The following is a 72,089-nucleotide window of genomic DNA, read 5'->3' as shown; positions in this document are numbered from 1 at the left end:
CGCTTCAGTAATAAAGGAATGCACACTACGCCCAGCAAGCTGCCTTTTCTGAATGCCCCCTTCTGAAAGTGCCATAGGGCTATTAAAACGGAAATGGTTCAATGGTTCAGTGTAATTATGGTGAACTACATATACCTGTCTGGACACGCCCCCCTGCTGACTGCTCCTGTGGCTCCTCCCACTGACCGTGGCTCCTCCCACAGACCCCGGTATAATGGCGATTGAGGCCTGAGCCCTGCCCTCAGTCTCCAGGATGTAGTATGGTGGTCAATTACTGCTTGTTCTTTCTTCCAGTCAATAAAGCCAATATCTCGCCTCACGTCTCGGAGAGTTATTGATAGTGCATCAGTAATATCAGAGAATGTAATTGAAATTCTTACTCTTCACAGACGTCCACGAAACAGAAGAAACCCCCCCCCGTATAATGAAGGACAGAAAACCTTAGTACCTCAAAGCCCCCTTTCCCCCTCCCATGCACAATCAGCAGCAAGAACATCAACCCTCCCCTACCCACTTCAGCAAAGACATCACCCCCGACCACCAGCCATGCAAGCAATAACAAAGCCCCCAAGAGACCATGATCTAGAGCCCATCAAAAGCCACTGTCCATCCCAACAGTTTGATATCCCACATGTAGGAGGTATCACTCCTGTCACAGCGAGAGGGGAGACCAACAGGTCACTATTTCTATGCTACAATCTGTAGTGTTGCTTATTTCAATGGCAGTGTACACTGCTGTCTCCATGTTGGGATCTCCCACAATGCTTCAGTTGGCCACACCGGTGTGGAATTGGTCACACCCTGAAAGTATTTGCCTCCCAAGCCGCCCCTGGAGATATTGAAACATGGTTTGAGAGCAGTTGTAGATCATGGACTCCTACAGGACTTCAGCCGTCTTGAAAACAAAAAAAAACATTACGAAAGAAGAAATTAAAGTGTTTTGCAGATGACCTCAAAGTCGCCCAGTTCCACAAAAACCTTTGACACTCAATCTTAAAAGTTTCTTCCCTCAGACAATTAATCTTGATCAGCCATTTTAATTGGCCCCCACTCCCCTCTATCTCAGTCTCCGCACTGTACTGTTAGCACTTTAAACCACTTTATAACATTGTTTACATTGTAAGTGCATGCTAGTATTTATGCACATATTATTCTGCACTCAGTAGGGCTTATGATGTGCCCAGGAAGGGGTAGCACCTCTGTTGAAGGGGCTTGTCATGTCCATTCTGGGGCAGCTCCCCACTGGACACTCAGCTCTCACCTGTGGCTCCCAGTACCTGTTTGCATGTGACAGCGGTGCACAGCTTCGACAGGTGAGCTAAACCAGGGTGGGAGTAGCCAGCGAGACTCATACCCTGGTGAGATAGGGACGTGCCTGTCCGAGCATGCAAAGTCAGCCCTGGATGAGTCCTACGGTGAGATCCAATGGCCGGGAAGGCGGTTCTGTAACGCTCCGTGGAGAGCGAAGGGCGTGACAAGGCACAGAAGACGTCACGGTCGTCCACTGCAACCAAGGAAGACCCCAGTTTGTGATGTTTGTCCGTACCACCGGACCCGGACTCCTGAGGACGAGAAAGTGGAACTGCCCCAGTGCAACGGCTTTTCCACCTTAAAACTCTCCCACACAGGTTTCCTGTCATCATCAGAAACAACGGACAACCACCTATCTATTCTACCTTCAGTGGCCACTTAATAAAATAGTCACTGAGTGCATGTTGGCATGGGCGAGGTAAACTGAAGGACCTGTTTCTGCGCTATAGTGTTCTATGATTCTGTGTTTACAAGCCAGGGAATCCCATGAGTCTGTGAAGATGTAATTGTGAGTATAATTGGTTAATAATTGTCACATATGGCAAGATATAATGAAAAGCTTTTGTTTGCCTGCCATCCAGAGAGATTATTCCATACATGAGTACATGAAGACAAGACCAAAGGAAAGATATCAACAGAATGCAGAATATGGTGGCACACACAAAGTGCTGGAGGAACTCGGCAGATTAGGCAGCATCTATGGAAAAGAGTGAACAGTCAATGTTTTGGACCGAGACCCTTCTTCAGGACTGGAAAGAATGAGGAGAAGTTAGAGTAAGAAGATAGGGAGAGGGAAGGAAGAATTACATGGAGAAACCAGGAGAGAGAGAGGGGTGAAGTAATGAGATGGGAAGTTAATTGGTAAAAGCGATAAAGGGCTGGAGAAGGAGGAATCTGATAGGAGAGGACAGATGGCCATGGAAGAAAGGAAAGGGGATGGAGCAACAGAGGGAGGTGATGGGCAGGTAAGGAGATAAAGTGAGAGGGGGAAATGGGAATAGGGAATGGTGAAGGAGGGGCAATTAACAGAAGTTCTATAAATGGATGTTCATGCCATTAGGTTGGAGGCTACCCACAGCTTTCGATTCCGAGATGTTTTAAAACTTCATCAATTTGAAGTTAAATATTCCATTGATTCTAGTCATAAAGCAGAAAGTGCAAAAGCACCAGGTAGGTGCTGAGGCAGCAGGAAGAAAATCTTGGTAAAAAGAGTTAAGATCTGAAGCGTGGCCTCCTCTGTCTAGGTAGCCGCCAACCTAATGGCCTGAATATTGATTTCTCCTTCAGATTAAAAAAATCACTTCCCCCTGGATCTCCCCTCCTTCCCTTTCTCCTATGGTCCAGTCTTCTCTCCTTTAAGATACCTTTCTCTCCAGCCCTCCTAACCGGCTTCGGCTATCACCATCTAGCTATCCTCCTTCTCCTCCCCCACCTTTTTACTCTTGCATCTTCCCCCCTTCCTGTGCAGGCCTGAAGTAGGGTCTCGGCCCAAAATGTTGACTGCACTCTTTTCCATAGATGTTGCCTCGCCAAGACACCAAGATTGGGGCTGTTGTGGAGAGCAAGGAAGGCTATCAAAGCTTGCAGCAGGATTTGGACCAGATGGACAAATGGGCTGGAAAATGGCAGATGGGACCTCATGCAGGCAAGTGCCAGGTGTTGCACTTCAGGAGGACCAGCCTGAGCAAGTCATACACAGTGAGGAGTAAGACGCTGAGGAGTGTGGCAAAACAGAGGCATCTAGGAATACAAATCCATAATTCCTTGAAAGTGGCATCACAGGCAGATAGGATTGAAAAGAAAGCCTTTGGCACAATGACCTTCATAAGTCAAAGTATTGAGTGCAGGAGTTGGAATGTTATGTTGAATTTGTAAAGGACGTTGGTGAGGCCTAATTTGGGGTATTGAGTGCAGTTTTGATTGCCTACCTACAGGAAAGATGTCAATAAGATTGACAGAAGTACAGAGAAAACTTACAAACACATTGCCTGGACATGATGACCTGAGTTATAGGTTAGGACTTGATTCCCTGGAACATAGAAGGTTGAGGGAAGATTTGATAGAGGTATACAAAATTATGAGGGGTATAGATAGGGTAAATGCAAGCAGGCTTTTTCCACTTAAGTTGGATGAGACTAGAACTGGAGGTCATGGGTTAAGTGTGAAAGGTGAAATGTTTAAAGGGAACATGAGGGGAAACTTCCTTCACTCAGAGGGTGGTGAGAGTGTGGAACGAGCTGTCAGTGCAAGTGAGGGATGGGAGGGGGGTCACTTTCAACATTTAAGAGAAATTTGAGTAAGTACATGGAAGGGAAAGATATGGTCCGGGTGCAGGTCGATGGCACTAGGTAGATTAATGTCTTGGCACGGACTTGATCGGCCGAGGGGCCTGTTCTGTACTGTTCTGTACTGTCCTGTTCTGACTCTATGAAGCTCTTGACACTCCAAGTTCGAGGATTGCAAGTGCTGGAGAGGGAGCAGCAATATTGTTTTTGCAAAATCTGATAAATCTACAGGCAAGATAGGTAAGCATACCTCAGTCAGTCCTGGTGGACATAGACAGAGGTCACCTGGACCACTATCACCTCTTAAACAATCCCATTCTCTCATTTATTTCCTTGTAATGTATTCTCACATATACCCAGCATCTCTAAACTCATCCCATGGAGTGGAATTTCACAGTGACAAGTTAAATGTGTTTGGAACGTAGAAGTGCCCTATGGGGACATGGCTTATTTGCTGGTTGAAGGCCATTCTGTCGTGCCGGTCAGCGATTGGGTCGTTGAAAGATTGCAATGCTCTTCTCCCATTGGTCAGCTTGCGCGCCACATCAGCCAATTCCAGTTCCAGGCACCTTGGAGGGTATAAAGTAGAAAGTGCAGAGGTTTGTTCTCTTTCTCTCCTGCCATCCATTGGGCCCACTTCGGGCTGAAGCTGGGCGCTGAAGGAGCATGGCAGACATAGACGCGCCCCATCCCCCACCCTGCATTTGTTTAGTTAACTATCTGTTCGCACCACGCTTACTTCTTGTGTTTTGTAATTCAGGGAAGTCCAGTTGAGCATCTGTTCAATTAAAGGGTAACTGAATGTACAGTACACTCGGCTGGTGGTATGGTGGTATCAGCACTTGATTTCAAAGCGAGTGGTTCCGGGTTCGAATCCAGCCAGCTCCTTGTACACTTTCCATCTGTGCTGGGTTGAGCATTGAGCTAGCGACACGGCCTCGTAGAAAACAGACAAAAAATGCTAAAGAAACGGCAAGGTTGCCGCCTGATGCATTACTAGGTGCAGAGAGGAACAATAACAATGTCCAGTATAGTGGTTTGGGGTAGCTTTGATGAATGCTTGTTTAGCTAGACATGTTCATTATTAAACAAATACTTCACTTACACATTTTTAAATCTGGGTTTTCTGTTTCACTGATTGGATCATCGAACCTGCTCTCTCACGTTACGAGAGGAAATCGGGGTGTCCAGGGGAAACCCGCACAGACTCGGGGAGAATACATGAACTCAAGACAGAGAGAGCTGGAGGTTAGGAGTGAACTAGGTCTCTGAGACACAGCAGCAACAGCTGCTATATCACCGAAGGACTATCTTCCTGAGAAAATATTTTAAACTTAGCCCAAAGTATAATCAGTGTTCTTAAGATGAAGAAAATGAGTGGTGTTGATTTCTGTATGTAAGAAACAAAATGTTGGCATGGGAGAGCTTCCGGAGGAGGTTCACAAGAATGATTCCAGAAATAAAAGGGTTAACGTATGAGGCGTGTTTGATGGGTCTGGGCCTGGACTCCCTGGAGTTGAGAAGAATGAAGGGGGATCTCATTGAAACTTATTGAATATCGAAAGGCCTGGATAGAGTGGAAATGGAGAGGACGTTTTCAATTGCAGAGGAGGCTAGGATCACGGGGCATAGTCTCAGAATAGAAGGACATCCCTTTAGAACAGAGATGAAGGGGAATTTCTTTTAGGCAGAGAGTGGTGAATTTGTGAAATTTATTGCCACAGATGACAATGGCTATTTAGAGCAAAGGTTGATAGGTTCTTGATTAGTAAGAATGTCAAATGTTAAGGGGAGAAGGCATGGGGTTGAGAGGGATAATATCAGCCATGATGGAATGGTGGAACAAACTTGATGGGCTGAATGGCCTCATTATGCCTCTATGTCTAATGATATTATGGTCTTAAAATATTTTTGTTTTAGGTCACTGTTGTTTACAATTGTAGTTATATTCTTGCATCAAACTTTGCAAAAATAAACCAGTTTCAGCAAATTTAAAAACAAGATATACTGGAAACACTCATCACGTCAGGCAGTGTCTGTAAAATGAGGAACGAGGTTAATATGTCAGGCCTACGGCCTGGTTGATGACATAACTCTCTTCGACCTTGTTCCTCTTTCAGCGGTTGCCGTCTGACCTACAGTGTGATTCCAGCATTTCTGCGTTTTACTAACACTAAAACCTCCGTTTTCCTCCATTTTTTTTGTCTTCTGATACTCCCTCAATTCAATCGCTCCAGCACTGCCAGACAGGCCTAGAACTGCTGAGGTCGAACGCTCCGGAATTTGTTTCCGAAACTTGCGCTGTGTTCTCTACTCTTCATTCCTTTTCAAAGTTGTCCTAAAGCCAACCTCTTTAACTGAACACAAGAGATTCTGCAGATGCTGGAAATCGTGGACAGCACGCAGAAAATGCTGGAGGAAATCAGCAGGTCAAGCAGCATCTACAGAGAGGAACAAACAGTCAATGTTTGGGCTGAGAACCTTTACCAGATCTGGAGAGGAAAGGAGAAGAAGCCAGAGCTTCTGCCTTTCTGATATTCAAAATAAAATTATTGTAAAATTAAACATCTCACCACATACAACCCTGAGACTCATTATCTCAAAAAAATCCATAATAACCATAATAGAATCAATGAAAGACCGCACCAACTTAAATGTTCAACCAGCATGCAAAAGACAAACCATACTAATACAAAAAGAAAGAAATAATAAAATAAATAAGCAATAAATATTCAGGACATGAGATGAAGGGTCCTTGAAAGTGAGTCTGTAGATTGTACTCAATTGTAGGCGTTCCATTTCTAGTACTACCGAGAGTGGTGGGTGTGTGGAAAGCACTGCTGGTGGTGGCGGTGGAAGTGGATACAGTAGGGTCTTTAAGAGCCTCTTAGATAGGTACATGGAGCTTAGAAAAATAGAGGGCTACGCTCTAGGGAAATTCTAGGCAGTCTCCAGAGTACATGGTCCACATGGTCAGCACAACATTGTGGGCCAAAGGGCCTGTAATGTGCTGTAGATTTCTATGTTCTACTAAGGCTTGTGATTTTGTCTTTGGATTTTGTTTGTATCTTCCTGTTTATTTTGAGCCTGAGTCTGAGTTAATTCTAGACCTTACTCTAGAGTTGGGTTCATCACCATCCATAGCTCTCTTGTTACAACCCTACCCTAATCACGGGACAAATTACAGTGACCAATCAACCTACTAACAGATATGTCTTCGGGCTGTGGGAGGGAACCAGAGCTCCTGGAGGAAACCCACCTGTTCACAGGAAGGACGTGCAAACTTTGGGCAGCGCTGGAATTGAACTCTGGACTCCGACACCCGAGCTGCCATGGTGTCACGCTAACCCCCACACTGCCGTGGCGCCCTTTGTGATGCCCGAGTTTGAGACCCGCCACTTTAACAGCTTCTGAAAATGACCTTGCAAACAAAGTGGTTCGGGGGCAATGAGGGATGGTCAATAAGTACTGACGGTCAGTGATGTCCTCATCTGAAAATGACTTAGTGTTAAAAGAGCATTCGGGCCACACTGGCAATGAGGGAAGATAGTTATCAGGACGAATGTTAATAAACCAGATGGGACTTTAATCACAATCTGATAGTTTCATGTTCACCTTTACTAAGAACGCATTTTAGTTCCAGATGAATATTTAGTTAATTAACTGAATTTAGGTTCCCTGGGGAAATCTTAATTTATATCTCCAGATCATTAGTGTAACTGCTGTGTTATTAGCCGAGCATAACCCACAACAATATTGTACCCTTGAGCCGTTCTGTATGAAAGGCACTGTATTCATTGTTATGGAAGCTTTAGGTATACATTGTTAAGGAGCACTGGGCTGGAAGTCCCTACAAGGGACTGTGTGAACGGCTCAGAAGTCATAGGGCTCACCCTACCATCCATCGGGGATATTGATCAGGAGCGCTATCTAGACTCTACCAAAGGAGGTGTAAGGTGCTCTTTCCCTCCGCTAGCCTGCAGGTCACCCTTGGGCAAGGTGTAGCACCTGCTTACCCTACCCTTCCCTTTCCCCACCCCGATCAGGGTCACGTAAAGCCATGGGAGCAGATGGTATATTTCATAGATTCTGGTTATACAATCACTGATGCCAAGCACAATGCCTGGGTGCACCCGTCTTGTAAAGACAGTGCCCAGAAGAAGGACATGGCAAACCAATTCTGTAGAAAGATCTGCCAAGAGCAATCACAGTCATGAGGGAACACACATCATTCCTCATAGAGGGACCAGAAGTGGAAAGAGTGAGCAATTTCAAGTTCCTCGCTGTCAATATCTGTAAGGATCTATAACTGGAACCAACTTATTGATGCAGCTACAAAGTAGGCACAACAGTGGCAATATTCGTAAGGAGTTTGAGGAGATTTGGTGTGTCCCCAAAGACACACTCACCAGTTTCTACTGATGCTCCATGGAGAGCCTTCTAACTGGCTCCATCGCCGTCTGGTATGGGGGTGGGGGTGGTGTGGGCTACTGCACAGGATCAATATAAACTGCAGAGAGTTACTGAGTTTAGTCAGCTCCACAACCAACCAGGACACCTTCAAGGGGCGGTGCCTCAGAAAGGTGGCGTCCATTATTAGCGACCCCAATCACCCAAGTCATTGCCTTGATCTCATTGCTACCATCAGGAAAGCGGTGCAGAAGCCTGAGGCACACACTCAATGATCTAGGAACAGCTTCTTCCCCTCTGCCATCCGATTTCTGAATGGGCATTGAACCCATGAACACTACCTCACTATTTTTTTTTATTTCTATTTTTGCTCTACTTATTTAATTTAGCTATTTAATATATTTACTTACTGAATTTTATTTTCTTTTGTATCATTATGTATTGCATTGTACTGCTGCCAGAAAGACAACAAAGTACACAACATACGCCAGTGATTCTAATTCTGATTCTGATTCATAAGGCCATGGTCGCCCACATCAATAGACACGACACATAATGATGATGACGGTTGTGTTTTTTATGTTGCATCAGATTCGGAGTAACGATTCTTTTATCATCCTTTCTATTAGTGTACTGAACAATGGAAACAAACAATTTGAATCTTCAATTCACATTGTATAAAGGAAAGCCTGCTTTCGCTCAAAGGAGCAGTAAATTAATTAGACTCTTAGGAATCTTGAGGAGACTTTCAGACATGTTTCATTAAGTTAGGAATCTGTGCAGAATTCCTGGTATCCATGCACCTCAGACTAATACTATGCAATTGACAACTGGAATGCTGGAATCAGGAAACGTTCTGATCTAGCTGCAAGATTCATTTGGGAACTCTGCAGTCTAGGGCGGCGTGGTAGTGTAGTGGTTAGCACAACGCTGTACAGTACAGACCAGGGTTCAATTCCCACCACTGCCTGTAAGGAGTTTGTACGTTCTCTCCGTGAATGTGTGGGTTTCCTCCGGGTGCTCCGGTTTCTCTCACAGACGTACCGGTTGGGCATTTCAAATTGTCCCGTGCTTAGGCTAAGGTTAAACCGGGATCACCGCGAGGCGCGGTTGGAAGGGCAGGAAGGGGCTATTCCACGCTTTATCTGAATAGTAATAATTTGGGTGATTGCTGCGCAGCATGGATCGAAGTGCTGGAAAGACTACCCTAAAAAAGAAAATAAAAGAAAGGCTTTCAATATTCTCACTGAATGCTACTTCCTGACAATTCTAATAACAAAGCACTGCAGGAGTGGGAGTTTAAGTGCTAGCATATTTACATATTGTGATGACAAGCATGTTTTTACCCTCTGATTGCAGAATTTCAGATAATTCACATCCATGGGTCAGCTGTACAGCTGGATTCACATTCTGTGGACAATGACAGCTGAAATGGCTAGCACGAGAGGGCTGGAAGCAGGTACAGAGGAGATGTTGAGGGTGAGTTTTTTTTACTCAGAGTGGTGAGTGGGTGGAATGGGCTGCCAGCAACGGTGGTGGAGGCAGATACGATAGGGTCTTTTAAGAGACTCCTGGATAGGTACATGGAGCTTTGAAAAATAGAGGGCTATGGGTAACCCGATGTAATTTCAAAATTAAGTACATGTTCCGCACTGTGGGCCGAAGGGCCTGTATTGTGCTGTACTTTTTCTATGTTTCTATTTCCCTTTACCATAAGGGAAAGCGAGTATGGTATTCGGCCTGTCTGTCCTGCTAATTTTCCAAGGCACGTAATAATGACATAAGCCATTTCTTAAAAGATTCATTGCAATTACTTCCAAAGAATACTGACAGGGTTTCTTCCTGATGTCATTTGTACATTGGCATTCACCAGCAAAGCATCATGGGAGGAGGAGTATAACAAGAACAAGGTCTACTTATTTTTTACAGTGCTTATAAAAAGTATTCACCCCGCCCCTCCCTCCCACCCTTGGAAGTTTTCATGTTTTATTGTTTTACAACATTGAATCAGAGCCGATTTAATTTAGCTTTTTATTGACACTGATCAACAGAAAAAGACTTTTATCATGTCAAAGTGAAAACAGCTGTCTACAAAGTGATCTACATTAACCACAGATATAAATCACAAAATAATTGATTGTATAATTACTGACCCCCTTCAAGTCAGTATTTAGCAGATGCACATTTGGCAGCAATTACAGTCTTGAGTCTGTGTGGATAGGTCTCTATCAGCTTTGCACATCTGGACAATGCAATTCTCCCCATTTTTTTACAAAATTGCTCAAGCTCTGTCAGATTGCATGGGAATCATGAGTAAACAGCCCTTTTCAAATCCAGCCACAAATTCTCAATTGGATTGAGGTCTGGACTCTGACATGGCCACTCCAGGACATTAATTTTGTTGTTTTTAAGCTATTCCTGGGTAACTTTGGCATTATGCTTGGGATCATTGTCTTGCTGGAAAACAAATCTCCCAAGTCACAGTTCTCTTGTAGACTGCATCAGGTTTTCCTTCAAGATTTCCCTGTAGTTTGGTGCATTCTCTTTACCCTCCATCTTCACAAGCCTTCCAGGGCCTGCTGCAGTGAAGCATCCCCACAGCACGATGCAGCCACCGCCACGCTTCACGGTAGGGGTGGTATGTGCTTGATGATGTGTGATGTTTGGCTTATGCCAAAAGAACTCAATTTTGGTTTCGTCAGACCATAGAACCTTTTTTTCCAGCTGACTTCAGAGTCTCCACATGCCTTCTGGCAAATTCTAGTCAAGGTTTCATGTGAGTTTTTTTCAACAGTGGCTTTCTCTTTGCCACTCTCCCATAAAGCTGTGACTGGTGAAGCACCCGGGCAACAGTATGCACATCTCAGCCACTGAGGCTTGTAACTCCTCCAGAGTTGTCATAGGTCTCTTGGTGGTCACATATATATAGTCAGGGTGCCTAAGACTTTTGCACAGTACTGTGAAACCCTAGTCACCTAGATATTTTCTTTTCTTTTTCTCCCATATGGCAGAAAATACAACAGTGTGAACGCACATGCCACCAGGCTGAAGGACAGCTCCTATGCCGCTTTCATAAGATATTGAATGATCCTTTAGTACGATAAGGTGGTCTCAACGTCTCACAATCTACCTCGTTCTGGCCTTGCACTTCACTTTCTCTGTAACTGTTACACTTTATGCGGATGCTATAGAGAGAGTGCGGAAGAGACTTACAAAGATGTTGCCTGGATTGGAGGGTGTACCTTACAAGAATATGTTGAGTGAACTTGGCCTTTTCTCCCCTTGGAGCGACAGAGGACGAGAGGTGACCTGATAGAGATGTATAAGATGATAAGAGACATTGATCATGCCAATAGCTAGAGGCTTTTTCCCAGGGGTGAAATGGCTGACACGAGGGGGCATAGTTTTAAGATGCTTGAAAATAGGTACTGAGGGGATGTCAGGGGTAAGCTTTTCACACAGAAAGTGGTGGATGTGTGGAATGCACTGCCAGCAGCGGTAATGGAAGTGGATACAATAGGGTCTTTTAAGAGACTTTTGGGTAGGTACATGGAGCTTAGAAATATAGAGGGCTATGCACTAGGGAAATTCTAGGCCGTCTCTAGAGTAGGCGACATGGTCGGCACAACTCTGTGGGCCAAAGGGCCAGTAGTGTGCCGTAGATTTCTATGTTCTATGTCCATTCTGAGTAACACACATAAAAAGCTGGAGGAACTCAGCAGGCCAGGCAGCATCAATGGAAAAGAGTACAGTCGACGTTTCAGGCCAAAACCCTTCAGCGGGACTGGAGAAGTAAAGGTAAGGAGTAGATTTAAAAGGTGGGGTGAGGGTAGAGAGAAGCACAAGGTGATAGGTTCAACTTGGAGGGGGAGGGATGAAGCAAAGAGCTGGGAAGTTGAGTGCTGAAAGAGTCAGAAGGAAATGGAAGAAAGAAAAGGGGTGGAGAAGCACCAGAGGCAGGTGAGGGGCGGGCAAGGAGATAAGGTGAGAGAAGGAAAAGGGGATGGGAAATGGTGAAGGGAGAGAGGGTGGGGGCATTACCAGCAGTTTTTTGTCCAGTTCTGCCGAAGGATTTCGGCCTGAAACACCGACTGTACTCCTTTCCGTAGATGCTGCCTGGCCTGCTGAGTTCCGCCAGCATTTTGTGTGTGTTGCTTGGATTTTCAGCATCTGCAGATTTTCTCTTGGTTGTGTTTGGATTACACTTTACTCTGAGTTCTGTAAGTATTTTTCCTGCATTTTCGTACTGTAGTGATCTGCATGGCTGGCATGCAAAACAATATTTTTTGTTCTGCTTCAGTTCACACAACCGTCATTAACCAATGTACCTAAATGGGTCAATGAAAGACAAATCAACACACACAATATGCTGGAGGAACTCAGCAGGTCAGGCAGCTTCTATGGAAATGAATAAACAGTTGACGTTTTGGGCCAAGACCCTTCTTCAGGACTGGAAAGGAAGAGGGGAGATGTCAGAATAAAAAGGTAGGGAGAGGTGATGCAGGATAGCTGGAAGGTGATAAGTGAAGCCATGTGGGTGAGAAAGATAAAGGACTGGAGTGGAAGTAGTCTGAGAGGAGAGGGAGGGGACAATAGGAGAAAGAGAAGGAAGAGGTTACCCAGGGAGAGGTGATTGGCAGGTGAGGAGAAGAGGTAACTGGCCAGAGTTGGGAATAGAAGAGGAGAGGGGGAGCAATTTTTTTTACCGGATGGAGAAACCAATATTCATACCATCAGGCTACCCAAACGGAATTCGATGTGTTGCTCCTCCACCCTGAGGCTTCTCATCTTGGCACAAGAGAAAGCCGTGGACTGACACGTCGGAATGGGAATGAGAATCAAAGTTAAAATATCTGGCCACCAGGAAGTTCCGGTTCTGGGAATCAATAACCAGGTGACATTTCGGGCTGAGACCCTTCTTTGGGGGTGGGAAGGGAGGGGGAAGATACCAGGATAAAAATGTGGGGGTAGAGGAAGTAGGACAAGCTGGAAGATGATAGGTGAAGCTAGGTGGGTGGGAAAAATAAAGGGCAGAAGAGGAAGGAACCTGATAGGGAACCATGGGAGAAAGGGAAGAAGGAGGGGACCACGGTGATAGGCAGGTGAGAAGAGGTAAACAATTAGAGTGGGGAGGGGAAGGGCAAAAATTTTACTGGAAGGAGAAATTGATATTCATGCCATCAGGTTGGAGGCTATCCGGACGGAATATATTTTTTTAAATAGTATGGATAATTTTATTTCAGCAAGAATGATACTTGGTTGATATGTTGGGTGACTTTACTCTGCAGGTTTGGGCTATTTCATGGCAAATTCTGGACTTTGATAAAGGATCATTCAAACTTGGAAATCCCAAAGGTGAATTTGCAGGTTGAGTCAGTGGTAAGGAAGGCAAATGCAATGTTAGCATTCATTTTGAGAGGACTAGACTATAAAAACAAAAATGGAATGCTGAGGCTTAATAAGACACTGGTCAGGCTGCACTTGGAGTACTGAGAGTAGCTTTGGACCCCCCCCCCCCCCCATCTAAGAAAAGTTGTGCTGGCATTAGAGAAGGCCCAGAGAATGTTCACGAGAGTTATTGGGGAATGAAAGGGTTAATATTTGAGGAGCATTTGATGGCTCTGGGCTTGAGCTCACTGGAGATGAATAGAAAGAGCGTGGATCCAATTGAAACCTAATTAACATTGAAAAGCCTTGAAGGAGTAGATATGGAGAGGATGTTTCCTATATTGGGGGAGTCCAGGACGAGAGGACATCGACTCAGAAAAGAGGGACATCCATTTAGAACAGAGATAAGGAGTTTATTTAGCCAGAAGATAGTGAGTCTGTGGAATTCATTGCCACAGACGGCTATGGAAGCCAAGTCACTGGGCACATTTGAAGCAAAGGTTGATAGGTTCTTGATGGGGGATCAAAGGTTACTGGGAGAAAAGGCGGAGAGAATGGGGTTGAGAGGAAAAATAAAGCAGCCATGATGGAATGGTGCAGCACACTTGATGGACTGAATGGCCTAATTCTGCTCCTACTATACAAGGGGTGATTGATAAGTTCATGGCCTGGGGTAGAAGGAGTCAATTTTAGAAAACCTAGCACATTTATTTTTCAACATAGTCCCCTCCTACATTTACACATTTAGTCCAGCGGTCGTGGAGCATACGGATCTTGGACCTTCAGAAAGTGTCCACAGATGGGTGATTGATAAGTTTGTGGCCTAAGTTAGAAGGAGTTGAGTTATACAGCTCTCGTTACATGCACGTGCTGGTCCACTCTTTGAGTAATTATGCAGAAAGTTTGAAGTTAATAACATCTCCTTCTACCTTAGGCCACAAACTTATTAATCACCCCGATGAGTTATTAACTTCAAACTTTCTGCATAATCACTCAAAGAGTTGAACTGCACGTACATGTAACGAGAGCTGTATAACTCATCTCCTTCTACCTTAGGCCATGAACTTATCAATCACCCCTGCTGTGGACACTTTCTGGAGGTCCAAGATCCGTATGCTCCACGACCGCTGGACTAAGTGTGTAAATGTAGGAGGGGACTATGTTGAAAAATAAAAGTGCTAGGTTTTCTAAAATTGACTCCTTCTACCCTAGGCCACAAACTTATCAATCACCCTTCATATATCTTTTGGTTTTATGTGAGGCAACCTGGGTCACTAACAACAGATGTCATATAAGGACATGTTGCTTTTGTTTGGACTGCCAGTTCAGAAGCCACTTTCCTTAATGAAGAGCAAAGACAAATTTTTTTTGTTTATTAGGGCTGTGGAGAAATAAATTAGTCCTATTTTGTTTGGGATTTTGGTAATTTCCTTATTCAAGGTCAGTCGAGTTTAATGTTATCAATGTTATCTGTACAAGGTACTTGAGGCAGCAACACAAGCAACAGATAAGGTGTATTCACAAGAAAAACAAATTAAGTATACTTTATACAGTTTTTTTATAATAAACAACACAATTTTAACACGCTGTTTGTCTGCCATTGTAAAGCAAAGGAAATGGATCATATACAAGTTTGAGGATTTATCCTCTTTCAATCCTCTTTAGAGGCAGGACAAATAGGTTTGAGCATATGTAGCAAGGGTGTATCATAATCACCCATCCACCCAGCTTCCCCCTCACTTGGTCTCACCTATCACCTGCCAATTTGTACTCCTCCCCCTTCTCCCACCTTTACCTCTTCCTCCTTCCTTTCCAGTCCTGAAGGAGGATCTCAGCCTGAAGCTTAAACTGTTTATTCATCTCCATAGATGCTGCATTTTGTGTGTGTGCTCTGGGTTACCAGCATCTGCAGAGACTTTTGCATTTGTCTATTATAAATGTTACAAGGATCTAACCCTTAGCAATAATGAACTGAGAGGCACAGAAAGATTCAGTATTTACCAACAAGCACCTTTATTGACTCAGTTCTAAACCATGTGAATTTACACCACTGAATCCCTGTGTGCACACCTACTAAGTTTCCCTGATCCTCCATGAACAGTCAAAGAATTGAAAAGGAAGTACCTGGAAAAGGAATCTATGCTGGCCATGTGTTCCTCATGGCTCCGCTCCAATCTTCACATGTCTGTGGGGTCCTTCACATCTGCAATGGTTGGTCTCTGGAGAGTTAGTGCTCCTTTGCATTTGAAGCTTCAAACTCTTATAGTGTTCCTCATCAGTTCAAACAATGCATTTCCATCCTATTGGCTCAAGGACACCTGACCTACTTGGCCCAACTTCTCATTGGCTCTGGTCCCAGTCTACAGCCAGCATCGTTCTATGGTCTTTGCTCTCAGCCTTGTGCTTTTGGTCATTTCAACTCTGACTGGTTCAAACCAGGTGACCCAGACACTGTGTCTAACAAGATTGCAGATTGCTCCTCCTGCAAGCCTGTCACTTTACATAACAAATAGCTGCTTGTCTGAGAATGGTCTCAGGTTTAGCAGGTCATTAGCTGCAACTCCTTGTGTCCACATCCAGTTGCTCTGATTAAGTTATCCCAGAGCAAAAATCAGTTCAAGCAGTTCACAGAATGGAGGCTGCACGGGCAGTCTCACAAAATGGACACCTCCGTTCCTGTTCACTGTTTTTTATACTTTCTGGCCAACAATAATCCTACAGTCCATGAGTGTCATCTAAAGGATTATAGTGCCTGTGTATGACTGGTCTCTCTCTCCCCCTCGATCCCTGCGGCCATAGAAAGGTGCCTGCGTATGACTGGTCTCTCTCTCGCTCTCGCTCAATGCTGTCGGAAGATGGTGCTGGAGTCTTGGGTCTTGGGCACGATTTAATCAATGCAGTGCGTTCATTGGACTCTGCACTTCATGTTATGATGAGTTTCTGGTTACTCCAGTTTTTATTGCTACTCTGTGCGAATTTGATCAGGGCTGACTGGCCTTGCGGCTTTCAGTCAACGAACGACACAGCGGTAAATTGAACTGAACTGAACATTCCTAGACCGTTTCAATGACGCTTTATAGCCTGTGTGTTTTCTCACTCATTCTTTTGCTATTTGTTCTTTTTATGCATTGGATATTTGATGTTTTCTTTGAATGAGTTCCATGGTGTTTCTTTGTTTTGTGGCTGTCTGTGGGAAGACAAATATCAGGGTGTGTACTGCTTATACTTTGAGCTCTGATCTGTGACATTGATAAGTCTTTACTGCGTATTTTTCTTCCTTTCCAATTCCTCCCCCTCGTTTCAACCTCTGAGTCTCTGAGGTTCCTCACTTACTGCAGGTGGGTCTGACTAACAATGAGACATGGCGTTATCGTAAGGGACTGATATGCCTTGGGGGGGTTCACCATGCTGATTGTTTCTCTGCTCAGCACACATCAGCAAGGTGACTTGAATACAAAGCTTGGGTCATTATCGCTAACCTAGATGGCTGGTTTAACGTCCTGCATAATTCCAGATGGGGCAAGAGTGCTCCCTTTTGGAACTTTTGGAATGAAATACATTCCAAAATTAAAATCAAGACAAAAGAAAGCCCCATTTTCAAGGCTAGAAGTGGATTCTTCTGTGCAAACAAAATCACATCTGCTCCCTGAATAACGTTCTCCATTTAGAGATACCTCATTTTAAATTTGATCTGATTCCCGGATTTCTCCCATCGCCTGCATCAGTAGATAGTTACTTTAGACCTGATGTCGATGCAGTGACAAAATACAGCAAGAAGAAATAAATAATCATTGCAGTGATAGTTATAGAGCATAGCACTCTATGCTCAAAGGCCAGTGTAACCCCTTGGGTTGCCTCAGGCGATTGTTTGATTAACATACACAGTAACAAAGAAAAAGAAGAAACCCCCCTTTACACCAGCAACGCAGAGGTGGGACATTCATGGTTAGATGTTAGACATCAGGCCGGCAGAAAGTGGATGAAAGATCCCAACCCCAGGTCAGCAAGTTGTCAGTGGGTTCCGGACTTGGAGTTCCATGAAGACAGGAGGAATAAGTTCCTTGGGCTTCGTGTTCGGGGTTCTGTCATTGGTGAGTCTGGAGTTTGAGGCCTTGCGCTCGGAGATTGGCAAGTCCTCGGGTCAATATTGAGGATCAAGGCTCGGGGGGTTGAATCGGAAGTCTAGAACTCAAGGCCCAATGCCAAGAGCCCAAAACCTATGAACCTTTTCAAGTACTCGAGGAAGACAAAGCCTAATGTCTACAGGCCCGAGTCCGAGTCCACTGGAGGCTGGAGGCCTACCTGGGGTTACAGAACTGTGTGTACGTGAATGTGGGTGAGTGGGAGGGAGGGAGGGAGGGAGGGAGAAACGGGACTGGTTTGCTGTTGTTGTTTTTGGTTGTTTGTTGTATTCAGTATTGTTCTGCCGAGCATTGTGGGCACGCTTTGTTGGTGGTGAAATGTGTGGTGGCACATGTGGGTTACCTCCAGCACACTCTCGGTGTGTTGGCATTTAATTCAAACGACACATTTCACAGTATGTTTCAAAGTACAAAGTCAACAACCAAAGTAAATTTATTATCAAAGTGCACATATGTCACCATGTACAACCCTGAGATTCATTTTATTGTGGGCATACTCAATAACTCCATTATAGAATATTAACCATGATACAGTCAATGAAAGACCACACCAACTTGAATGTTCAACCAGTGTACAAAAGACAGCAAACTATGCAAGTACAAAAAACAGAACAATAATAATAAATACATAAGCCATAAATATTGAGAACATGAAATGAAGTCATTGAAAATGAGTCGATAGGTTGTGGGAACATTTCAATGAGGGGGCAAGTGAAGCTGAGTGTAGTTATCCCCTCTGGTTCAAGACCCCGATGCCTGAGGAGTATTAACTGTTCCTGAATCTGGTAGTGCAAGTCCTGAGGCTCCTGTACCTTCTTCCTGATGGCAGCAACGAGAAGAGAGCATGTCCTGGGTGGTGGGGATCTCTGATGACGGACGCTGCTTTCCTATGACAGTGTTTCATGTAGATGTGCTCAATGGTGGGGAGGGCTTTAACTGTGATGGACTTGGCCATGTCCACTGCTTTTTGTAGGATTTTACGTTCAATGGCACTGGTGTGTCCATACCAGGCTGATGGTCATGAAGGCAGACGTGGAGGAATGCAAGTAGAGGATGTCAGGACACGGGGGAGATGAGCACGAGGAAGAGGCTGAAGATGGAGGGATTTAATATAAGGGGTAAGACAGAGGTGATCTCTCTCCCTACCCTCAATTTATGTCATTGATGGTTGAGGGGTAGTCACTGCTCATGTTCACAATGCACACATAATAAATAAACTTGAATATTGAATCTCGCAATGAACTGATCACGAAAAGCAGCGTGTAGTCACATCATAGTGTCATTTATCAGATTTTTGGCAAGCTAGGAAGCAAAAATTGCCTGTTTTTATTTCTAACTTGTAATTCTAAATCTATATTTGTTCCCACTGGACTCACTAACGCACTTTACAATGAAATACTTTAGAAGGGACTCATTGTGGTTATACAGTAAGAAGCTTAGATCAGTCCTGTCAATTCCTCAAAGTTTTGTCTTTCTACTGGATATCGACAAATGGATCCTTCTTTCGCCAGCCCCTTCAATTTGCTGAAGAGAAATTAGTTTCAATTCCTCAAGGGTAACACTGCCCAACGTTCTCAGCTGGGTCTCAAGTCGTTGTCCTCTCGACTCGGAGCTAATTTATGATCGTCTGTCTTCCTGGGGCTGTCGACTGGAGTTGATTGAAAACCAGACAAAGTTGATTACCATTCATTTAGGGTGTCTGGAGTGTGGGCATGAAGAACGAGGTGTGTGAAAACTATATGTAATGCAAAGGAAGTATTGTAGATACATTGTAACTATAGAATTGTCCTGCTGTTACCTTTGATCTTTAGCCTATAAAAAATGTCATGTAATATGGTTGGGAGGGCTCTTCCTCCAAGAATGTCTCAGTTTGATGCTCGGTTTTGTTGAATAAAACCACTTCTGTACCCATTAGCTTCAGTGTCTCTCCGGTGACCTTGATCATGTTACACCTGCCCACCCACCCACTTTCTGATTCTAGCTTCTGCCTCTATCCACGCCAGCCTTGATGAAGAGCCTTGGCCCCAAACATTGATGGTTTCTTCCTCTCCGTAGATGCTACCTGACACGCTAAGTTCCTCCAGCACTTTGCCTGTGTGTGTGTTGCTCAGGATTTCCAGCATCTGTAGAACCGTTCATGTTTGTGATTAGCATTTTACGGCTTGATTCAAGAACCGGATGATTGAAGGGAAGTAGATCTCCCATATCAGAGGAAAGATATACAGATAGCATAGACTTAAGGTACAGGAGAAATGATTTAAGGAAGGATCCGAGAGGGAACTTTTCCACCCTAAAAGTGGTGAAGACATACACAGGAACACAATTGGAAACAGTGGCACTGACAACATTTAAATAATGTCTGAATGAGCATATGAATTACCTCAGCAATGAAAGTTAAGGGCCAAGTACTGGACGATGAGACTCATTTAGAGTGGTACACAGTGACAGCATTGATAGTTTGGGACAAATGGCCAGCTTTCGTGCTGCTTCTCTCTTTGGATTGAAGGAGGAGGAGAGGTGACTTGATATAGGTATATAAGATAATAAGATGCATAGATAGAGTGGACAGCTAGAGCTTTGTTCCCAAAGTGACAATGAGGTGTGTTGGCCTTCATTCGTCAGGGCACTGAGCTGAGGGGCCATGAGGTAGTGATTCAAGATTCAAATTTATTATCAAAAGATGTATGCAGAATGCAACCCTATGATTCACCTTCCCGCAGACAGCCACAAAACAAAGAAAGCTCTGGAGCACATTCGAAGAGAAACACCAAGCCCACCTCCCCACTGTACAAAAAACTGTACAAATGGCAAAAAAGAGAAAAACACAGAATGTGAACCACAAAATGAAAAGAGTCCAGGCGTATTCTGTTCACCTCAGTTCACTTCAATCTAGCTCCATGAACTGAGCTAAACTGAATATGCTGCAGCTCTGTCAAACTCTGGTTAGACCACACCAGGAGTGCTGTGTTCAGTTTAGGTCGCCTCATTATAGGATGGACGTGGGAGCTTTAGGGAGGGTGCAGAGGAGCTTTGCCAGGTTGCTACTTGGATTACAGAGCATGTCTTGTGAGGAAAGGTTGAGTGAGCTAGGACTTTTCTCTTAGGAGCGGAGGAAGATGAGAAATGTCTTGATAAAGGTGTACAAGACGATGAATCATTAATAGAGTGAACTACCAGCGCCTTTTTCCTAAGGCAGAAATGGCTACTATGAAAGGGCATGATTTTAAAGTGACTTGAGGAAAGTATATGGGGATGACAGAGGTAGGTTTTATTACACAGAGAGTGTGGGTGCATGGAACATGCTGCCAGAGGTGATGGATGAGGCCGATACATTAGAAACATTTAAGAGACTCTTAGATACTGCCATCAGGTAAAAGGTACAAGAGCCTCAGAATTCACACCACCAGGTTCAAGAACAGTTACTACCCATCGACCATCAGGCTCTTGGACCAAAGGGGATAACTACGCTCACTTGCCCATCCATTGAGGTGTTCCCACAACCAAGATCTCACTTTAAGGACTCTTTATCTTATTATCTCATGTTCTCATTATTTATTGCTATTATATTTGCATTTGCACAGTTTGTTGTCTTCTGCACTCTGGTTAATCTTTCATTGACCCTGTTATAGTTACTGTTCTGTAGATTTGCTGAGTATTCCCGCAAGAAAATGTATCTCAGGATTGTATCTGGTGACATATGTGTACTTCGATAATAAAATTTACTTTGAACTTTGAACTTTTTTGGTTTTCTTTCCTGGAATAAATTCCATTAGCAATCACTTCCCAGTGAAATTGCACTAATTGCAAAATTAGACCAAGTGCATCCAGCTGCTCAGAACATTTCCAACATCGGATGTTCCTCTTTGAGCATCAGCTGCTATGCCATACGCATCTTGCAGCTTCCTGCTGTAAACGCAGCTTCAAGCTGCAGGAGAGGACTGTAAATTACCAGCGATACATACAAAATACAGTGGCTTTTTCAGGCCGAGACTTCATCACGACTGGAAAGGAAGGGGGAAGAGGCCAGGATAAGATGGTGGGGACATGGGAAGGAGTACAGCCTTGAAGGTGATAGGTGGAGCCATGTTGCTGGTGGAGTGATGATGGAGTGAGATGCTGGGAGTTGATAGGTGAAAAAGCTAAAGGGCTGGAGAAGCAGTGAATAGTCATTAGCAGTTGAAGTTCATTGTTCAAAAGTTAAAATTAAGTAATTATCAAGGCACATATATGTCACTGTATACTACCCTGAGATTTTCTTTCTTGTAGGCATTCACAAAAAACACAATAGAAGAATGAAAAACTACACAGAAGCAAAGACAGACAAACGACAAATGTGTGTGCGTTTGTGTGTGTGTGCGCGTGTGTGTTTGTGTGTGTTTGTGAGAGGGAGAGAGATGACATCCCCTGAACAATGATAAACACAAGAGATTCTGCAGATGCTTGGAATCCTGAGCAATGCACACAAAATGTTGGGGAAAAACTCAGCAGGTCAGGCAGCATCTATGGGGTGGGTGAAAGTGGCCAGGTACATGGTTTTGGGGGGGGCTGGGGGTGTGAAGAGGGCCAGACACACAGAGGCAGGGAGGGTGAGCGGTCCAGATATACGGGGGGGAGGGAGAGGGAGGCCAGATGCGTCAGAGGGGGTGAGTTCGCGGGGAGCCCAACACACGGGGGGGGGGAGGTGAGGGGATGGAGGGTGACATGTAGGAGGGGGAGACATGTAGGAGGGGGAGAGTGTGAGGGGAGCCTGATACAGAGAGAGAGAGAAGGTGGGGATGGGGGTAGATGTACAGATGGAGATAGCGAGGGGGGCCAGAAGTGTAGAGGGGAAGTGTGAGGGGAGCCTGACACACAGAAGGGGGGAAGGTGAGGGGGGGCCAGGTGTACAGAGGGGGGAGGGTCAGGGAGGCCAGACATGGGAGGGGGGAGGACGAAGGGAATCAGATCCACAGGGAGGGGGTCTGAATAAAGAGGAAATAGCTGATGTTTCAGGCCGAGACCCTTCACGGAGTGCTAAATATTGTTATTTCTTCATCAGAAAACATCAATCATATGTTGCCAAATATAACATTATAGCTACAGAGAAATGCAGTGCAGGCAACCATTAAGGTGTGATGTTATTCCAAGATGGATAGAGATCAAGAATACATCTTTATGATACAGGAGGTCCTTCCAAAGGTCTTATAACAACAGGATAGGTGTCTTCAGAAGGGGTAAGACTAGGGAATACACACCAATCCTCATAGAAGGATCAGAAGTGGAGAGAGTGAGCAATTTCAAGTTCCTGAGGTTCTATCCTGGCCCCAAAGTATTGATGCAGTTACAAAGAAGGCAACAACAGTGGCTCTATTTCATTAGGAGTTTGAGGAGAGTTGGTACACCAAAGACACTTGCAAATTTCAACAGATGTACCATGGAGAGCATTCTAACTGGTATGGGGAAGGGGGTGCGGGATGGTTACTGTACGGGATCAAAATAAGCTTCGTAAGGTTGTAAACTCAGTCAGCTCCATCACGGACACGAGACACCGTAGTATCCGGGACATCTCAAGGAGTGATCCCTCAAAAAGGCAGCGTCCATCATTAAAGACCCCCATCACCCAGGTCATGCCTTGTTCTCATTACTACCACCAGGGAGGGGGTACAGGAGCCTGAAGACCCCTCTTCTCATTGCTACCATCAGGAAGGAGGTACAGGAGCCTGAAGGCACACACTCAACAATTCAGGAACAGTTTCTTCCCCCCTGCCATCGGTTTTCTGAATGAACTTTGAACCCATGACAACTATCTCACTACGTTTTTATTTTTATTTTTGCACCTCTTAGCTAATGTAACTCTGTGTGTGTGTGTGTGTGTATATATATATATATATATATATATATATATCAATGTATATATCTATATATATATAAGCTTACTGTAATTCAGTTTTGTTTTTCTTCATATCATGTATTTTATTGTACTGCTGCCGCAAAGACAGCAAATTTCACGAAGTACGCCGGTGATACTTCCTGATCCGGAGTTCTATTTCTTTGAGTCTGCAGTGCGTCCTTTCAAAGTTTTGCATCTATGGCCCAATGGAATGGTATGGTGTAAATGAAAGGAAGCTTCCTTTCCATCTCTGAGGTATCATCTCAAAGGCAACGCGTTGTTCTATCTAATCTGCACACGACCTCCCGTTGTGCCACATCGTGGGAGGACGTTTCGCATCCAAGTGGAGGTAGTTGCAGAGAACAATAAGCAGAGGATCTGGCACCAAGCCCAGAATGCTGCAAAGGATTCTCGGTGGAGTCAGGAGCCACAGACACAGGAGCTATTTTTAGTTTCACAATCCTCTCAACATTTCTCCTTCAAACAATGGACAGGCCGCAATTCCTTCTGCATTAGAAATGCTGATCGATAAGCCTCTTTGGTCAGATTTAGTTCAGGGTGATTGTAACCTGACTGTAAATATACGGCACTGTGCAAAAGTCTTAAGCAGGCTCATATAGCTCGGGTGCCTAAGACTTTTGCACAGTATTGAAGTAATTTTGTGTATTGCACTGTACTGCTGCCGCACAGGAAAAAACTAATTTCATGACATATGTGAGTGTTGATAAATCTAATTTTGATATGGGCCTCTATTATGGGCTGAGAGTGGGAAGGGGGCAGGGAGAGGGGAATCATGGTTCGGTAAAGGGGAAGGGAGAGGAGAGGGAGTGGGAAGCACCAGAGAGACATTCTGTAATGATCAATAAGCCAATTGTTTGGAATCAAATGACCTTGCCCGGTGTCTCAGGGCTGGGTGTGTTTGTGCCCACGCCACCCCACCTGCCTCTGACACTCCTTCACTACCACCCCTCCCCAGGCGCTCCACCCTCACCAATCCCAAAATCCTTTGCTCCCGCCAGATTCACAAACTCATTCTCTGCTCCACGTTGACAAATACAGTACTGTGCAAACGTTTTAGGCACCCTAGCTGTAAATATGTGCCTGAGACTTTTGCGCAGTACTGTATGTATATTCTGTGTGTGTTACTTGTGGTGAGGTACCTGTGATGTTCCTTCAAGTTAGTTTATCATTGTACCCGTGCATAGGGTAGTCAGCTTAAACTTGCCAACTTAATTACTGCCTGTAACAGTGCTGGTGTTTTGGGCAGCAATGAAGGCTGTCTGTACTGCCACACACAGATTTAGAAAGGTCCTTGATTGTTGTTTCTGTAATGATTATTTTTTGACCACTCAGGATTGAACCCCCGAACCTGGAGGACCAGTGGACCACCCTTGGTCTGGTCTCTACCCTTTTTCCTGTTTGGCATGGGTGACCCTCACGAGATCTGAAGCACAAGGCCCTGAATCCAGCCAACGTAGTCCTCCGGGTCATTGAGGCAAGCAAGCCTCCAAACCCAATGACAAGGCCGTGGTCCTCTCGGAGGACAGCTTCCCAAGTCCGCATCTAACAGGGGCAAGGCACAGGCTGTGGGCGGCGCCTCGACTTCATAAGTGAACACGTTAGCCCAGTTTCTGTGTTTTGCAGAGATGGTGAAAGCGTTAAGATTTCGTTATCATTTCACTGAGAACTTAGCACCAACACAGTAAACTTCCCGAATCTGTCTATGTGCTGTTATACGTGGACTTCCATAAAATGCTGTTTGTGGTTTCCTGCTCCTGGACATCTCTGGTGTTGAAACCTGCTGCAAACTGTACAGCACCAAAACACCAATCTGACAAGAGTTTTAATCTTTTCTTTACACATGGTTCTTGCTGTGAAGGACACTGAAAATGATATGCCTTGTTGAATCAAGTGGAATTGTTCTTAACCCATGGACTGAACCACAATTTCAATTCATCTCCCGCTCTGGTCTTGAAAATCTAATTTCATTTCAATAGATTCTAATTCCCACAGAATAATTATTACAAAATGTCATTGTTTTTCAAGATTTTTTGGGTTTGGTGTGACATTTCAGTTTCTATTAAACCTTATACATGCGATAATCTTTATTTTGTTCCAGGTAAGCATTTAGAGTCATAGTTATAGAAAAGTATAGCACAGAAACAGACCCTTTGGCCCACCCAGTCTATGCCAAAACCATTTAAACTGCCTACACCCATCGATCTGCACTGGGACCTTGGCCTCCACACCCCTTCCATCCATGCACCTATCCAAACTTCTCTTAAATGTTGAAATTGCCACTTGCGCTGGCAGCTCTTTCCACATCATCACGGCCCTCTGAGTGAAGAAGTTTCCCCTCATGCTTCCCTTAAACTTTCCACCTTTCACCCTTAACCCATGACCTCCAGTTATAGTCCCAGCCAAATTCAGTGGAAAAAGCCTGTTTGCGTTTACTCTATCTACACTGCTTATAATTTTTTACACCTCTATCAAATCTCCTCTCAGTCTTCTACATTCCAAGGAGTAAACTCCTAACCTATTCAATGTTTCCTGATAACTCACCCAGCAACATCCTTGTAAATTTTCTCTGTACTCTTTCAACCTTATTTACATCTTTCTTGTGGGTAGGTGACCAAAACTGCCCACAATACTCCAAATTAGGCCTCACCAATGTCTTATACAAATTCAGCAAAATATCCCATCTCCTGTACTCAATACTTTGATTTGTGAAGGCCAATGTGCCAAAAGCTTTCTTTACGACCCTGTCTACCCGTGACACCGCTTTCAATGAATTCTGGACCTGTATTCCCAGATCCCTTTGTTCCACCACACTCCTCAGAGTCCTACTGTTCTCTGTGTAAGACCTACACTGACTGGTCCTGCTGAAGTACCTTTTAAAATTCTGCTCAAAAAATAGTGTTTTATGATGTGCTGCTGACAAGAATTCTTAATACTGGGCTGGTTCCCAGTCAGCTTGATGTCATCTGGGCTATCAGGCACCAGAAATGTGCACTGCACTGCTCTGAAAAACAGCATATTTCCCATCAGCTATGTCAGTTCTAATAATTCTGATTCTCACATACTTTAAAATATCTCACATAAAGGCAAGCGAAGTTCATGCAGTCCATAAATTCCTTGTGGGCTTTACACTGACCAGGAAAACTAGTCCTACGTGTGGTGTAGGACCGGTCGCAAATTACCGTCCTACCGATTGGTATTGGAATTGGTTTATTATTGTCACATGAACCGAGATACGGTGAAGAGCTTGTCTTGTATTCTGTTCATACAGATCAGATCATTACACAGTGCACTGAGGCAGAACAAGGTAAAACAACAACAGAAAAATAAGGTGTTACAGTACAGAGAAAACGCAGTGCAGGCGAACAATAATTCCAAAATTATATCAGCATTGATTGTCAAGTCAAGTCACTTTTATTGTCATTTCAACCATAACTGTACACAGTACAGTACAGTACAGTACACAGTAAAAATGAGACAACATTTTTCAGGACCATGGTGTTACATGACACAGTACAAAAACTAGACTGAACTACGTAAAAAAAAACACAGAGAAAAAAAACTACACTAGACTACAGACCTACCCAGGACTGCATAAGGTGCACAAAACAGTGCAGGCATTTCCAATAAATAATAAACAGGACAATAGGGCAGTAAGGTGTCAGTCCAGGCTCTGGATATTGAGGAGTCTGATAGCTTGGGGGAAGAAACTGTTACATAGTCTGGTCGTGAGAGCCCGAATGCTTCGGAGCCTTTTCCCAGACGGCAGGAGAGAGAGGAGTTTGTATGAGGGGTGCATGGGGTCCTTCATAATGCTGTTTGCTTTGTGGATGCAGCGTGTAGTGTGAATGTCCGTGATGGTGGGAAGAGAGACCCCGATGATCTTCTCAGCAGACCTCACTACCCGCTGCAGGGTCTTGCGATCTGAGACGGTGCAATTTCCAAACCAGGCAGTCAAAGTTCATCTTATTGTACTGGGGAAATGCTTAATAGTCATTGAACAGTAGGGGAAAAGCTGTCCTTGAGCCTGATGGTATGTGCTTTCAGCTTTTCTACCTTCTGCCCAATGAAAGATGGGAGAAGAGAGTATGTCCAGCATGGGTGAGGTCTTTGATTATGCTGACTACGTTATTGAGGCAGTGAGAAACATAGACAGAGTCCATAGAGGGGAGGTTGTTCTTTATGGTGTGCTGTGCTGTGTCCACAACTCTCTGCAGTTTCTTGTGGTCGCGTGCAGAGCAGTTGCAATACCAAGCCACTCGGTGTCCAGACAGAATGGTGCAGGGTCGACGGGCGGAGAGGCTGAAGGAATTTGTTCAGCCTCCTCAGAAAGTAGAGTTGATGAGCATTCTGAGACATGGTGTCTTTGTGGTTGGAGCAGGACAGGCTATCGCTGATATTCACACCGAGAACCTCAAAGCTCTCAACCCTCTTACCTCAACACCATTGATAAAGGCAGGAGTTAGTGCACCATTCATCTCTGGCGGTGTTCAGGGCTTCATCATGTCGGTCACTTCCGCACAGTTTCCACTACTGACAGTCATGCAAGTCCCGGGTGGAGACTCAGGAATACTGTCAACACTCAGATGTAGCAGGATTCTTTTTTGCTATTTCCATAACAGTTTTGTTTTACCAGTTAGGGTTTTTAGCCCTGAGCTGAACCCCTATAACTGGAAGACTGGTAGACCACTCTTAGTCTGGCCTCTACCCTTTGACCTGTTTGGCATGGGTGATCCGACAAAGAACCAAAGCCCTGACTCCAGCCAACATAGATCTCCAGGCCACTGAGGCACACAAGCCTCCAAACCACGATAAGGTTGTGGTCCTCTTGGAGGTTCATGACATGGAGCCATGCCATTAACCGAGGGGTCCGTGGACACCAGGTTGGGAAGCCTTGTCCTACACTGTTCAACACCTCAAAAGCAAAGAAAAACTTTTTTGCAGATTAAATAATTTCCAGCCGACTGCGCCTGATCTAGAGAGGGTTTCCCGTTTTTCTTTGCAAGAGGCTCTGGAGAATTACTTTGTTCAGATGGCAGTAGCGAAGTAGACACTGTGCAATCGTTAATGCCAAGCCCCAGACAATGAGCTAAAATTAAATTTAACGGCAGTGTTACACTGCGTTTCCTTTGCAGATCTCTGTGTGGAAGTGAGTTCACTTTATCTGGCACAATTTATTCCGGTAGTAGACAAGGTGAACTTTGCAAAAACTGTAGCTTTTATTTGCACAATTTATGTGGTAAAAACTCTCATAATTAATACAAACTACTTCTCCAAAAATTTAAAGTGTCTAAATAACAGAATTTTAAGACTATAAGTTATAGGAGCAGAATTAGGCCATTTGACCCATCGAGTCTGCTCCACCATGGTTGACACACTTCTAATCTACTGACTTCTCCCTGTATCTCTTCATGCCCTGAATATCAACATCTGCCTTAAATATACCCAAAAACTTGGCCTCCACAGCCTCCTGTGTTGTAGCAATGAATTCCACAGATTCATCACTCTCTGTCTAAAGAAATTCCTCCTCATCTCTGTTCTAAATGGATGCCACTCTATGCTGACACTGTGTACTCTGGTCATAGACTCTCCCACCATAGGAAACAGTCTCTCCACATCCATTCTATCCAAGCCTTTCATCATTCGATAGACTTCAATGAGGTCACCGCTCATTCTTCTGAATTCCAGTGAGTAGAGGCCCAGAGCCATCAAACACTCCTCATATGAAAAGCCTTTCAATCCTGGAATCATTTTTATGAACCTCCTTTGAACCCTGTCCAATGTCAGCACAATTCAGTAATAATTTTTGAACATGCCAACTGTGAACCATTAATGCTGAGATATATTGTTCCATTTGCAAATTCATTTTGTGTGATATTAGCATAGATTGCCAGTATTTTTTCCTTGATTGGTAATTCTATTTCACTGCACTTTGGTGCCTGTTTATATTTGGTAATTACCTTTCCACACTAGCTTTAAATTTTGCCCTAACCGGTGCATGTCCTTTTTCAGATACAAACGATGTGTTTGACTGGGATAATGAAGTAAGCTGCTCCATTTCCCAGATATGTGATGGGTCATTTGTGGTTGTGTACCCCTGGCCTATTAAAGCCCGGGTAATTTTTCTTTGGAAGTAGCAAGTTGGTGCGGCTGTAACGAAACCCAATTTCCCTCGGGATCAATAAAGTATGTCTGTCTCGCTGTCTGTCTGTCAACAGAGGCTCCAAGGAATGACAATACAAGTTTTCCTGGGTAGCTCTCATTACTCCTGTTCTTTTTGACTTATCATTTCATATACACAGCCCTTTAGGTCTGCTCTCCCTGTGAAGATTATTCATGTTCCAGGAGCTTATTGCCAACCTCAGCTTTCTAGCTCAGCAGCATGACCTTCTAACCAGTATTCCTGGCTCAGTTTCTTTTTGATCTTTACTTATTTACTGACGTCTCGTGCAGAATAGGCCTTTCTGGTCATTCATGCGCATAAGTGGGAGCGAGCAACAATCCCCCCTCCCCCCAACTGGTAAAAAAAGCATCGGCACCCACCACCGAGCACTCAAGCGTAAGCAAAGCAACAGCAAAGACACAGACTTGCAGTTACCCCAAAGACTTCGCATTTCATCCGGTATTTGACATACCAGAGGCTCTCTCTCTCCCTAATAAGGGAGAAAGAGGTGTCTCCGTTTTCACAGTGAGCGGGGAGACATAACAAACAACTCACTGGTTAAAAGTCCATTACATCACTTTTCTTCTGAGCTCTGTGCCCAAAGATCTGGGAATACAGCCGTTGATACTCTGCCTCCCCCAACGAGATATGGGCCTGCTGCCGTGACACCGACCTTCAATCCACCTGTCTCCACAGCCCCGAGATCCTCCAAAGCCGAGCAGAACTCTTAGGCCGAGCCCTTGGCATGCCAAACAACAGCCGGTTATGAAACCCTGAGAGCGGGTCCCATTCCCGCAAAGAGCCGTAGTCAGCGTGTAACTCCAGGTCAGGGTCTTCAAAAGAACCCTGAGAGGGAAAAATAAAGATATTGAAGATGGAAATAGAGCTGTTTCCGAAGAAGCGAGCAAAGGAGTCGCCGTTTAGCGCCATCATTACTCCACACCGCCCAGCAATCACTCAATTTAATCCTAGCCTAATCACGGGATAATTTACAATAACCAATTAACCTACCCACTGGTACTTCTTTGGACTGTGGGAGGGAACCCACACGGTCATGGAGAGAACGTACAAATTCTTCACAAGCAGTGATGGGAAATGAATCCAAGTCATTGGAACTTTAAAATATTGTGCTAACCACTACCCTACCATGTCATTAACAAGTATCCAATGAGGTCTTATAGGCCAATGTTTAATCAACTTAAGCCAATGGTGTTATGATTTGTAACTCCAAAACAAAACTGATTTGGAAGAAAAGCAAGGACTCCGAAATGCAAGTCACACTTCGTGTAATGCCCTGGTTCATATTTTTACTGTTATGCTGTATGTATTTCATTTAGCAGTTCTGTAGGGGCAGTCCATTCTGTTTTCAGCTTGTTTGGGTTATTGTTGAAGATAAGGGATGATGAGGAATATGTGCCGTCCAATTAAGATGGTAGAACTAGGGAGAGGTTTTCTTGGTGAAGGACACTAAAGTTGGACTTGAGGGGTTTTTTTGATTCGATGGGTGATGAAGAGGGAAGACGCTGGGAAGAACTGGACAGTGGGAGAACTGTTTGTTCGAGATTGCCAGTGACGTTTGGAAGGTGGTGTGTGAGCTCTCACACTGACCAAGGCCCAACGGGTGAGTGACACAGAAGTTCAAGATGAGCTCTAACTTGTGCACATTTGACTGTTTAACTGGAATGGGCCTTTTTCTTTTTGTTTTTCTTAACTAACTCTTCAGTTAAGATTCATAAATATAATTCCATTGATCGTATGCAGTGTACTGTCTGTTATTTCGCTGCACTAAGTTGTAACAGGATAGCAAATTACACAGCATCCACACAGATTGGGGTTTGGGGCATGAGTTTGTGGGACCAGAGAGTGTTTTCCCTAGACGTACGCAGCCAAGGAAACCAGGGTGTTTCATTCACTTTTACTTTAAGCAAGGAGCGTATATGTGACATGATGGAGTGTTGACGTATACTATTTACTTACTTTCACATATAACACATAATGAATTATTTAAATGAACAAGAGTGCTTAATCAAACAATATATTTACAATATTACTCAAATATTATTGAAATATTAAATTCACAACACTCCTCCCTCCTTAACTATAAACTCCAATTCAATACAGAATGCATCAACTTAAGTTATATATATCCACAGCCTAAGCAAATTTCAAATTGTCCTATTCAGGATGAAGGATTTATTTACTGTGGAGTACTTCTTACTCTTGTGGGATACTGACCTTACTGACAGGGGAGTAGTTACTCTGTCTGGAGGAGAGACTTGTGGCTGTGAAACAAACTTAGGTTCTGGGGCTTCCTCCATGGCAGTTGTAGGGGTTGATTTTGAGACTGCAGGAAATGGTTCTGACAGCTTTCTTCTCCCTCCTCCATTCTTCTGCAAGATGCTTTTGGCACCTTCTAGACAAGCTGGAACCCTGGGTGGTGCGGGCCATCAAAGTCCAAGCCAATGTTCTCATTTTGACCACACCTTGACAATCAGCACGTAGCTCCTCCAACGCTTTAGCTCTCAGCTTGGATGGCACAACAAATCTTAATCCCCACATAAGGCAACGTCTGCCAAGGGCAATTCATCCCAGCGCTAGTAAAAATGGTGGGGCTGGGATTCCTGCTGCGCATTCCAGCCATTTTGAGTGGTCATGCAGACCTGAGACAGTGTGGGGTGTTTTCTGGTTTCTCCTTGGATCATCACTGCCCTAGTAGGGAGACTTTTGATTTGCAACAGAGAAAGTATGTCAAGAGGAGTGTCCTCATTTGTAATCTTTTCAGGTATTTCCTTTTCCAAGGGTAAACAGGACAATCTATTAGCATTTTCATGATTAGTTATCCTCTTAAATTCGATCTTATAATTGTGTCCTGCAAGAAACAAAGCCCTTCTCTGCATTAATGCTGCTGCTGTTCGTGATCTGTGGATTGAAAATGGATTCTAATGGTTAATGATCAGTAACGAGGGTAAACTCTTTTCCATACAAGTACTGATGGAATATTTCACACCTCAGACCAGATCAATCAATCTGTGTGTAAGTTCTCTCTGCACCGGTAAGGGAACATGATGCAAAGGGCTTTATCGCGGGGTTAAGATTAACCCCGGGGAGAGGTGGGAGTTCATTTCCGTCACTCACAACATGTGACATGACTGCACCTATCCCATAAGGAAAGGCATCACAAGCAAGCTCCACTGGATGACATGGATTATAATGTGTGCGTACAGTGTCGGATATCACCCGCTTCCTTTACCCTTTCGAAAATCAACTCACACTGCTTTGCCCATTGCCTTTTCTTCTCGACCTGTAGCAGTGAGTTCGACGGGTGGAGAACAGCAGCCAGGTTTAGCAGAAACCTGTCATAGTAATTGACAAACTCTGAAAAGGACCACAGCGGTGTCATGTCCTTTGGCCTTGAGCTTGAATTGTCTCAACACACTTGCGTAAATTCCTGTGCAAGAATGGTATGACCACAGTAAGTGATGCTTGGTCAAAGAGCTCACTCCTGTTGCATTGTGCTCTGAGCCAATAATCTTCTAATCTATTTAGCACTGGCTTGATATTTTGGAGATATCCTATGTCATCCTCACTGGTAACAATGATTTCATCCAGGTAACACTGAGTGCCCGGGCAGCCTTGCAGCTCCTGGTCCATAGCTTTCTGCCAGTGCAGGTGCAGATGCTACTCCAGAAAGAAGCCTATAATGGCGATAAAGCCCTTTCTGAATGTTTATGGTGAGAAACACTTCGGACTCTTCTTCCATTTCCATCTGTAGGTAGCCCTTGGCTAAGTTCACTTTGCTGAAGTGTTTCCCTCCAGAAAGATTTGCAAAGATATCCTCTATCTTGGGCAGAGGGTATTGTGTTAATAGTGACCTTAAACTCATCACAGATCCTGACAGACTCATTCTTCTTGGCCACTAGGACCACTAGCGTTGCCCTTGGGCTCCACTCAATCTTGGAAAGAAGTCCTTTAATCTCCATGTGATCTTGCTCACTGGCTACTTTATCACAGATGGTATCAGGAACAAGACAGTCTTTGCAAAACTTGGGTGTGGCATCTTCATTTAACACTATTATGCCCTTGATATGTTTATGTTTGCCAACGCCATCCTTGAACACTGCTGTGGCATCATCCAGTACTTTTCTGAATTCACTTTCAGCTGACTCTATTGCAGGGACATGCAAATGGTGGATGGATCTCCAATCAAGTTGTAGTTGCCTCAGCCAATCATGTCCGTACAATACTGGCCCTCCTGTTTTTACCACATACAAGTCCAATGTGGCTTGTTAATTGCTGTATTTCAAATATACAGATGTCATTCCCACAGGAGTTATCTCTTCACCTTATAGGGTATCTGCAGTATCTTTGAAATGCCATTCAAACTCATTTTGTGGAATAATTGAAACAGCCGACTTTGAGTCCAATTCCATTTTAATGAATTTGCCTTTCACATCTGGTCTCTTATTAGTTTTCATATTGCAAATCTCAAGACTACACAGTCCTGTGTCAATCTCTTCATTATCAGATTTTACACCAACAACATGCAATGCAATGCTCCTCAGACAGGATGAAGAGGTCAATACTCCCCAATGCCATTAGGCTTTACAATTCTACCACCAGGACTTAAGAACTTTTTAAAAGCTATTATTAATGCTTTTTGAGATAGTGATTTAGATGCATATCATATTTTTTACTGAGTTAAGTATTGTATGTAATTAGTTTTGCTACAACAAGTGTATGGGAGATTGGAAAAAAAAGTTGAATTTCCCCATGGGGATGAATAAAGTATCTATCTATCTATCTATCTATGTGGATGAGTGCTTTTTGTAACTGCAGCTTGACTCTTCATCTTTTACTCTTCCCTGTGCAATCCATTTGTTTTTGTCTGCCTGACAAGTTCTTTGTATGTGTCCTATGCTGTTGCATTTTCTCCAAGTTTTGCCATTAAACCTGCATTGGTCTGGTGCATGTGAGCCCCCACCTCAACTGTGACACAATCTGTTCAGCCTGGTTGACGCTGTAATTTTGGTCATGCTTAATGAGCTTGCAGCACAGTTGCAGATTGGCAGGTGTGATGTTGAATCATGGCTGAAAGACTATAGCTGGGAGCTTAATGTCCAAGGATACTTTACTTTATTGTCACCAAACAATTGATACTGGAGCGTACAATCATCACAGCGATATTTGTTTCTGTGCTTAGTGCTCCCTGAAGTACAAATCGAAGTAAATATAATAAAAAATTTAAATTATAAATCATAATTAGAAAATAGAAAAGGGAGAGTAAGGTAGTGCAAGTCAGGTCCGGATATTTGGGAGGTACGGCCCAGATCCGGGTCAGGATCTGTTCAGCAGTCTTATCACAGTTGGAAAGAAGCTGTTTCCAAATCTGGCCGTACGAATCTTCAAGCTCCTGAACCTTCTCCCAGAGGGAAGTGGGACAAAAAGTGTGCTGGCTGGGTGGGTCGTGTCCTTGATTATCCTGGCAGCACTGCTCCGACAGCGTGCAGTGTAAAGTGAGTCCAAGGATGGAAGATTGGTTTGTGTGATGTGCTGGGCTGTGTTCACGATCTTCTGCAGATACACACTGTATTGAGAGGATGGGCAGGAAGGCAGAAGAGGCATCATTGCTCTGTTTGGAAAAAAACAATATCAAATCATTAGAATGAGGTGACATCGGGTCAGAAAGTGTTGAATCATAGTGGATAGAGCTAAGGAACTGCAAGGATAAAGAGACCCTGATGGAAGTTGTATACAGACCTCCAAAACAGCAATAAGGATGTGGTCTACAAATTACAATGGGAGACAGAAAATACATGTCAAAGGGGCAATGCTACAATAGTCATGGGGGACTTCAATATGCAGGAGATTGGGAAAATCAGGCTGGTGCTGGATTACAGGAGGGGGAGTTTCTAGAGTGCCTACAAGATGGTTTTTTCGGAGTAACTTGTAACTGAGCCCACCTGAGGATCAGCTATTCTGGATTGAATGTTGTGCAATGAACCAGAATTGATTAGAAAGCTTAAGTTAAAGATCCCTTAAGGCAAGTGATCATATTATGAACAAGTTCACCCTGAAATTTGAGAAGGAGAAGCTAAAGTCAGATGTATCAGTATTACAGTGGAGTGAAGGGAATTACAGAGGCATGAGAGAGGAGCTGACCAGATTTGATTGGAAGGGAACACTGGCAGGGATGATGGCAGAGCAGCAATGGCTGGAATTTCTGGAGGCAATTCGGAAGGCCCAGGATATATGCATCACAAAGAGGAAGAAGTATTCTAAAGAAAAGATGACAGAACTATGTCTAGCAAGAGAAGTCAAAGCCAACATAAAAGCTAAAAACAGAGGGCATATAATAGAGCAAAGACTTAATGGGAAGTTAGAGGATTGGGAAGCTTTTAAAAACTAAAAGAAGACGACTAAGAACAAGTCATTAAGAAGGTAAAGATTGAATATGAAAGTAAGCTAGCCAATAATATTAAAGAGGGCACCAGAAGTTTCTTCGGATACATAAAGTGTAAAAGAGAGGCAGTAATGGGGGGGGGGGGGGGAACAAAATAGTAGATGGACTGAATAAGCATCAGCCTTTACCGTGGAAGACACTAGCAGAATGGTGGAAGTTCCAGGCATCAGAGGCCATGAAGTGTGTGAAGTTACCATAACTGGAGAGGAGATTCTTGGGAAATTGAAAGGTCTGAAGGTAGATAAGCCATCTGGACCAGATGGTACACGCCCCAGGGTTCTGAAGGAGGTGGCTGAAGAGATTGTGGAGGCATTAGTAAAGACTGGAAAACTGCAAATATCATTCCACTTTTCATGAAAGGAGAGAGGCAGAAGAAAGGAAACTATAGGCCAATTAATCTGATCTCAGTGTTGGGGAAGATGTTGGAGTCATGAGAAGAGGGCATATCCCTGATGGTAATAGCCTTTAATGGTGGATGCTACCTTCTTGAGGCATTGCCTCTTGAAGATGTCAAAAATCGAGTTGCAGAGGGAAGCACAGAATCCAGGTTTTGAAGCTTGTTGATTAGTACCAAGGGAATGATGGAGTTTACTTATTTTTGGAGATACAGCATGGCATAGGCTGTTCTGGTCCTTCAAACCACATCACTCAGCAGTCCCCCGATTTAATCCTAGCCTAATCATGAGACCATTTACAATGACCAATTAGCTGACCAACCAGTACGTCTTTGGACTGTGGGAGGAAACCGTAGCACCTGGAGGAAACCCACACGGTCACAGGGGGAATGTACAAACTCCTTACAGGCAGTAGTGGGAATTGAACCCAGATCACTGGCACTGTAACATGCTGTGCTAACCACTACACTACCATGCTGCCCCACACCTCATCTTACATAACCATATAACAATTACAACACAGAAACAGGCCATCTTGGCCCTCCTAGTCCGTGTCGATGCTTACACTCACCTAGTCCCAGTGGCCCACACTCAGCCCATAACCCTCCATCCCTTTCCTGTCCATATACCTATCCAATTTTACTTTAAATGACAATACCGAACCTGCTTCTACCACTTCTACTGGAAGCTCATTCCACACAGCTACCACTCTCTGAGTAAAGAAATTCCCCCTTGTGTTACCCTTAAACTTTTGCCCCCTAACTCTCAAATCATGTCCTCTTGTCTGAATCTCCCCTAGTCTCAATGGAAAAAGCCTGTCCACGTCAACTTGATCTATTCCCCTCATTATTTTAAATACCTCTATCAAGTCCCCCCTCAACTTTCTACACTCCAAAGAATAAATACCTAACTTGTTCAGCCTTTCCCTGTAACTTAGGTGCTGAAACCCAGATAACATTCTGGTAAATCTTCTCTGTACTCTCTCTATTTTGTTGATATCTTTCCCATAACTTGGTGACCAGAACTGTACACAATACTCAACATTTGCCTTACCAATGCCTTGTACAATTTTAACATTACATCCCAACTCCTATACTCAATGCTCTGATTTATAAACGCCAGCATACCAAAAGCTTTCTTCACCACCCTATCCACATGAGATTCTACCTTCAGGGAACTATGCACCATTATTCTTAGATCACTCTGTTCAACTGCATTCTTCAACGCCCTACCATTTACGATGTATGTCCTATTTAGATTATTCCTACCAAAATGTAGCACCTCACATTTATCAGCATTAAACTCCATCTGCCATCGTTCAGCCCACTCTTCTAACTGTCCTAAATCTCTCCGCAAGCTTTGAAAACCTACTTCATTATCCACAACACCACCTACCTTAGTATCATCTGCATACTTACTAATCCAATTTACCACCCCATCATCCAGATCATTAATGTATATGACAAACAACATTGGACCCAATACAGATCCCTGAGGCACACCACTAGTCACCGGACTCCAACCTGACAAACAGTCATCCACCGCTACTCCCTGGCATCTCCCATCCAGCCACTGTTGAATCCATTTCACTACTTCGATACTAATACCTAATGATTGAACCTTCCTAACTAACCTTCCGTGCGGAACATTGTCAAAGGCCTTACTGAAATCCATATAGACAACATCCACTGCCTTATCCTCGTCAACTTTCCTCGTAACCTCTTCAAAAAATCCAGTAAGATTTGTCAAACATGACCTTCCATGCACAAATCCATGCTGACTATTCCTAATCAGACCCTGTCTATCCGGATAATTATACATACTATCTCTAAGAATACTTTGCATTAATTTACCCACCACTGACAGGCCTATAATTGCTAGGTTTACTCTTAGAACCCTTTTTAAACAATGGAACCATATGAGCAATATGCCAATCCTCTGGCACCATCCCCGTTTCTAATGAACGCTGAATTGTAATAAACAGCAGCCTTACAGTATGTAACTATTGCTGGTGTCCAGCGGTCCAAGGCCAAGTGGAGAGCCCATTTTCTTGCTCACTTGGTATAAAAGTTCTGCCAGTTCTGGGTGTAACTCAGTGGGTGTGCCTCAGCACCTAGTTAGGCATCAGGACATTGTAGCCATCCCTGCCCAGTTTATAAACAGGAGCCTGACATTTGCAATGAGGCAGTACATCAGTAAAAGTTTTTCAGAGTCTGCTGTTGTTCTTTCTTTGTTCAAAAGCTCGTCTGATTTCCTCTTGAAGTTAGACAATCAATGATCTGAGCTCTATTCTGAACAACCGTCAAGTCAAGTCAATTTTATTGTCATTTAACTATATACATTCATACCATCAAACAAGACAATGTTTCTGTGGACCCAGGTGTAAAGCACAGTAGCACACATAACACACAATAACTTTGGAAAGTAAGAATTAAATCTACAAAGAATTATAAAGAAAGTAGAGTGCATAAATTAAATATTGTCAAGTACAGAACAGATTAACCAGTGACACTTCGAATACGATGCAGTAAAGCATTCAGAAGCCTAATGGCCTGAGGGTAGAAACTGTTTCCTACCCTGACCTTTCCTGTCTTTATGCATCAGAATCTCCTGCCTGATGGTAGAAAGTCAAAGAGGATGCTGGATGGATGGGTGGGATCCTTAATAATACTAAGGGCTCTGTGTACGCAGCGCTCCTGATAAACTAAGCTGAAGAGTACTGTGGTACCGAGGGACTGATGTGCCGTTGGAAATACTGTCCTTTTCACTGTGACATCACCTGCTCTTTCAAGTAGACATAAAGCACGCAATAAAACTCTCTCTCAAAAATGAAGGAGGGCTCTGCTTGGAGGAGCATTTGATGTTTCTATGCTTGCATCTGATGGAATTCAGAAGGACAAAGGGGTTGTGGGTGGGGGTGGGGTGGATCTCATACAAACCTATCGAATATTGAAGGGCGTAGATGGAATGGATGTGAAGGGGATGGGGGAGTCTAGGACCACAGGGCACAGCTTCAGAACACAACAACATCCCTTTAGAACAGAGATAAGGAGGAAATGGCAATACACTTCTGTAGCAAAATTTGCCAAGAACCGACATGGTTATGGAAAGACCATGATCGCCCATGTCATTTGACAAGGCACAAGATGAATGATTGATAACGTTGAGGCTGTAAATTTTGGAGCTCGTATCTAAGGAAGCATGAGCTGGCCCTGGAGAGGGGCCCTTGTGGGTTCACAAGAATGAAAGCCTAACCTATGAAGAGGGTCTGATAGCTCTTGGCCTGTACTTGATGGAGCTCAGAAAGATGAGGGGAGGGACTGATCTCACCAAAGTCTATGAAGTACTGAAAGGCCTGGAGAGAGGAGACATGCAGAGGACCATCAGTGCGGGGTTCTTAATGATGGATGCCGCCTTTTTGAGGCACCGCTCCTCAAAGATGTCTGGGATACCAGGGAGGTTAGTGCCCATGATGGAGATTACTAATTCTACATCTCTCTGCAGCCTACTTCGATCCTGTGCAGCAGTGACCCTATACCAGACGGTGATGCAGCCAGTTAGAATGCTCTCCACGGTACATTTGTAGAAATCTGTGAGTGTTCTAGGTGACATACCGAATCTCCTCAAACTCGAATGAAATGTAGCCACTGTCATGCTTGCTTTGTAGCTGCCTCGATATGTTGGGTCCCTGGATAGATCATCGGAGATGTTGACATCTAGGAACTTGAAGTTGCTCACTCTCTCCACTTCATATCCCTCTTTGAGGATTGGTGTGTGTTCCCTCGGATATGCCCTAACTGAAGTTCGTGATCCGTTCTCCGTTCATGCTGATGCTGAGTGCAAAAGGTTGTTACTGTGACTAGCTGACCTACCTTGCTCCTATACGCCTTCTCATCACTATCTGAAATTCTGCCAACAATAGCTGTGTAACCCTCAGGCTCAGCCAGCACATGTCTGTCTGGGGGAAACAACTTCTGGCCCCGCCAAACTGAGAAATCTCGTTTGTGTGGATATTGCGTGCTGTGTTGCCCGGTTACAAATCCAAACCGCAAAACATCAGACAGTACACCATATGCAATTAAATGATTGAACTTCATAAATCTTAATCTGAATAAAAAGTTAGTAAAGAAAATAAAAAATAAAAGGGCCCATTTTATGGAAATAGTCAAAAGTGCACATTTGAGCTCATTGCTATGGCTATGCATCAACCATCGACCTCCTCCGAGTGTTGCCAAACTTCGGATCCTCCTTCCCCTTCCACTCTGTCCGGTGGTCTACTAACTCTCTCCACACGTGTCTTCCTTCTTCTCCTCTCGCCAACCAAAGACCGTGAAAATCTCTCTTCCAGACTCACAAGAAAGAACAACATTTCTCCCATTGGATAACATACATTCCAAAGCCATGTTATCTCTACTCATAACCCAAACATTGCTGCTACAGAGAAACCATTACATTAGCAGTGAAACATTGTAAAGCAGCCATTACATTATCAGTGAAACCTTACAGTTGTATCATCAGCAAATTTATAGATGCATTTGGGCTGTGCCTAGCCACACAGTCATAGGTGTAGAGAGAGTAGAGCAGTGGGCTAAGCTCACATCGCTGAGGTGCACCAGTGTTGATTGTCAGCGAGGTGGAGATGCTATTTCTGATCCGCTCAGTTTGTGGTATTCCAGTTAGGAAGTCAAGGATACAGTTGCAGAGAGAAGTACAAGGACCCAGGTTCTGGAGCTTTTCAATCAGGACTGTAGGAACGATTGTGTTAAATGCTGAGCTGTGGTGAATAAACAGCATCCTGACCTAGGCATTAGTATTGTCCTGATGATCCAAGGCCCCGTGAAGAACCATTGAGACCACGTCTGCTGTAGACCTATTGAGGTGACACCAAGTGGCAGTGGATCCATGTCCTTGATGAGATAGGAGTTAATTCTAACCATAACCATCCCTCTAAACACTGTGATGTGAGTGCTTCTGGACAATAGTCATTAAGGCAGCTCACCCTGCTCTCCTTGGGCACTGGTATAATTCTTGCCCCTTTGAAGCAAGTGGGAACTTACAACTGTAGCAATGAGAGGTTGAAACTGTCTTTGGACAGACCCGCCAGTTGGGTGGCACAAGTTTTTAGCGTCTTACCAGGTACTCCATTGGGGCCTGTGGCCTTGCGAGGGTCACCCTCCTGAAAGACAGTCTGATGTCGGCCTCCGAGACAGAGGTCACAGGGTCAGCAGGTGCTGCAGGGATCCTCATAGCTAAAGATTTTTCATCCCTTTCACCTGTCGGCTGGACTTTCATAAGATCACCCCCAGTGTCCTGGCCAATATTTTTCCATGGTTAACTACAGCAAAACAGATCACTTGATCATTAACACAAAGTACACTGCGGATGCTGGGGTCAAAGCAACACGTACAACATGCTGGAGGAACTCAGCAGGTCGGGCAGCATCCGTGGAAACGGGCAGTCAACGTTTTGGGCCGAGACCCTTCATCAGGGTTGAGTCCTGACGAAGGGTCTCGGCCCGAAACTTTGACTGCGCGTTTCCACGGATGCTGCCCGACCTGCTGAGTTCCTCCAGTATGTTGTACGTGTTTCACTTGATCATTATTTCGTTCCCATCCACCGGCATCCCGCTCACTTCTCCTGAGGAAAGATTCCTGAGGTAGAAGGGTCTCCCGCTCTCTCCCTCCCTCTCACTCGATGCTGCTGGAGGATAGTGCTGGAGTCCCAGGGTTTTGGGAAAAGTTTCATCGGCACAGTTTGTGGATTGGACTCTGTAGTTCACGCTGTGAGATGCTTCCGGTCTCTGGTCGCTCCTTTTATTGTCAATTTATATGATTTTGATCGCAGCAGACTGGCTCTACGGCCTGCAGTCACCAACAACACGGCGCTACATTGAACTCAGCTGAGCTGAATTGTACATGTTTCAATGGTTTGTGGTTTGGCGTTTTATATTCTGTGTTTCTCGCTTGGTTTTTTTCCGCTGTTTTGTACGATTTGTTCTGTTTTCTGCACGTTAGGGCTTTGATGTCTTTCTTTGAAATGGGTTCCATGGTTTTCTTTGTTTCATGTCTGTGGGAAGACAAATCTCAGGGTTGTATACTGCATACATACTTTGATAACGAATGTACGCTTGAATCTTTAAATCTGTGGGAGCTTTCTGTGCGCAACTTGACTCCCACTGACTGCATCGCCAGGGTAGCTCTTAAAAGAAATATCACTTGATATAAAATGTTTCCTGAAGAATGATTAAGCATGTGACAGTCATAAACCAATTCCAATTGCAAAAGTCCAAAAACAAGAGCCTTTAAATGGAACTGACATGACTATTCGACAGAGTTGTTAACCCGACTAATTAAAATAGATTTACTGCCTCCCACTAAAGCAGTGGCAAGGGAACTTTAGATAGACTTGTTAAATGATTGCCACAAGAGACCCACAGCAAACCTGGATTAATGGGGGTACTGTTGGAGGATGTATGCTCCTCTGGTCTCTGCTCCGAGACTTCAGTGAAACGCAGCAGTTTACGGTAGTCATTGCTTGCAGTCGCATCCTCCCTCTGCAGAAGAAATTAAGAGTTTACAGGAAAGAATGCAGATCAGAAATGATGCCATTTATGGAAAAGGTGGTGAGGATTGAGCTCTTAGAATAAAATGCTAAGATTAGTACCAGGTACCTAATGGAACTATCGTTTGGCATCATGTTTGGCAAGCGTAACTGTTGGCTTTTCAGAGAGTTATTAAAGCAGAGTACATAAGCAGTGTGGTGCATAAAACTCTGTGCATGGGCTCAGAAAACAATGTATTTTTTGCTTTAGTTCTCATGGTGAAAACACCATTCATAAAATAGTTACTTAGTCCAGGTATCATGACCAGGCCTCAACTCGCATCGAAGTTAAATTTCTTATTCAATCCCCTGCACCTCAGTCCAACCTCCTTCTGTTGTTCAATTTTGTTAAAAAAAAGTTCTTGATTATACTGGACAACAATTATTTTCGAAAGTGTTGCTTTATCAGAATTTTATTTTCTTTATGATAAATTCCTTGAAGTTGAACACAAATATAATTTCAGACTACGTCTACCACGTAGGAATTTGGAGAAACAAAAAACTGACTTTTATTGACTATAATGTGTTTAATTGCATAACAGTGCTGATACTTTGCAATAGTTCAACTAAGCTAAAAATATTTTATTGATGATGTACATTTGTACTCAGTGTCTGAGGCTTCTTGTTTTAGTGTCCAACAATAATCAGCCAGCATTGATGGATTCCAAAGGCAACACGAGTGAATCTGCAGATGCTGGAAATAAATAAAAAAACACGAAATGAGTTCTGCCAGCATTGACGGATTCCAGTTGCCCTGATACCATTTTTCCACGACCGCAATGTCTTGGTGAAACCTTTCACCATGCTCGTCACTGACAGAGCCAAGATTTGCAGGGAAGAAGTCTAAATGGGAATGAAGATAATGGATTTTTAGTGACTTGTTACACTTCATGGTTTTGTGTGCTTGAAGCATGTTGTCAACCAGCTGCATGTAGTCTGGTGCTCTGTCGTTGCCAAGAAAAATTTCAACAACATCCTTGAACACCTTCCATGTGATTTTCTCTGGTCCCACTAGAAGTTCTTTGAATTGCCTGTCATTGATGACCTGTTCGATTTGTGGACCAACAAACATGCTTTCCTTAGTCTTGGTATTAGTTATTCTGACTTGAATTATGAATAGAATTAACACATATAGGTGATTTTTTTAAATGGTGCATGATAGGGAAATTTCATGGTGAATTTCATGACCAGTAGTCCAAAATCCATAAGATACACCCAAAAATAATCAGAAGCAAAATCTTTGTTGTCTGGTTTTATAAATTGTTCTAGAATGCTTTAATGAATGTCTTGTGCACATTATATAACTTTAGTAAAACTGTTCATCATATTTCCAACTCACTCCAGATGTTTGGGTAAACATTAATAATGTAGAACAGCATCTGGAACACCTGATCAGGTGGCAACAGCATCTTTTCTTGATTTTTATTTAAGCCATGAGATAACAGTAAGCTCCAATACCAAGCTTTTAATGAACGCTTGGATGGTGGCAGAGTTGCGCACCAGTTAGCTATTACATCGCGGGGCGTTAGGGTTCGAAGTTCTGTTTCAGCGCTGCCTGTAGGGAATTTATACGTTCTCTCCATGAGCAAATGGAATGTTGGCCTTCAATACTAGAGGGATTGAATTAAAGAGCAGGGAGGTAACGTTGCAACTCTACAGATTGCTGGTGAGACCTCACTTGGAGCTCTGCGTGCAGTTCTGGTCTCCTTACTTGAGGAGGGATGTACTGGCTTTGGAGGCAGTGCAGAGGAGGTTCACCAGGTTGACTCCAGAGATGAGGGGGTAAAACTATGAGGAGAGATTGAGTCACCTGGTACTGTATTTGCTGGAATTTAGAAGAATGAGAGATCCTATAGAAATATACAAAAATTATGAAAGGGATAGATAAGATAGAGACAAGAAAGTTATTTCCACCAGTAGGTGAGACCAGAACTAGGGGATATAGCCTCAAGACTCGAGCGTGTAGATTTGGGATGGAGATGAGGAGGAACTGTTTTTCCCAGAGGGTGTGAATCTGCGAAATTCTCTGCACAATGAAGCAGTGCAGGCTACCTCAGTAAATATATTTAAGATAAGGTTGGATAGCTTTTTGCATAGTAGGGCAATTAAGGGTTTTGGGGAAAAGGTAGTTGGGGGAGATGAGTCCATGGCCAGATCAGCCATGATCTTATTGAACGACAGAGCGGGCTCGATGGGCCAGATGGCCTACTCTAGCTCTTATTTGTTATGTTCTTATAAACTGTGTGTGTTTGTTCCAAGTGCTCCTGTTTCCTCCCACAGTCCAAAGATGTACCAGGTTAATTGATCATTGTATATTGTCCAGAGATTAGGCAGGGATTAAATTGGCCGGTTGCTGGGTTGCTTAGTGGGCTGGAAGGGCACTTGGCAGTTTCACTATTTTCACTAATTTTGGTAAGTTTGATTACTGACCCGCTTAATAACCACCCTAGCACCAAAGTGCTAAGCAACCCCAGCCATTTTTTTTTCTTTGGTCACAACCCATGTATTTTAACACCTAGCGCGTATCCTGACTGGTTGCATTACCATCTGGTGTGAAGGTAGCAATGCCCTGTATTCGATAAAGCTGCAGGGTCTGTAATCTCAGCCAGCTCCTTCCTAGGCTCAACCCTCCCCACCATCGATGGCATCTTTAAAAGACTATGCTTCAAGAAGGTGACTTCTATCATTAAGGTCTTTCACCATCCTCTTCTCATTACTACCATCAGGGTGGAGGTACAGGAGCCTGAAGACCCCTCTTCTCATTACTACCATCAGGGAGGAGGTACAGGAGCCTGAAGACCCCTCTTCTCATTACTACCATCAGAGAGGAGGTACAGGAGCCTGAAGACCCCCCTTCTCATTACTACCATCAGGGAGGAGGTACAGGAGCCTGAAGACCCCCCTTCTCATTACTACCATCAGGGAGGAGGTACAGGAGCCTGAAGACCCCTCTTCTCATTACTACCATCAGGGAGGAGGTACAGGAGCCTGAAGACCCCTCTTCTCATTACTACCATCAGGGAGGAGGTAGAGCCTGAAGACCCCTCTTCTCATTACTACCATCAAGGAGGAGGTACAGGAGCCTGAAGACCCCCCTTCTCATTACTACCATCACGGAGGAGGTACAGGAGCCTGAAGACCCCTCTTCTCATTACTACCATCAGGGAGGAGGTACAGGAGCCTGAAGACCCCTCTTCTCATTACTACCATCATGAAGGAGGTACAGGTGCCTGAAGACCCCTTTTCTCATTACTGCCATCAGAGAGGAGGTACAGGAGTCTGAAGACCCCTCTTCTCATTACTACCTTCAGGGAGGAGGTACAGGAGCCTGAAGACCCCTTTTCTCATTACTGCCATCAGAGAGGAGGTACAGGAGCCTGGAGTCCCCTCTTCTCATTACTACCATCAGGGAGGAGGTACAGGAGCCTGAAGACCCCTCTTCTCATTACTACCATCAGGGAGGAGGTACAGGAGCCTGAAGACCCCTCTTCTCATTACTACCATCATGGAGGAGGTACAGGAGCCTGAAGACCCCTCTTCTCATTACTACCATCAGGGAGGAGGTACAAGAACCTAAAGACACCCACTCAGTATTTTATGAACAACTTCTTCCCCTCTGCCATCTGATTTCTGAACGCACCATGAGCCATAAACACTATCTCACCTTCTACACGAAATATTTACGTTCTGAAAATATTTCTTATTGTAATTTATGGTGATTTATGTATTGTACTGCACTGCTGCCGCAAAACAATAAATTTTGTGACATATGTCAGTGATAATAAACCTGTTTCTAGTTTTGATTCAGATTCTGAAAATAGATGAAAAGAGTTAGAACCTGATAGATTTGGTAATGTCTATGATTAGGGGAATTTTGATGTATAACAGAAAACTGAAAGTTCAGCTGCAGTAAAAATTAGGGAAGCAAATGGCATGCTGGTCTGTATTACAAAGGAGTCGACTGAGAAGTCTCTGAATTTTATACGTCTTTGTTAGACCACAACAGTGTTGGTCTCTTTCTTTAACAAAGTTTGTAATTGCTTTACCAGGTGTACATCCAAGGTTCACACCAGTTCTTGGGATTAGTTTAAGAGAAAGGATTGAGCAGAACTTGGCCAAACATTTTAAATCCAATTCCCATTCCCGTTCTGATATGTTGGTCCATGGCTTCCTCTTGTGCCAAGATGAGGCCACCCTCAGGGTGGTGGATCAACACCTTACATTCCCTCTGGGAAACCTCTAACCTGATGGCATGAATATCAATCTCTCCTTCAGCAAAAAACAATTCCCTCCTATCCCCTCTTCTTCTATTCCCCACTCTGGCCTCCTACCTCCTCTCACCTGCCTATCACCTCCCCGGGACCCTCCTCCTTCCCTTTCTCCATTGGTCCGCTCTCCTCTCCTATGAGATTCCTTCCTCTCCAGCCCTTGACCTTGTCCACCCACATGACTTCACCCATCACCTTCTTGCTATCCCCTTTCCCCTCACACCCACCTTTTAATTCTGGGGTCTTCCCCCTTCCTTTCCAGTCCTGAAGAAGAGTCTCGGCCCGAAACATCGACTGTTTATTCATTCCCACGGACGCTGTCTGACCTGCTGAGTCCCTCCAGCATTTTGTGTGTGCTGCTCTGTCCGAATGTAATGGAAATTAGAAGATTGGGAGGTGAAATTTATAAACATGTAATTACTTAAAGGACTTGACAAAGCAGAGTGGGTAAATTGGTAGATTGGTTTATTATTGTCGCATTCCAGGTAAATTTATTATCAAAGTATGATTTCTATATGCAACATACATGATTGTTGATGTCAGACAGGATGGTTCAAGTATCTCAGGAACTGCTGATCTCCTGGAATTTTCACTTACAACAATCTCTAGAGTTTAGAGAGAATGGTGCAAAAAAAACCAACAAAATCATCTGGTAGTTGGCAGCCCTGTGGGTGAAAATGCCTTGTTAGTGAGAGACATCAGCGGTGGATGGTCAAATTGGCTCAAGTTGACAGGAAGGTGACAGTAACTCAAGTAAACACGTGTTACATCAGTAGAGTGCAGAAGAGCATCACTGAATGTAGAACACGTCAAACCTCGAGGTAGATGGGCTATTGAGGCAGAAAACTACAAACTTGCGCTCAGCGGCCACTTTATTAGGTACTGAGTGTGGCCACAAGAGTCGATCCATCTCCACCCCAGGTTAACTCCATGAATATATATTTTCAAACAGCTTCAGGATTGCACATGATTCAGGAGGTCCATTGGAGTCCAGAGACTCGCCTTGAAACATTGAGTGTCCAATCCCCCAACAAGGATACCTGACCTGATGAGTTCCTTCAGCATTTCGAGTTTTTATAACTAATTTACAATTGAATGACCTACAAATCAGAATTGGCTGATACGGTGAAGATCTCGCAAAGGGGGTATCTGGTGCTTCTCCCATCCATTAACCTGCAGCCACCTTTGGGCAAGGTGTAGCACCTGATAACCCCCCAGTCAGAGCCATGTGAAGCCATAGGAGCAACATTGTCTCCATGATCTCCATCAGCACAGGTGCACTACATGCCAGTGTACTTAGCCCTCTGCTCTATTTGTTTTACATCTGTGACTGTGTGGTTAAGCACACCTCCAATATTTGCTGATGACACCTCTGCTGCAGGCCAAGTCCAAGATGGTGATGAATCAGCATACAGGACGAAGATTGAAAATCTGACTGAAAACCTCTCACTCAATGTCAGCAAGACCGAGGAACTGATTGTAGACTTCAGGAGAGGGAAACCAGAGGACCATGAGCCACATCCTAATCAGAGGATCAGAGGTGGAAAGGGCCAACTTTAATGTTACTGTTTCAGAGAGTCTGCCCTGGGCCCAGCAAGTAGGTGCAATTCTGAAGAAAGGAAGTGCCTCTACTTCCTTAGGAGTTTGCAGAGATTCAATATGACATCTAAAACTTTGACAAAATTCTATAGATGTGTAGTGGAGAGTTTATTCACTGGCTGCATCCTGCCAAGGTAAAAAAATACAAGTGCCCTTGAACATAAAATCCATTAAAGGTAGTGGATTCAGCCTAGTACAGCACGGGTAAAGCCCTTTCAACCATTGAGATGCATGAAATGCATCTACAAAAACTACATGAAATGCCGCTGTAGAAAGGAAGCATCCATCACCAGAGATCCTCACCACTCAGGTCATTCACCTTTCTCGCTGCTGTCGTCAGGTAGAAGGTACGGGAGCCTCAGGACTCGCACCACCAGGTTCAAAAAACAGTCACTACCCCTCAACCATCAGACTCTTGAACAAAAGAGGATGATTACACTCACTTGCCCATCCATTGATATGCTCTCATAACCAATGATCTCACCCTAAGCAACGCACACAAAATGCTGCAGCATCTATGAAAAACGGTAAACAGTCGACGTTTTGGGCCAAGGCTACTGATCAGGACTGGAGAACAAAATGATGAGGAGTCAGAGTTAGAAGGTGGGGTAGGGGGTGGCAGTTCCAGTTGTTTGGATTTACAGCATCTGCAGATTTTCTCTTGTCTGTGCTCTCACTTTAAGCACTCTTTATCTTGTTATCTCATGTTCTCGTTATTTATTGCTATTTATTTATATCGGCATTTGCACCGTTTGTTGTCTTCTGCACTCTGATTGATCTTTCACTGATCCTGTTATAGTTAGTATTCTATAGATTTGCTGATTATGCTCACAGGAAAATGAACCTCAGGGTTGTATATGGTGATGTGTACTTTGATAATAAAATTTATTTTGCACTTTGAACTTCAGTGGTTGGTTGTATAAGCAGCTGGTGCATATCTCAAGTTCTGATTATGCAACATTCGTTGTCAAGTAGGCAATCTCTGAAAAGTATTGATAAAGGTTGGGGGGGGTGTCAATTGTTTGTAAAAGCACTGTCCAGAAAAAGGCATTGGCAAACCACTTCTGTAGAAAAAAATTGCCAAGAACTATCTTGGTCTTGAAAAGACAATGATCACCCATGTCATACGACACAGCACATAATGATGATGCCACACGACACGGCACATAATGATGATGTCATATGACACAGCACATAATGAGCGAACAAACAAATCTGAGTCACAAATCAGAGCATTTATCTTTTCACCTTATATGACTTATTTCAAAGCTACCAGATTAAATTTAACTCTCAGTAGTGGAATAAAGTTCAAAGTTCAAAGTAAATTTTATTATCAAAGTACAGATACGTCACCATATACAACACAGATTCATTTTCTTGTGGGAAGACTCAATAAATCTATAGAATAATAACTATAACAGAATCAATGAAAGAGCACCAACTGAGTCGTTAAACCAGCGTGCAGAAGACAACAGACTGTGCAATAAGAAAAGAAGGAACAATTACAATAAAATAAATAAGCAATACATGTCAAGAACAAGGAATGACAAGTCCTTGAAAGTGAGTCCATTGGTTGCGAGAGCATTTCAACGATGGAGCAAATGAAGTTGAGTGAAGTCATCCCCTTTGGTTCAACTGCCCCATAGTTGAGGGGTAATAACTGTTCTTGAAACTGGTAGTGTGAGTTCCGAGGGTCCTGAACCTTCTTCCTGACGGCAGCAATGAGAATAGAGAGGGTCCTCGGTGTTTGGAGTCTCTGGTGATGGATGCTGCTTTCCAGCAACAACGCTTCATGTAGATGTGCTCAACAGCTGGGACAGCTTTAGCCATGATGTTCTTAAGTAGCCATTGAAAGGATCTTTAAGTACTCTTCAGTTATGAAAAACATAAATTAGTAACGCTTCCTTATTAAGCTTCATTACCCAGTAAATGGATAAAAATACCCCTGTTCATCACTTTGGCCTCATTAACTTTTTTAGACTCAGATATAAAGTGCATTCTGGTAAAGTGATATGTGACTTGGCTCATTGGGACCCACTAATACTTGGCGACTTTGCCTTACTGGGACATCTCCCTGCAGTAATTCACCGAGTGACTCCCCTCCCTGAAAGTTTTAAGTCTTTATTCCTTGGAAAAGTCTGTCCACCTAGTCAAACATGGACTGACATCAGCCAGAATTGCAGAGAAATCTGGCACTTCGACTGTTCCACTGCTCAGCTGAATAAGCAAAAGCAGTGGTGGTTTTATACAACAGGGAGGGCTGTAAATATATGATCTCATCGGCAAAAAATTAAGGCAAAAATACAAGCCTCTCTTTGAATAGATATTGCACTGTCCAACTATGACCAATTAGACTAGGTATCTGCCAATATTCTTACAGGGTCTTTCGCCAGAGAGTGGTGAATCTGTGGAATTTGTTGTCACAGGCGGCTGTGGAGGCCAAGTCACTGGGTGTATTTAAGGCAGAGGTTGATAGATTCTTGATTAGTCAGGGTGTGAAGGGGTATGGGGAGAAGGCAGGAGACTGGGGCTGAGAGGGAAGAAGGATCAGCCATAATCAATGGGCCAAATGGCTTAACTCTGCTCTTATTTCTTACAGTGTTATGGGGCTGTAGTGAGACCTCAGATCTGGGTGCATAACACCGTTGCTTGATGTGTTCCCTCAATGGTTCAACGTTTCAATTTAATATCAGAGAATGTAGACAGCGTGCAACCGGAAATTCTTACTCTTCACGGACGTCCAACGAAACTGAAGAAAAACCCCAGAGAATGAAACATTAGCGCTCCAAAGCCTCCACAGCCCCTTCCCACACACAAGCAGCAGCAAAATCATCAACACTCCCCTCTCGTCCCCCCGCCACTTGCTCCAGCAAAAGCATCAATCCCCACCACCAACCATGCAAGCGATCGCAAAGCCCTCTCCGCCCCCAGAGACCATTAAAAATGACTGTCCATCCCAACACTTTGACATCACAGACAGGCTCTCTCTCTCTCACTAGTGAGGGAGAGAGAGAGATATTGCTCCAGCAACAAAGGAGAGGGAGACCAACATCTCACTGTTTTGATGTCACAGTCTGCAGTGTCGCTTGTCTGAGTTCCCCTCACTTGAGGGCCAGCGGACTCTCACTCACAATCAAAAGAGAGTGAGAGAGAGGGGAGAGAGAGAGAGAGAGAGAGAGAGAGAGAGAGATCACTCAAGTTCAGGAGCTATCTTTCTCTTGACAGCAGCATACTCTGCCGTCTCCATGTTTCAATCTCCCGCGACACTTCGGCTGGCATGATTGGCAAAGGATCAGGTCATCTGTCAAGGGTGCACGTCTTCCAGGCCACCCCTGGAGATATCAAAAATGACTGACCTGCTCAGCGAGTTTCGAGAGCGAGAACCCTCCACCGTGAAGCACCGCAGTTTGAGGGCAATTGTAAATTACGGATTCCAACAGGGCCCCATCCACCCTGTAAAGTGAAAAAGACACATTAAAAGAGAATAAATTAAACTGTTTCGTGGATGAACTGGAAGGAGCCGCCCAGGTCAACAGAAATCCCTGGGCCACCTTTAGCTCTTCCCACTCCTCCCATTCTTGATGGTGAATCTTGCAGATGTGTGTCCTTCCCCACCCACCTTCACATTAGAAATCCCTTCCTCCTTATCCAATCTGATCCCTGAGCTGATGCAATGTTCCCTGAACAAGATCTGTAAGGCAGTGGAAGAGAATGAGGGCTGACATCATTGAGATGGGCTGGCGTGGATAACTTCACTCACCACAACTCTGAGCTGATTCTATGACCTGCAGACTCACTTTCAAAGACTCTTTACAACTGCTCAGTAACTTTTTTATTTGCAAAGTTTCTCTTCTTTTACACATTGGTTACTTGTCAGTCTTCGTGTATAGGAGGAAGCAGAGGCTAGCTGGAAGGAGATAGGTGGAAAAGGTCATGGAGCGGAGGTGAAAGAATCTGATAGGAGAGGAGAGTGGACCATAGGAGAAAGAGAAGGAGGAGAAGGCCAAGGGGGAAGTAATAGCCAGGTGAGAAGAAGTAAAATTCAGGGTGGGGAATAGAGGAAGGGTGTGGGGGGGGGGGGGGTACTTTTGTTCACCAGAAGGAGATTTCAAGATAGATTTACTTTGAACTTTGCTGGCTTGGAGGGGTAAGGGACTGGCTGGGTGAGCACTGTGGTTGGCATGGGCTGGTTGGTCCAACAGGCCTGTGTCTGTGCTTTATTGCCCCATGATGTTATAAAGATTTGGCATGCTATCATTTTGCAAGCATCTGCACAGCAGTTGTGCAATTAATGACTGCAATGGCCACTGCACAGTTCCCTTTTTGGCAAACCACAGGACCCATTCCATTGGTCCCCGGTTGGTTGAAAGATGTATGAAGCTGATCTAAATGTTGATACCTACTGACTCGATTAAATTGACAAGATGCAGGTAAGGGATCCATCAAAAGCAGTGGGGGGGGAGGGATCCCCAGCTTTTTGAAGAAAGAGGACATCTCAGATGTCCTGGAACAGAACTGATGTTGTGGAGCACTGAGAAAACGGAATGAAGTCCCTGCAAATGTTAGGGTAAGAGGAGATATCAGATCAGAGGAAAACACTATCCATTATCAGGGACTCCCACCACCCAGGACACACTCTTGTCACTGCTGCCATCAGGAAGAAGGTACAGGAGCCTCAGGACTCACACTACCAGATTCAGGAACAGTTGCTACCCCACAACCATCAGGCTCTTGAAAGGGGATAACTTTACTCAGCTTCACTTCCTCCATCATTGAAATGTTCCCACAACCCAGGGACTCGCTTTCAATGACACTTCACCTCATGCTTGCGATGTTTATTGCTTTTTTATTTATTCTTGCTTTCTTTTCGCATTTGCAAAGTTTGTAGTCTTCTGCCCTCTGGTTGAACGCTCAAGTTGAGCAGTCTTTTATTGATTCTGTTTTAGTCACTAGATAGGGTCATAGAGCCATAGAAAAGTACAGCACAGACACAGGACCTTTGGCCCAACTATTCTATAGATTAGTTGAGCATACCCACATGAAAATGAATCTCAAGGTTGTATAAGATAACACATATGCATTTTGATAAGAAAATTACTTTGGACTTTGAACTTTATTGGGTAGCTTTGGGAGCCATTAGATTTGTAATAGGTGTCAAGGGATAGACAGAGAGACGTCTATCTTCCTTATCAAGAAGTCCAAAACAATGGGGCAGGGATTTAAACAAAATTGAAGAGAGGGAAGTGATGGAGATATTTTTTTCTAGAGGTCAGTGAAACTCATTGTTTGTAACGGCACTGCCTTTATAGACAATGGGCTGAAATCACATTACTTTTTATACAAGTCTTGAATATGAACTTAAAGTGTTGAAACCCGGAGCTGGGAAGTGGGGTTCGGCTGGACAGTGGAGACACAGGAGAATTCAGAACAATGAAAAATCTGCTGGAGGAACTCAAAGGGTCAAAATAGGGCAAACCAAAGGAAGTCGAAACTTTCTGTTGCTATGTTCATAACTACTCCTGCCAATTCCCTCATCCTGAACTCTCATTTAAACTAATTTTATGCTGATAATAATTTAAGTTTATATAATCCATGTTTGTGATGTCCTTGCACTGCACTGTGCTTCTGCTGCAGTAACGTCAGTGACTAGTTTGAACATAGGGTAGCACGGTAGTGTAGTGATTAGCACAATGCCCTACAGTACCAACGACTCCGGTTCAATTCCCGCCGCTGCCTGAAAGGACTTTGTACGTTCCCCCGTGACCGCGTATGTTCCCTTCGGGTGCTCCAGTTTCCTCCCACAGTCCAAAGACGTAACAGTTGGTAGGTTAATTGGTCTTTGAAAATTGACCCCTGATTTGGCTGGGGTTAAATCAGGGGTTGCTGGGCGGCAATGGCTCGAAGGGCCCAGAGAGGTCTGTTCCACATGTATCTCAATATATCGTGACAAACGTTTGGTCCCTAATGACAGATGAGGAAGATCGTTAAACTCAACAAACATTTTATTGTGATAAACACAAAAACAGACCTGGCACTATGGCCTGGGGAGAGAACCCACTCAGTCAGATACAGATGGGTGAGGTGATTATCTCACACCCTAGTTATAGTCAGAGCGACACATGCAAATAACGGTATAACCCAAGCTAAAATGTAACAATAAATGAACTTGAACATCCCACCATAATCTCATGGAAGCACTTTAATGCAAGAACTGTAAACAGCACTGGTCATGAGGAATGCTGGGCGCGACCTGTTGATCATGCCCCCTCCCCAGAGCATCACAATATAAATAACTAAATTAGAACACTGAACATAGAGCGTTACAACAGAATGTTGTGCCAACCGTTTAACCTACCGTAAGATCAATCTAACCCTTCCGTCCTACGTAACCCTCCATTTCCCTGACATCCAGGTGCCTATCTAGGAGTTCATTAAATTCCCCTAATACATCTGCCTCTACCATCACACCTGGCAGAGCATTCCACATACCCATCACTCTCTGTGTAACAAACTTATCTCTGACATTCCCCTATACTTTCCTCCGATCATTTTAAAATTACGAATCTCCATTTTAGCCATTTCCATCCTGGGAAAAAGTCTCTGGCTATCCACTCGATCTATGCCTCTCATCATCTTGTACACCTCTATCATTTGCTTCTCATCGTCTTTCGCTCCAAAGAGAAAAGCCCGAGTTCGTTCAACCTATCCTCAAAAGACATCCTCTCCACTCCACTACCATCCTATAAAACTCCTCTGCACTCTCTCCTGCAATGGAGACAGAGAGATCCAGGAAAGGGAAAGAGGAGTCAGAAGTGGCCCAAGTGAATTTGAGGGGGGTGGTGAGAAAAGCTAGTAATTAACTTGTTAAATTTCACTAAATTGGTCCTATACTCTCCTATCATGGGAAACATTCTCTCTATGTACACTCTATCAAGGCTTTTCAACATTCAATAGGTTTCAGTTAGGACATCCCTCAATCCCAGAGCCATCAAACGCTCTTCATGTGACAAGCCTTTCAATCCCAGAATCATATTCGGGAACCTCCTTTGAACCCTCTCCAGTGTCAACACATTCCTTCTAAGATAAGGGGCCCAAAACTGCTCACCATTGATAATGAAGATCAAAGAATGAAAGTCGATTGGAAGACTAGAACTTGAGGCCTAACGGTTGAAGCCCTAAATCTATGTGTCTGTTTTGTTGCTGTCGTTCTGCTAAGCATGGTGGCCATCTTGTGGCACTGGTATGTGTGGTGACACTTGCAGACTGTTCCCCTCACACATCCTTTGGTTCTGTTGGTTGTTAGTGCAGACACCCCTTATATTTCAATATGAATCTGAATCTCTATTAACCTCATGTTAAGAGAAAATGATGAACATCTGCTTTCATATCCAGAGCAATGTACACCAAATGCTGGAGGAAATCAGCAGGTCAGGCAGCATCTGTGGGACTGAATAAACAGTCAACGTTTCAGGCCGAGACCCTTCTTCAGGACAGAGAAGGAAAGGAGGAGGATGTCAAATTAAGAAGTTGGGAGGGGAGAGTTGAAGGAGGACAAGCACACACACACACACACACACACACACACACACACACACACACACACAGTGCAAACAATAGAAGCAAGAAATCACATTTAGAATGAAAGTCCAGAACAGCCCCATAGCTTCAGCCTCAGTTCATCACACAGCAGAGGAAGTCGTTGTGGAGCTCTCAGCCCAGAGCAATCATAACCTCAGCCTCAGTGCCGGGGAGAGCAGAGCAAACATCGCTGAGGAGCGAGGAGAACTGGCCGGATCCTTGTCTCCTCTCCCATCGCCCTGCCTTTTTCAGTCCATCTGGCCCGGTGTTTAAATTGCCCAAACACCAGGTCATTCCCGCACTTAGACCCAGGCCTTTTTGCTTCGGTACACTCTGGGCCTGGGCGCCATGCCAACCTTTCCAAATCAACCCGATGCTTAGATCGAAGAAGGAATCTTCAGGACAGGGAAACCAGAGGTCCATGGGCCAGTAATCATCGAGGGATCAGAGGTGGAGAAGGTCAGTAACTTTAAATTCTTGAGTGTCACTTTCTCACAGAACCTGTCCTGGACCCATCATATGAAGACAATGGCAAAGAAGGCACAATAGCACCTCTTCTTCCTCGGGAGTCTGCAGAGTTTTGGCATGTCATCAAAAACCTTGGCAAACTTCTATAGCTGTGGGGTGGAAAATGTGTTGACTGGCTGCATTATGGCCCCATATGGAAACACCAATGCCTTTGAGCAGAGGATCCTATAAAAGGTGATGGATTCGGCCCAGTCCATCACAGGTAAAACCCTCCCCACCACTGAGCACATCTACATGAAACATTGCTGTAGAAAAGCAGCGTCCATCATCAAAGATCCTCAACCCTCAGGCCATGCTCTTTTCTCACTGCTGACATCAGGGAAAAGGCACAGGAGCCTCAGGACTCACACCACCAGGTTCAGGAACAGTTACTACCCCTCAACCATCAGGCGCTAGAACATAAAATAATAACTACATTCATTCTACTTCTGGTGTTCCCACAACCAATGATCTCACTTTAAGGACTCTTTTATCTTGTTATTTCAGGCTCTTGTAGTTTATTGCTATTTATTTAGATTTGCATTTGCACAGCTCGTTGTTCATTGATCCTGTCTACAGTTACAGTTCTATAGATTTGTTGAGTATGCCGGCAGGATAAAGAAACCTCAGGATTGTATGTGGTGACATGTATGCACTCTGATAATAAATTTTACTTATGAACTTCAACTGGAGAGGAGAGTTGACCATATGTGAAAGGGAAGGAGGAGGGGAACCCAGGGGAGGTGATAGACATACTGTGCATCACTGTCTGTGTATTTTATCCTAGGAAGGAGGTAGGAAAATAATTGCCCTCTCCTGAACTAATCATTTGTTGATACACTCTGTAAAGGATTTGCAAAACACTACTTGGTTGTTTTCCTGGAGGTTTTGTCACATGACCTCTTGCCTCCTGTAACCCCACCCACACACTCATGTCATTGGTGGATCGATCCACAGCTCTGCCTTCCATCAGCCAATAGGAGAACAGACAGTGTCCTTGTTTCTTGTTGGAAGGAGTTTGTCTCCGGAATTTTATGCCACTTCAGATATTTTGTTTTCGAACTGAAGCTTCTCCAAGGAAATGAAACAAAAATATTTCTAATGGCCCAAAGATTTTTTTTTGTTCTCCTGGGGTCGAGCTCAGCTGACTCCTGAAGATTAGTTTTTATTCCATGCCAATTCCAGGACAATACTGGAGCATTGACAATCCCACAGCACCCTACTCTGTGTGATTCCTTCATGGTTTGTTTATGTTTCAGGTTTCCTTCAGTCAAGATGTTTAACTTTTAATAGGCAACAGTGAGTCTCATTTAAAGCTGGGAATGTCTTCTGTTTTGTTTTTGAATGGGATTGTGCTTCGGTCACGAGAGAGAGTCATGAAAACAGGCCCTTTAGCCCAACTTCAACTTCAGCATCAGAGTTAGAAACACAAGTGATTCTGCAGAAGCTGGAAATCCAGACTAACCCACCCAAAATGCTGAAGGGACTGAGAAGGTCAGGCAGCATCTATGGAGAGTTCAAAGATCAATGTTCAAAGTACATTTATTATCAAAGTACGTATATGTGTTATTATGTGTGTACATCATAAAGAACTTCAGTTCCCAGTGGGCAATGTGGGTGGCTCACTCAGAACCGGAAAGGACGTGGGTGAGCTCGTCACATGTTCTCAGGCTACAGCAAAAGCTGTTGCTGTAAAATAAAATGGTTGTAACATTGTTACCCATGCTGTTTGTTCTCACTGCTAGAAAAGGCTGTGAATATGTGTAGGGCAGCAGAGCCCACACAAGCACAAGCCAAGGAGCTGCACAGAGCGGAAACAACAGTGCATGCTGTGAAAGCAGAGGGGAAGAGCACAAGACATTTCCCAAAGCAACAGCAAAGCAGAGGTGGGTTCAAATTGCAAATGCAGCAAGTGTGGAGATAGTCACATCCCAGACGCATGTCCTGCTTATGGAAAGTCCTGCAATAATTGTGGGAGGAAGAATCATTTTGCAAAGTGCTGCAAAGCTGGGGCTACCAAGGGAAAGGTGCACATTGTTGATGAGGAAATTGAGTAAGTTTTTTTACATCCTCAGCAGACTGCTGGTGCTAGTAAAACGGAATGGATTGTTCCAATGAATGAGACAGTAATTCCATTTAAGCTTGACGCCAGAGCCCAGGTAAATCTGTTATCCATGGATGATTACAAGACTATCAAAGTGAAGGGCAAGATTTATCCCGTGAAGTTAAAAGTGACAGGCTATACTGGAGAGAAAATTCCAGTAAAAGGAGGCTGTATAATGACCTTCAAGCACAAGGGCAGCACCTAAAGGCACTGCTACTGATTGTAGAAAAGTGACTACAGCCAATACTAGGTCAGAATGCACATGAAAAGCTCAACCTATTGAAAAGAGTTTTCATATTTTCATAGTGGCTTCACAGATAACGATGACCAAGCTTCACTCATGGAAGAGTACGCAGATGTCTTTGTGAGGCTCAGGTGCTTACCTGGTGTACACAAAATCCAAGTCGATGAGACAGTACCTACTGTTGTCTATTCATGCAGAAAGGTTCCGCTTGCACTTAGAGACAAACTTAAACAAGAACTAGCACACATGAAATGGATAAATGTCAAAAAGAAAATTGAGGAGCCAACAGATTGGGTGAACTCACTGGTCATTGTGCAAAAGAAAAATGAAGCATTGCGGATATGTCTCGACGCAAGGCATCTCAAAAAAGCCATCAGGAGAGAACATTTTTAATTGCCAATATGGGAGGAGATCATGTTCCAGTTTGCAGGTGCCAAGTGGTTTAGTAAACTTGATGTGTCATCTGACTTTTGGCAGATGAAGCTGGATGAGGCAAGTTCGAGACACTGCGTACTTTTCACACACCACAGGGAAGACATTGCTTTCTCCGGCTACCATATGGGATTCTGTCCGCACCGGAAGTCATCCACATCATCTTTGAAGGCATGCCCGGTGTTGAGACCATGATGGATGACATCATTGTCTGGGTGTCCACCAAGGATGAGCATGATGCACGCCTGAGGCACGTTCTTGATGTGGCCCGGAACGTCAATTTGAAATTAAATAAAGGCAAATATGAGTTTGGTGTTAAGACATAGACTTTCATAGGAGATGATGTATCGGAAAGGGGGAGTGAAGCCTGACCCAAAGACATCCATTGAAAACATGGAAAGGTCCCAAAAAAAGGAAGAGGTGAGGTGTTTCTTAGGGATGGTGACTCACTTGGCTAATTCCATCCCTCGACTGTCAACTGTGTCAGCACCACTTAGGTCACTCCTTGAGCAGCAAAATGAGTGGATTTGTTCTCGCAAGCAAGAAGAACGTTTCCAGGCGCTGAAAAAGTCCCATCTGAAGAGCCCGTGCTGAAGTTTTATGATCCGGAAAGGTGTACTAGGATCTCGGCTGATGCATCCCGGTACTGCCTTGGAGCAGTAGTTCTGCAGCAGCATGATAGCACATGGCAACCTGTAGCCTGTGCCTCAAGAGCGTTAACAAGTACGGAAGATAAATATGCACAGATAGAGAAAGAGCTTCTCGCCAGCGTATATACAGTAGGTGAGAAAGGTTCCATCAGTGTACCTATGGACAAGCTTTTGAAGTGGAGACAGACCATAAACCACTGGTCTCAATTATGTCCAAACCACTGAATGACTGTCCCATGAGGATACAGCGCACGTTGATAAGGCTGCAGAAATATGACATGAAGATGACCTGCCAGGAAAATACTGTACATGGTTGCTACTGATGCGCAGTCTCAAGCAGACAACAAGAAAGAAAAGAGTGACCAAAAGGGTAAAGCTGATATACGGGTCTATGTTGACGTGATTGTTGCCTCCATTCCAATATCTCCTGATAGAACAGAAAAGATTGGGACGGCAGCAGGGACAGATGAAACAATGAAAGTACTCAAAGAGACAATGCAGGAAAGATGGCCAGCAACTAAGAATGATTGTCCAATGTATATTTGGGACTATCGGGCATGAAGAGCTGAACTGTCAATGGTGGAAGATATGGCCTTTAAAGGGAACAGATTTGTGATCCCAGTGTTGCTATGCAAGTAACTGCTCCAGGAGATTCATGAAGGGCATCTTGGTGGGAAGAAGGTAAATGACGAGCTCGTGAAGTGATGTACAGGCCAAGAATGAACCAAGACATCATTTCGACCACTGCTTCATGTGAGATATGTCCTACCGACAGACCAAAGCAGCAAGCAGAACAACTTACACCACTTCCTGTACCAGATAGGTCGTAGTTCAATGGTGGGGTGGATTTGTTTGAATGTAATAAGAAGTCACATTGTCATAACAGACTACTTTTTCAATTACCCAGAGGTTGCAATACTGCCATCAGCATCCAGCAAAGCGGTCATCTCCTTCCTGAAAGCTGTGTATGTGAGGCATGGTGTTCCGTGTGAAGTGGTCTACAATTGTTGAGCTGTGAATCTGAGTCCTTTGCCAATGGTTGGGGGCTTTCAACATATAATTTCAAGCCCACGCCACCCGAAATCTAATGGCCTAACAGAGAGCTTGGTCAAGTAGCGAAGGATATCACGGAGAAGATGCAAGATGGAAGAGAGGATTTCCACAGAAGTCTAATGGTTTACAGAAGTGCACCGCTGCAGAATGGCCTTTACCAGCCCATATGCTGATGGGTCGACCTATGCTCACTAACCTTCCAATGCAGGAAAACCCGTCGATACCTGAAGGAGCACATGAGGTCAAACTGGCCAAAGTGAAAGGGAAAGAGAATCAGAAACAGAAACACTACTATGACAAGGCTGCAAAAAGCCTATCAGTCCTGAAGCCCGGAGATTAAGTGTGAATCCCAGATCACGATCCCGACACATGGTCCATGCAAGGATATGTGCAAGAGGAAGTTGTTCCACATTCATACCAGATCCAGATGGAGCAAGGAACACCTCCGAGAAGGAACTGCATGGATCTGTGACCACAAGCTCCAACCCATAGCCATCAGTACACAAAAGACTGATAGCAGATGCAAAGAATAAACTTGTTGATCAGAATTCTCAGAAATACACAAATATTAATGCACCAACTGCAAACCATACACCTGTGGAAACATATAGCAGACCAAAAAGTTTCATTAAGCCACCTCAGAGACTGATTGAAAGCTGTTGAGTGAAAAATGTCTGGCTACAGAATGTAAATATCCTTGTTGCAAAGGATTGTTGTTTCTTGAATGTATATGGGGACATAATATTGTGTTTTTTTCTCTTTAAAAGGGGAAGATGTGTGTGTATATAATAAAGAACTTCAGTTCCCAGTGGGCAATGCGTCTATCTGAGTCTATCCCATTTGTTTGGGTTTGGTCTATATCTCCCTTGGCCACTTCAATCCTTGTGTCTGTCCAAATGTCTTTTTACATCAGAATTATACCTTCCATAAAACTATAAGATATAGGAGCAGGAGTAGGCCATTCAGCCCATCAAGTCTGCTCTGCCATTCAATCATGACTGGTCCAATTCTTCCAGTCATCCCCACTCCCCTACCTTCACTCCATACCCTTTGATGCCCTGGCTAATCAAGAACCTATCTATCTCCACCTTAAATTCACCCAGTGACTTGGCCTCCACAGCCACTTGTGGCAACAAATTCCACAGATTTACCACCCTCTGACTAAAGTAATTTCTCCACATCTCTGTTCTAACTGTATGTCCTTCAATCCTGAACTCATGCCCTCTTGTCCTAGATTCCCCTACCATGGGAAATAACTTTGCCATATCTGATCTCTTCAGGCCTTTTAACATTCGGAATGTAAACATTCCTTTACAGTTTTGTCTGGCAGCTCATTCAGTAGATGCATCACCCTCTGTGTGAAAGAGTTTACCGTCAGGTCTCTGCTGTCCATTTAATATTTCAGTAATCTCCCAGGTTCCAACACGGTTCCTACCCTTCAATCACCAGGGTCTTGAACAAAAGGGGATAACTACACTCACTTGCCCATCCATTGAGATGTTCCCACAACCAATGATCTCACTTTAAGGACTCCTTATCTTGTTAGCTCAAGTTCTCGTTATTTATTGCTATTTATTTATATTTGCCATTTGCACAGTCTTCTGCACTCTAGTTGATCTTTCACTGATCCTGTTATAGTTACAATTCTGTAGATTTGCTGAGTCTGCCCACAGGAAAATGAATCTCAGGGTTGTATATGGTGATATACATGAACTTTGATAATAAATTTATTTTTGAACTTTGAACATTTTAAACTTTGAACCAGTTGGTCAGAAGGGACTATTACTGTGCTGTAGAACTCTATGATTATAATTAGATTTTGTTACTTTCTTTGACTAAGCATTCTTGTTCGTTTTGATAATTCATTACAGATTATATGCAAAAATATGTGAATTGCATATGTCGGCCACTACCACATGATACGTGCATGCCACGCTTAAAGTAAAGAATAAACTAAGACACATTATTTTGGACTCCTGTCTTTTTATTGCAATTAGTTTAATGTTTTAAAGTTCAGAATCAGAATCAGAGTCAGGTTTAATATCAATGGCATATGTCATGAAATTTACTGTCTTTGCGGCAGCAGTACAATGAAATACATAAAAATAGAAAAAAAATGCGAATTACTGTAAGTATATATATTACATAGTTAAATTAAATAAGTAGTGCAAAAATAGAAATAGTGAGATAGTGCTCATGGGTTCAATGTCTGTTCAGAAATTGGATAGCAGAAGGGAAGAAACTGTTCCTGAATCATTGAGTGTGTGCCTTCAGGCTCCTGTACCTCCTTCCTGATGGTAGCAAAGAGAACAAGGCATGACCTGGGTGACAGTGGTCCTTAATGATGGATGCCACCTTTTCAAGCCATTGATCCTTGAAGATGTCCTAGATGTCCTGACTAAGTTTATAACTCTCTGCAGCTTATTTTGATCCTGTGCAGATGGCGATGCAGCCAGTTCGAATGCTCTCCACGGTACATCGGTAGAAATTTGCAAGTATCTTTCTCAACACGCCAATTCTACTCAAATTCCTCATGAAATATAGCCATTGTTGTGCCTTCTTTGTAGCTGCATCAATATGTTGGGTCCATATCCCCAGAGATGTTGATATCCAGGAACTTAACATGTTACAAAATGTAACTGTCTCTTTAAAATTTCTCCTCTCACACCTTAAATCTCTGTCTTCTAGTTTTTCGACTCTCCTACCCTGGGAAAAGGGTAATGAATGAGGTATACTTAAGGCACCAATAATCCTTGAATACTTGGCATGTTATGGAACATCATATGTGTATTAACAAGTTCAGCTACAAGACAGTTTGATGCCAACAGCGCAACCTATCATTATTCAGGACTGAATCTTTGAATGAATTTGGGGGAAAAAAATTATCGATGTTATTAATGAATCTGGAGTATTGTCAAATAGTAGTGCTGTTCCTGTATGCAAATTTCACCCGTGCTCTGCACATCTGCACAGCAGTGAATCAATTGCACTAAGCCGAAGTTTAAATATAATACTGTTTGTGTTACTCATTTACCGAATTCTTAGTGCTACCATGGCAACCAACACTTAAAAATCCCAATACTTCATGCAGACAAATTGAAAGAAGATGTTTTCCTATCTTGATTGAAATTGTAGCTGCTTTTGTCCACTATAACCCTTCTACACAGAACATGGAACAGTACAGCTCAGGGACAGGCCTTTCGGCCCACAGTGCTGTACTGAACCAGAATCAGAATGAGGATCAGATTTATCAATGGCATAAGTCGTTAAATTTGAAGTCTTTGCGGCAGCAGTACAATACGGTACGTAATAATAGAGAAAAAATCTGAATTACAGTAAGTAATATACAGTATGTATATTAAATAGTTAAATTAAATAAGTAGTGCAAAAAAAACAGTGAGGTAGTGTTCATGGGTTCAATGTCCATTCAGGAATCAGATGGCAGAGGGGAAGAAGCTGTTCCTGAATCACTGAGTGTGTGTCTTCAGGCTTCTGTACCTCCTTCATGATGGTAACAATGAGAAAAAGGCATGTCCTGGGTGACTGGGGTGTTTAACGATGGACCCTTTTTTGAGGCATCGTTCCTTGAAGATGTCCTGGATGATTGGGAGGCTAGTGCCCTTGATAGAGCTGACTAAGTTTACAATTTTCTGCCGCTTCTTTTAATCCTGGGCAGTAGCCTCCTCCACCAAACCCTCCCCCCACCACCTCCCCCCCTATATCAGACGGTGATGCAGCCAGTTAGAATGCTCTCCATGGTACATCTGTACAAATTAAATTAGTAATCAAATGAACAACTGAACTAATCCCTCCTACCTACACAATGACCATATCCTTCCAGTTTCCTCAAAGTCATGCACTTATCCAAACATCTCTTGAATGTCCCTAATGTATCTATCCTTACCACCACCCTGTCAGCATATTCCAGACACACACCACTCTCTGTGTAAAAACTTTCCCCTCACACCTCCTTTAAAATTACCATCCCTCACCTAAACGCATGCCCTCTGGTATTAGATATTTGAATCCTGGGGGAGAAAGATAACAACTGCCCCCTCTATCTAAGCCTCTCATAATCTTATAAACTTCTATCAGATCTCCCCTCAGAGTCTGCCACTCTGGAGAAAACAACCCAATTCCATCCAGCCTCTCATGATAGCACATGCCCTCTAAACCAGACAGCATCCTGGTAAACCTCTTCTGCACCCTCTCCAAAGCCTCAACATCCCTCCTATAGTGGGGCAATCGGAACTGTATGCAATACTCCATATGAGACCAAACTAGAGCTTCATCAAGCTGCAACATAACTTCCTGACATTTGAACTCATTGCCTTGACCAATAAAAGCAAGCATGCGCCTTCTTAACCACCCTATCGACCGTGTCATCACTTTCAGAGAAATATAATTTATTGAACTATAATATTTTTGTTAACCATTCCTGGTTCTCTTTTCTTTTAACTTTATCACATTGTTGTTTAATTGGTGGACCAGAATCAACATCAGATTTTTTTTTATTGATTTTTTTTTATGAGTTTCTACAATGCGACAAAACAAAAAAAAACAGTAAAAAAAGAGGTTTATACAGTGCAAAACAAACATATCAAAAGTACAGTTCATAACAATTAAGAAAAGCACCCATAGTAGAATAGTATAAAGTTAGTTACCACCCCACCCTCCCACTACCCAACTCCAAGCCAACCATTACGATATATAAAAGTTAATCAGAACTCTATCACCACAGAGCTGTATCTATAAGAAGAAGGTATATTGCCTACTACCTAATCTATAATATGTTTACACATCAAAAAAAACTATAAATCTTAACCGTAAGAAGCTGGAAGTAAGGGATTTAAATGCAAAAGAAAAAAGGGAGGGATGCACCCTTAATCTAAACAGGAATTATGAAAATATTCAAGAAAAGGTCCCCACACCTTTTGGAACTTTATGTCCGAATTAAGAAGTGAATCTTTTCAAGGTCTAAGGAGGGCATAATATCTCTGAGCCATTGAGCATGAGTGGGTGAGCAGAGATTTATTATCACTGACTCGTGTCATGAAATTTGTTGGTTTGTAGCAGCAGTACAGCACAACACATTAAAAAAGTGACTGTAACAGAGCGAAAAGGTGAGGCAGTGATCGTGGGACATTTAGAAATCTGATGGCAGAGGGGAAGAAGTTGTTTTTAACATGTTCAGTGTGTTCCTTCGGGCTCCTGTACCTCCTCTCTGATGGTAGTAATCAGAAGAGGCATGGCCTGGTGGTGAGGGTCCTTCATGATGGGCACCGTCTTCTTGCAACATCACCTTTTGAACAAGTCCTCGATGATGGCAAGGCCGGTACCCATGAGGGAACTGGCTGAGTTTACAACCCTCTGTGGCTTCTTCCAATCCTGAGCTTCCATAGTGGTCAGAATATTCTCCATGGTACACCTGTAGACATTTCTAATGAAATAAAGCCTCTGCTGTGCCTTTTTCATAATTATATCAACATATTAGGCCCTTAATATAGGTTTAACATCTAATGATTTCAACCCAAAATCTAATTATAATCGTAGTTCTACAGTACAGTAATAGACCCTTCAGACCAACTGGTTCAAAGGTCAAAAAGTTCAAAGTTCAAAGTAAATTTATTATCAAGACGTACAAAAAAGCTGGATGAACTCAGCAGGTCGGGCAGCATCAGTTGAAAGGAGCAGTCCAAATAATATTATCAAAGTACATATATGTCACAACCCTGAGATTCATATTTTTGTGGGTCCACTCAGTAAATCTATAGAATAATAAACTCAACAGAATAATTGAAAGACCACACCAACTTGAGTGTTCAACCAGAGTGGTGAAGACAACAAGCTTTGCAAATACAATAAATAAATAAATATGCGATAAATATCGAGAACATGAGGTGAGGAGTCCTCGAAAGTGAGTCCCTTGGTTGTGGGAGCATTTCAATGATGGGGTGTGAGGTTGAGTGAAGTTATCTCCTTTGGTTGAAGGACCTGATGGTTGGGGGGTTAGTAACTGTTCCTGAACCTGGTGATGTGGGTTCTGATGCTCCTGTACCTTCTACCTGATGGCAGCAGCGAAAAGAGAGCACATCCTGGGTAGTGGGTGTCCCTGATGATGGATGCTGCTTTCCTGTGATAGCATTTCATGTAGATGTGCTCAATGGTTGGAGGGGCTTTACCCTTATCGGACTGGGCCGAATCCACTTCTTTTTGTAGGATTTTCCATTCAAGAGCATTGGTGTTTCCATATTCAGCTGTAATGCAGCCATTCAATACAGAAGTTTGTCAAAGCTTTAGATGTTATTCCCGATGTCCGCAAACTCCTAAGGAAGTAAAGGTGCGGTCGTGCTTTCTTTGTACTTGCATTTACGTGCTGGGCTAAGGACAGGTCCTCTGAAATAGTAACACTGAGAATGTTAAAGTTGCCCTCACTCTGTCTCTGATCCGTTAATGGGGACTGGTTTATGGACCTCTAGTTTTCTTCTCCTGAAGTCAATAATCAGCTCTCAGCCAGATTTTCAATCTCCCTCGATATGCTGATTCTTCACCACCTTTGTTTTCGCCTGTGATTGTGGTATTGCTTGCAAACTTGAATATGGTAATGGAGCTGTGCTTAGCCACACAGGCATGTCGAAAGTCTTTTGACTGAGACTTGCTGACTAGATACTATTTACACTAATCTCCATTGTCTGCAGTAGTCCCTTATCCATCTACTTCTGACCCACCTATAGGTCTGTCCAGAAGGGTCTTGGCCCAAAATATCGACACTTTACTCCTTTTCATGTCCCCCAGGTCTCCTGATGATCCTTTGGTCTCAGTATCTGAAAATGATGTGCAGGCTGCCTTTAAGAGAGTGAATCCAAGGAAAGCATCCAGTGTAGGCGGAGTACCTGGCCGAGTACTGTATTCCTGTGTCACTCGACTGGCTGGTGTATTTACAGATATCTTCAACCTCTCGCTCCAGCAGTGTGTGGTACCCACCTGCTTCAAGCAGGCTTCAATCGTCCTGGTGTCCAAGAAGAGGTGGTAACCTGTCTCAGTGACTATCACCCAGTGGCACTTACATCCACAGTGATGAAGTGTTTTGGGAGGCTAGTCTGAGTGGCAACTTGGATCTGCACCAATTCTGCAACAGGTCTAAGCAGATGCTATCTTGTTGGCTCTTCACATAACTCTGAAAACATCTGGACAGCAAAGATACATACAACAGGATGCTCTTTATCAATTACTGCTTGGCACTTCACACCACCATCCCCCCTGAACTAATCAGTAAATTCCCAAATCCTGCGCCTCAATATCTTCTTGTGGAATTGGACCCTGGATTTCCTCACCCCAGTCAGTTCAGATTGGCAACAACATCTCCTCCACAATCTCCATCAGCACAGGAGCACCACAGGGATGTGTACTTAGCCCCCTACTCTACTCGCTTTACACCAATGACTGTGTGGCTAAGCACAACTCCAACACCATATGCAAGTTTGCTGATGACACCACTGTTCCTCACTTGTCGACCCCAGTCTGTTCGGATTGGCAAAAGCATCTCCTCCACGATCTCTATCAGAACACTAGCACTGCAGTGACGTGCACTCACCTGCTCTGTCCGCTTTACGCCTGTGACTGTGTGGCTAAGTGCAATTCCAACACCATTACGAGTTTGCTGATGACAGCACTGTTGTGGGCCGTATCAAAGGTTGTGATGAATCAGGATACAGGCGGGAGATTGAAAACTTGGCTGAGTGGTGTCATAACAACCACCTCTCACTCAATGTCAATAAGACCTAGGAACTGATTGTAGACTTCAGGAGAGGGAAACCAAAGATCCATGAGCCAGTAATCTTTGGAGGATCAGAGGTGGAGAAGGTCAGTAGCTTTAAATTCCTGGATGTCACTATTTCAGAGGACCTGGACCCATCATATAAATAATATTATGACAAAAGCATGACAACAACTATACTTCCTCAGGAGTCTGCAGAGGTTTGCCATGTCTTCGAAAACCTTGGCAAACTTCTATAGATGTGTGGTGGAAAGTGAGCTGACTGGTCTGGTATAGGAACACCAATGCCTTTGAGTGGAAAATCCTACAAATGGTAGTGGATTCAGCCCAGTACAACCCTCCCAACCATTGAGCACATCTACATGAAACATTGCAGCAGCCATCATCAAAGATCCCCACCACCCAGCTCATGCTCTTCTCTCGCTGTTGCCATCAGGTAGAAGGTGCGAGAGCCTCAGAACTTGCACCATTAGGTTCAAGAACAGTTGCTACCCCTCAACCATCAGCCTCATGAACAAAAGGGGATAGCTACACTCATTTAGGGACTCGGTAATATTGTTATTTCATGCCCGTTATTTATTGCTATTTAGTTATATCTACATTTAGAGAGTTTGTTTACATTTAACAGCTCCTGATGTTTGCAGTTCACATATACTGATCTATAGATTTGCTAAATGTGCCCACAGAGAAAGACTCTCAGGGTTAATTGTGGTGGCATGCATGCACTCTGATAGTAAATTTTACTTTGAATTTTGAACCTTGACCTGCTGTGTTCCTCCTGCATTTTTGTTTGTTACTCTCGATTTCCAGCATCTGCAGTTTCTCTTACCATCTCTTCTCACTCTTTGATTCTTGTTCTCATTTCTTTTTGCCTGTTTATTTATTCTTTATTTCTATTTTTGTATTTGCATTTTGGTCTCTTTTGCACACTGGTTGTTGGTCTGCATTTGCGGTGAGTGTTTTTTCAATGATTCCGTTGTGTTTCTTTGTACTTACGGTGAATGCCCACAAGAAAATGAATCTCAAGGTTGTGCATGGTGACAGGTATGTACTTTGATAATGAACTTTGAACAGTGATCTCTTCTGGCAGCTCATCCCAGATGGCCACTCCCCTCTGAGTGGAAAACTGCCCCTCAGATACCTAAATTTCTACCTTCTCATCTTAAGCACTTAATTTTTTGATTCCTCTAGCCTGGGAAAAAGGTTGTGACTATCTCTGCCCCTCAGAATTTTATATTTTACAATAAGGTCACCTTCTAGCCTCCTACATTCCAGTAAGAATAATACTACCCAATGTAACTTAGCAAATTTTTGCACAATTTTTAATCTATTCAATATACATATACTGTAATGACTTATTTATATATTGTTATTATTATTTTATTTTGGGTTTTTTTTCTTCCACATTATGTATTGCATTGAACTGCTGCTACTATGTTAACAAATTTCACGTCACATGCCGGTGATAATAAACCTGATTCTGATTCTGAATGATAGTTCAGAATGGACTAGATGGGTTGAATGGCCTGTTAATGTGCTGTAGTGCTCTATAACTCTATGACTTACTGTTATCTGGGGGAGTGGGGGGGGGGCTAGCTCATGGATTGCATTGTACTGCTGCCGCAAAGTTAACAAATTTCACAACACGTGCTGGTGATATTAAACCTGATTCTGATTCTGATTCTGAAATAGAGCCTAAGACACAAAAGCAGAATTAAGCCATTTGGCCAACCCTGCCTGCCCCGCCATTCCATCATGGCTGATTTATCGTCCCTCTCATCCCCATTCTCCCTGCCTTTTCCCCTGTAACCCCTGACACACATTATCAAGAACCAATGAATCTCCGCTTTTCGTATATAGGGTTGTTTGCTGAGCCAGAAGGTTAGGTTGCAAACGTTCCATCACCAGCTGAAGTGGCATCGTCAGCGCCCAGCTGAGTGTTGTTTCTGCCGAGTGCTCGCGGCTATATTGGTCGGACTCATTCTGATTGGCTGGCTGTCGCACTGGCCGCGAGTCTCCGCTGGGATAGCTGAGTGATGTCCATTGGCCTGTATCCCTGGCTATCGGTCATTGTGAACGTTGGTTCCTCGGGTGTTCATAGCTCACCCCTCCCCGCGGCCATGACCCGCAGACGCATAGACTCGCAAATTGCGTCCAATTCAACATGCTTGTTAATAGAGTCTTCAGTTGAAAACCACACTTCTAAGAATTCTCTTTATTTCTTGTCTTGGGCTACTGTCAGGGTTTTAGTAGTTTCACAGATGAACTTGTCCTTGGTCTTCATGTACTGAGATGAGTGACAGAGAATTATGTCTTCTTACAGCTAGCTGTTTATGTAGTTCTGTTTAAATATAACCAATGACTTGACCTCCACAGACATCTGTGGCAATGAATTCCACAGATTCAACTCTCTCAGGCTAAAAAAATTCCTCATCTCCTTTCTAAAGGGACATCCTTGTATTTTAATGCTGCGCTGTCTGGTCCTAGACTCCCCTACTATAGGAAACATTCTCTCCACATCCACTCTATCTAGGCCTTTTAATATTCGATAAGTTTCAATGAGATCCCCCCTCATTATTCTAAATCCTAATGCTCCTCATACATTAACCCTTTCATTTGCAGATCATTCTCGTGAACTTCTTCTGGACCCTCACACCAGCACATCCTTTCTTAGATAAGGGGTCCAAAACTGTTTACAAGACTCCAAGTACTGTCTGACCAAAGCCTTATGAAGCCGGGTTAAACTTGAAATGTTCTGAAATTGAAGAAAAAGAAAATAACAGGAAGGGTGTATATGAAACTAATGGATTATCATGAAGATACTCAGCCACTTCAC

This window comes from Hemitrygon akajei, chromosome 24 (assembly GCF_048418815.1).
Source record: "Hemitrygon akajei chromosome 24, sHemAka1.3, whole genome shotgun sequence".
Taxonomy (NCBI): domain Eukaryota; kingdom Metazoa; phylum Chordata; class Chondrichthyes; order Myliobatiformes; family Dasyatidae; genus Hemitrygon; species Hemitrygon akajei.
This window is presented reverse-complemented; position numbering follows the sequence as displayed.